Below are 72,089 nucleotides of genomic sequence, written 5' to 3'. Positions count from 1 at the left end.
AAGGCCCTGGTGATAAGGCTCAACTTCTGCACATCACGCTCGTCAAGACGTGTTCCACAGCAGAGTGTTTTCTCACCGATATGGGCGGACGATCCAGCGTGGGGGGGGACGATTCCAGCTGGCTGGGCTTATAACGATATGCAGATGTATTACAATGTGGTTCCCGATGCCCAACATGGTGGGAAACATGGTCCGCCATCGACAGGCTGAGTGGACGATCGCAAGCTGGTTTCATGACGTCGTGAAACCGATATTTGGCCTTCTCACCATATTGTCCGCACAAGCTGTTGAACACACCCGACACCAGGCATGGAAAATTCAGCCCTTTCCGTTTAAACAGAGGAATGTACATGGTGCAGAAAGTCATGTCCCTAATTTATCCTGCTTCTTTAACTTTAAAAAAGAGAGCAGTCAAAGAGTCCAGTGTGTTTGTATCTTCCCATTTGCCCCCATAGGTCTGTCGAAACTCAAAGCCTCTCCTCCGAAAGTATTTAAATGAGGTCCAGCCCATAGTGCACCTGGAACACCCGAGCAACGTTCCAGTCACTCAGCATCTGTTCATAGTGGATGTCATGAAAATACAACAATTTTCATAATATTATTGTGATTTATTGTAAAGGTAGGTTAATAGTGGGGTTTGGATTGTGTGTGTGTGTGTGTGTGATTTAATTGAATTGGAGACAGCTGGTCTGGAGGCTTTGAGTTATCAAAAAGAAGCTAGGCTTGAAATGCCAAATACGTAAATGTGGCTGAAGTTTTAGAATGTGAGGTTTGAGGAACACTTGCATTTTTAAATGAACTAGGTTAGTTTGAATTTCAAAGAGATGATTAGATGTTAGTCAGAAGAAGCTAAGCAAAACAGTGTGTTTACTTTTCCCAAAGGTTACTGATAAAATTAGTGCTATAAAAGGATTTGTATCATGAGAAAAGTAATGTTGCAAAAACATACGGGAACAATGGAATTTGCATTAAAAGGGAGAAAATTGTATAAAGGAGATGAGGTTATGTGTAAGGGAGAAGGCGTTCTAAGATTTAACAAAAGCATGAAAAGCCTCCAGCCACTGTGCGTCAAGTTGCTGTCTACAGGAACTGAAGTTAAGAAAACTCATTTTGAATATCACTGTCCAGAGCATTGTGTGCTTTGCATGGGTCTGATTAAATCTTTTTGTTTTTACTGTTGCCTTAACGGAGGTGTAACTGGTAGCCAGATTAATTAGGGGACTTAGGAGTTATTATAGTAATAATTTGTAGACCCATGCATGCGCTTAAAATCTTTTCTTTTATTAATAAATGTTTAATTTAGTTTTGTAAAAAAAAAACTCTAAGTCTGGGTGGACTTATTACTACTAAATTCAAGGCACATATTTCAAAATAAAATACAAATTGTAAAATAGTTGTGGCAGCTGTTTCAAGTTCCCTCTGGGCTTTGAACAGCTCGGCATTTACCATCCGCTGTGTCATAACTGTGGACTCTGAAGAGGAGGCCCCGATCTTGAATCAGGTTATCCAGCTTTCACCATTGGACCCCACAGGACCAATTTTCTCCAGGCTGTAATACACTGCTGGTGCTCAGAATCTCTTCCCTATGAAATTGCTGTAAGGCAGGCACAGTGTTATACTGAGCTGACTTTGCATTATGACACCTCTTTCATATATAGGTGCAAGAGAAAGAGCCAGAGAAAGGGATAAAGAAAGAACTTGCATTTTCATAACACCTTTATAACCTTAAAATGTTCCAAAGCACTTTACAATAATTTTGGAAGTGTAGTCACTGGTGTAATGTAAGCAACACAGTAGCCAATTAGCACACAAAGACCCACAAACAAAAATTATATATATATAACTGGATCATCTGTCCTGGCTGATGATTGAGGTATAAATATTGGCCAGGACACTGGGAAGAATGCCCCTGTTCTTCTTTGAATAGTGCCATGGGGTCTTTCACATCCATCTGTCCGATTGTGTCTCAGTTGGTAGCACTCTCATCTCTGAGTTGGAAAGTTTGGGGTTTAAGTCCCACTGCCAGACCTGAACACAAAAATCAAGGCTGACACCCCAGTGCAATGCTAAGGGAGTGCTGCAGTGTTAGAGGTACCGTCTTTCAGATGAGACGTTAAACTGAGGCCCCCATCTTCCTTCCCAGGCGGTCATAAAAGATCCCATGGCCCCATTTTGAAGAAGAGTGGAGGAGATATCCCTGGTGTACTGGCTAAAATTTATCTCTCAGTCAAGATCACACAAATGAAATACATTGCCTGGTCATTATCACATTGCTATTTGTTGGAACTTGCTGCATGCAAATTGGCTGCCACATTTCCTGCATTACAACAGTGACTACACTTCAAAAGTGCTTTGTTGGCTGTAAAGCACTTTGAGACGCCTGGTGGTCATGTGAAGCGCTATATAAATGCAAGTCTTTCATTTAAACAGGCCCTCGAATTACGATCTCATCTAAAAGATGATACCTCTGGCTGGGCAGCACTCCCTCAATAGCAGACTAATGTGATGGACTTGATTGTGTGCTCCAGCCTCTCAAATGAGACTTGAACCCATGACCTTCAAGGCTGCCGTCAAAGCGCCAGTAAAAAAATTCAACTGGCAAAATATGTAAATGACACAATTCCCCCACAGGGTGGTGCTGCTCAGCTGCTGAAGTGGTAGCTGAATACCAGATCTAAGAAACAAGTTATTTCTCCACCAAAGTGGGCTTTAAATCTGGTGCCTCACCCTGATGGTTGCCTCTTTATAAGGGAAATTATTGTGACTCTGCTGCCCATGTGGAGTCTCACTAGATTCAGGTTCAGGTCAAAGGAATGACACTGTACCCAGATTCTACAACACAGTCAATGCCAGTGATTTTTGTAAAACTCTCAGCAAACCCCAGCAGATGTTACCAATGTACCGATGTTACAGTAGCCTCAACAGCAAGGGGGTGAAATTCTACACGTCTTTTGGTACTCACATGTTCACAGTATTGCAAGGTTTTTTCAAAGTCAATTCAGGTGGATGTTGGTTGAACCACCTGTGATCTTCCCCCCAAGTTCTATCATGCTTTTTGACACCTGTGTTCTCCCTGCCCAGTGTCAGCATTTGCATACGACAAGAGCATGAGTCAGTGGCAGTGTAGATACCTCAGGGAGAATACAGAGGCGGCTAGACATGAAAACTCACACTGTTGGCCAATGTGCCATTTTGTCCCAAGGCAGGATCAAGGTCGGAAGGGTTACCCACCCACAAGCAGCAGGTAGCCAATTAAGGGGAGTTAGTGGCCTATTAAGGTCCATTGGCAGAAATGTTCCAGTCTGCCTGTGGGCCCCATGTGCTCTAAGGAATAGGCCATCAGCCAGGGGACAGCCTCTCAATGGCAGGTCAGCGCTTTGAGGTGCTCACCACCTAACTGGCCACAGCAGCAGCCGCAGGTTATACCCTGTGGTGGGGCTCCACCCCCACCCCCTAACACACAATGGTGATCCAGCAGCTGAGGCCATCTTTTAATTTCGTGATGGCCCCAAGTGCTTTTGGGAGCAATCCTATATTTTATGGGTGGTTATCCCTTAGAGAACTACGTTTCTCTGGTAAAAGACGGCTTGCTCCCAATTGAGTAACTTCCAGCATTTGTGGCTCTGTTTCCAAGCAGTGTTTGGTTTGGAACAAGCTGACTGCAGCATCTCTTTCCAGCTGAATTCAGTTGAAATTCTGTATGCTGGCTAAAAGAATCTTATCCCTTTGATAACTGAAAGGCTCTATTAGCAGTGGGATAGCCAAGTTGAGAAGAGAGAGAAGAGAAAAAGTTCCTAGATGCAAGACTGCAGAGTTAAAGAACATTAGAATCAGGAGAGTGTTGATCTGAGGTCACTGCATTTAAGACGCTAGCAAAACCTATGTTGAACTGGGAGTCTACAAATTGCGGGATGGTTGGAAGTAAGTTGAAGGGACAACCTTACCTGAAGTAAGTGGAAGGCCCAAGAAATCCCTTATACGTATCTTAAAATTTTCAAACCCTGATTAGTAGATTTTTGTTAGGAAAGGTATCGAGCAATGTGGATCAATGGCAGTTAAATAGAATGGTGATAGACATGGTCTAATTGAATAACAACATGCTTGAGGGGCTGAATGGCCTATTCCTGTTTCTGTTCGCCTATCTTCCAGTGTTGACTATTTTTTTTCAGCCCCCATAGAGAGATTTCAGAGAGGATCTTCCGTAAGATTTCTAACAGGACAGAGAAAATTGGCCCAAAGCTTTCAGGACTACACGTTTAGGTTTGTGAAGAGAAAATTTAGGAATTATCTCAGGAAAGGCTTATTTTTACACATGGTAATCAGCGGTTGCAAAGGATTACCAGGAAGGGTGGCTAGGGCCACAGCTCTGGTCTCTGGTGGGGGTAAGTTTCCGTGGCGGGGGAGAGACATTTCTCTGTCATAACTTCAGCGGAAGAGACAGCGAAATTCTGGAAGAACAGCATAGCAGCCATTTACTTTCTAGTTAGAGCAGACAAGTAGAACTCCTGTGGAATCTCATCCTTTGGAACAGACAATGGAAGAATTGCTATTCTGGAGAAATGAGATAAAACCAGCTGCAGGCATTCCTTGTCCAAACTTGTTTTGTGAAACATACTTTCTTTCTGGGTGCAAGGCCAAATGTTTTCTCTAACTGCATAACATTAACCTTTAAAGGAGCAGGAGTCTTCATCTAGGCCCAGGTTAGGTTCTTTAAAATGATGACATAAGTGTTGACACAAATGCTTTCCTTTGCTTACGTTGTAATATGCCTTTAAAGGATAGCAGCTTTCATCATTAGAAGGTGCGTGTGTCACTTGATCCAGTCTCAGTTTCACTTTCGCCTATGAGCACACACACAGAGCACAGCTCTGATGCCTTCAAGCTCTCTGCCTTTGTATAAATGTTCCTGTATGCCTAGTCCTCATAAATTAACCCATACAATACCCCATGTGTGATTTGTGCTTTTATATCAGTATAATAACACGTGGTGTTTAGCAGTGGTCAAACAGCATGGCAGCAAGATTAAGTACAAGTATGGCATAGTGGACAGCCTTACATTATGCTACATGGCGTGAGATGACCCTTGACATTTTGGTTAGACTGTAACGAAGCAACAACATCAGAGTGTTGAAAACACAATGTGCTGACTGTGGAGAAAAGCTTGGAAGACTCACTGCTCATGTAAAGAGCTGTTAAGTAGACGGATCCCTCGCAGGGATATTGCAGTGAATAGCCCATCAGTTCCATGAGTGGGATAGCGCATTGAGAGGACCAGCACTGGGTTAGCTCAGTCAGGACAGGTGAGTGCCCAGAGTGTGGGCCAGATCAATAGCAAGCAAGCGAGAGTCAAACAAAAATAAACAAACAAAGCCAACATAAAAATCAAGCCAGAGAAGGTTGCGATTATAATGGGCGGCTTTGGGAGTTGCTGGACAATAAATTGAATAAGACAAGGGGGAAGGTCAAATGGATATTATCAAAATGTCCACAAAATTCCCCAGTTTGATTTGGGATGCAGCTGATCTACTATCTGAATTCAACATGTTCAATGTACAGAGCTATGGTTTCTTGATTCAGGTGTTTTTGAGCCAGACAAGCAAGCCATAAAAATTCACCTAGCAATTGGGAATGAAGATCTACACAGACCGAACTTGCCAGGATTAACAGAAGGTGAGCTAAATGATCCCCAAAAGATATTGGGCCTGAATTTCCAGAGTGGGGATCAGAGTCAGATTGCCACCCTGCTCCTACTTTCTTACCTGAAATTCTATTCCATCCTCTCTCACCCGACCTTCCAACTCAGGCTGGGCGAGATCTGTGCAGGGCAGGTGCATTCCTAAGGCCTTCAGTCGAGCACTGCGGAGTCAGATGTAAGGAGGTCACTCTCCCTTTTTTTACAACACTAGCTGCCATAAACCAGGTAAGTTAAAGATCCAGCTGTTATGACACAGCAGCTGGTAAAGGCCGAGTTATTTAAAATCCCAGAGGGAAAGGTTAAACAACTCTCATAACCTATATTTTCAATTGGCATGTTTGAGATGGAGCTCTGAATTCAGAAATGAAACCACAGGTTTTTTATATAAATTAAACATTTTTTTAATTTTACAAGGTATTAAACGCATACACCTCCACAAATTACTACCAAAATAACTATTAAACAAATTCCCAAATTAATCACTCCTAAAATCTTCACCAAGGCAACAATAACCCATAGGGCTGAATGTTCTGGTTGGCGGGAGGCGTGGAGTGGGAACGGGCGGGGGTGGGCGCAGACTCGACTGCCGCCTGCGATCAGGTCCATGCCGCCATTTTACGCGGGCGGGCCAATTAAGGCCCACCCAGCATAATGCATGATTCCCGAGGATAGCGGGAGTGGGCGGGCGGCAGCGGGAGTGCATTGTCAGCTGGGTCCAATAGCGACCCTGCGGCCTGTTTATCTGAAACACTGGCAGCCTTTTCTAGGCTGCTCACAATGGCAAGCGGAAGGGCTCACCAGAGGGCTTCTGGTGAGCAGGTCAGTCCGGAGGGTAGGACAATGGGGCCAGTGTGCCCCTCGTTTTTCAGATGACTGCCTTGCTGCCCTCCTTGAGGAGGTGGCAGCACGGCAGGAGGTGCTGGTTTCCCAGGTTGGGAGGGGGAGGCCCCCCCCCGCCACATGACAAAAGGTGCCTGGGAGGAGGTGGTGGAGGTGGTGAGCTCCCACGACGCGGTGCGGCACATCTGGATCCAGAGTCGCAAGTGGTTCAACAACTTGTTGCGCTCTGGCAGGGTGAGTACCATGTTGGCATTGGTCATTTAAAGCAGTAGGTCGACTTACCCCACTGCTGCACCCCTCCCCCACCCACCCCCAAGTCTGAGTGTAGTGACTGCATTGAATCATTGACGGCACATGTCCTTTGCTGGGTGGGCAAGCAGATATGGCCCATGCTGAGGTCAGCCTGAGAGGGTGATGAAGGGATGTGTTTTGCCCCCACAGCATGTGTTACACTGAGTCCCATATGACTGGTTTGGGGGCGACCTGGAGGAGCTGCACCTAGGCGCAGTGCTGGAACTCCAGGACATGTCAAGTCAGGGTGATGAGATGCTGGGAGGGGAGCTTCAAGGTGATGTGGCACCGATCGATCTGCTGTCCTCTGCGCTCCACGTGCTTGCGCCTCCTTGCTATGGAAGGATATACCGTGTGATGCCTAATGTGATGTAGGCAGCATTTGGCCAAGGGGGTGGGGGTGGGGGAGACAGGCCTAGCATCTTTTTCTGAGTGTTTGGCAGCAGTGGGGTGAGGAGGCTCTGGAGCCCTGATATGCCCCACTCTGTTTGGGGTGGGCCGTGCATGAAGAGAGTCCATGTACAATTTGCACTAATCAATGCTTGTCTCTCATTTTCAGGAGAAGAATGCTCATAACGCGGCAGAGCGGGTGAGGACTGGCGACGGCCAGGCACAGATCGCCCATTCTTAGCCGCTTCGAGCAGAAGGCCCTGGATTTGGAGAGGCGCCATGTGCCCAGGCCCACTGGTGTCGGTGAGGCTGGGGTGCCACGGCCAGGTATGTATGGCCAGCAGTGAGGTCAGCATTGTTCTCCCAACAGCCATAGCAGTGCTGAATGTTAATTAATTTAATTTTGCAACATGGCTTGACCATTGCTTATGGAAAGATGAGCGCATAATGATCCGGGGGATGGGGATGCACATTGATATTGTCTCCATGAATACTGATCCACTGTACTTGTTCATCCTTTCAGCATCATAGGAGCAGGGCCGGGAGGAGGAGTAGCAGAGGCCCCCTCTCACATCTGAGGGGCCTGAAGTCTCACCTGCGTCACACCAAGTCTGCTAGGCAGGCACCAGTGAACCCTCTTTTCCCGCCCGTGGATGAGGTTTATACAAATGTGTCCTACCCGCCTGCCCGTTGCGCCAACCCGAAGATTGCACAGCTGCCGAAAAATCGGCGTCGATTGGTGAGTCAAGGGCCCTAAGTGGCCTGTTAATTAATGGCGGGCACACATCGGACTTCATCACGTGTCCGCCCAGCAAAATATCGTGATGGTGCGCAGTGACGTTGGGACACTCGCCCGACATCACCGCGCGTCATTTTACATATGGACGTGCGGGGCCCCGCACACCAACAGAAAAATTCTGCCCATTGACTTTAAACAGGCACCAGGCAAAGCACATTTTATCTTACAAATTCAAAATGAGGTTCCTTTCAATTTGGTTCCTTCGCAGACAGTTGTGGGCTTACAGGTGGCTGAGATCTCACATGCCTCTGACCCACACACAAAACTCTTTTCTGTATATACCTAGCCTTCCCTTTGAATGTAAATTCTCATTGTATCACCAGGCCCTTTGAACTCCACCTCTTCTAACAATAAAACCCCTTTCATAGTACCAATTTTATTAATAATATCAACATATTGCTTGGTGTCTCCTAGCTAGGTGCAAGATTTCACCCTCAGCCTTTGAATGGTTTATTCAACAAAATGCAAAGGTACCCTCTACCTTACTGTTTAACATCTCAAAACTACACTACATCAAAGACGAGTTGACATTAATCCAATGAACACACACACACTCACACCCATAGACACAGACCCTACTACTAGTCCAATTTAAAATCATTTCCAATAACATTATATACGTTAATATTTCTTCATGGTACCAGCCAAGTTTAAATGTATTTGACAGGACAGGGAGAAGGTAAGTGTCTAAGATAGGCAGGTAGGATTTGGGAGGAGAATAGGATTTGGGCGGTGTGGAACTTTGGGGCGGTGGGTCATGTTGGGTCAGGCCTTGGGGGGGGTGGTGGGGGGAGTTGGGTTTGGTCTCGGTGGGAGGGAGCCGGAATGGGCCGGAGAAGGGGGGCGCTGGTGAGTTTGATTGGGCCTCAGGGGAGAGGATGGGTCAGGTCAGGGCGAGTCTCGGCAGCAGGGGTCGGGGTAGGGGTCGGGTTCGGCCTCAAGGTGGGGTTGATTTTGGAGTTGGGCCTTGGGGTGGAAGAGCCCCCATGGGAGGGTGAGTTCTGCGGAGGGTATCCCACGGAGTGGAGAGTCACCATCAGAGGCTAGTCAGGGGTGGGTGTAGTCCCGTGGGTTGTGGGAGTCCCATGGGGGGGAGTTGGGGAGTGGCAGAGTCCCCCTGGGGGTTTCGCCGGGGGTGGAGGTGTCTCCTGGGGTTGTGGGGGGAGACCTGTGGGGCATTGATGGGGTGTGTACAATAGTTATCCAGAAGTTGGAGGTGATTTTAATCCTTCTAACTTTTTCTGGGTAAGTACTGATGTAACACAATCGGAACCATCCAAGGTTTGAGATTTAAATTGCATTTTCAGATTGTTCCCAGTGCAGGGCAATTGTCCATCAAAAGTTTGCACTTCCCTGGCAATTGTCATGCAGCCCTTACCTGGGGACCTCCATGGGACAGTTCCCCAGCCCGTCTTTGGGGTACCCTCCGGTTACACTACCCTGGAGCTCGGAAGTTACGGCCCATGGACTACAGTGGAAGACCGGTTCAGTATCAGGTCATACTTCTGTATTCATTGACTAGAGTTCATGTTATTTCAACAACAGCCTACAAAATCCATAGACCACTTCATCAGCAGATACGGAGACAAGTGTACATACTGTGATTTTTCAAACGTGAAGCTAGCAGACAGAATTGTTGAGTTGGCGATTGCATCCAATTCCATGGAAGCATTCCAGAAGGATCTGCTAAACAAGCCCAAAATGCATAGCATCGAAGAGCTACTCAAGGATGCATGTAAGTACAAAGTGATCCTTACAGATCGACCAAGCTTACAAGTCCCAAGCACAACCACAACTGTTGATGCACTCACTAGGACACCTATTTTTAGAGCACTGGCTGCCGCAAACCAGGTTAGTTAAAGATCCAGCCAAGAGTCAGAATAAGCTTTGTCAGCCCAAGCCTGGATGTTGTCCAGGTCTTGCTGCATTTGGACATGGACTGCTTCGACTGAACATGAACATGTATTGTAGGTAGTTACACTTCTTTGGAAGGGGGAAAGTATCTTTAAAAAGAAAGGGGGAATATTGTAATAAGCCTTTAAGGGATAGCAGCATGCCAATACTAGAAGGGAAGTGCATCATGTGATCTAGTCTCAGTTTCACTTTTGCCTGTGAGCACACACACACACAGCACAGCTCTAATGTCTTCAAACTTTCTACCTTTGTATAAATGTTCTTATGTGCCTGGTCTTAATAAATGAATCCACCCCGTTTTTGCATAATCCCTTATGAGTAATTGGTGCCTTTATATCAGCATATCAACACAACACTTACTGCCTTTAAAGCCCTAGTTTCATAAACAGCCTACATTAGATATTCTGCTTTTTATCTGAAATATAATTTGCAGTAGTGTGACACTGACTGTATGATGAATAAATCCCTAACTGATCTACTGCTTTTTATTTCTCATATTTAGTTCTGACAGTCAGAAACAGGGTGGCCAAACATCTGGTTTTATACCGGACAGTCCGGTTTTCAGGTGGTCTGTCCACTGTCCAGCACCCAATTTGAACCGTTTGCTTCATTGTCTGGTATTTTTATTTTGAAGCAAGAGTCTCCATCCATCCTTCCTCCTCCTCCTGACACCCTTTCACTTTTACATCATGGCTGCTGCTCCACCAGCCAGTCACTTAGTTGGTGGGAGGGAAGGGAGAGAGGCCGTGGGACTGCACGGGGTGGGGAGGGAAGAGGAGGCACAGTTTCCACTCGAGTCGAACCCGGTCACAATTCTGAACCTAAATGATTCCAGCACCACTCACCCAAGACTCCAGTCAAATTCTTATCTCCTTGTCGCAGGGTGAATGCACGCAGCTCTCCAGTCTGTGGTGCCCATGCTCAGGGCTATAAAATCGAGCCTGAGCTTCATCAGTGGCCACACTATCATGTGCATGGGGAGTGGCAGGGGTGTCCAGTATTCCTGAGGTTTGTCAGAGGTCACCCTAGCCAGAAATGGTGCTAAGTCTATGTGAGAAAATTTCACCGGCAGCCAGCTGCCATTCTTCTTCTTTATGCACTCAAACTAAAATCAAATTTTATTAAGAAAGATTACAAATACTTTTTACACAATGCAGTCTATGGTATTCTCTTGTTCTGTATTTGATTATGTGAGTCTGTTTACTATTGAGGCTCACTGTGCTTGATCAGTTAAGCCTGGGTGTGGACTCAGAGAAAAGTAAACAAAGCTATAGAAAGAGCTGGAAACTAGAGCTAGAAGTATGGAGTAGACATTTCAAAGCACTGTGAATTAAACCTATTGCACACATTGAAACTAGTGTCATCTCTGGATAGATCTGAAATATGAAATATACAACATAGACTTCTCTAGATGCATATTATTCTGCAGGCAAAGAAAATGAAACCTACCTGCTGGCACAAATGAATGAGGAACTAAGCCACAAAGACCAAAAAGGGGCTAGGATCAATTTGTGCTCAACTAAGCTGATCTAAATTGGGCATCACGGGGCACTACAATTGGTCTCAGCAACCCTAGGCCAGTTACAAGTCATCCGACTACCAATCTTTATGCAGTGACGCTTGCTTGATGTTGGGTGAGGGCAGATTAGGCTTGACTGCATAATAGACTGTCCAACACTCAGTGGGCAAGCTGGAATCACAGTGCAGCATTAGTATCCAACTTAGAGGAGGAGAGTTTTAAAAAATGGCAAGGAGAAGGAGAATTAAAATCAAGAATAATTCCATTTGTTTTTGCCCATTACTGTTTGCCTTGAAGAGGCTTCAAACAACATTCCTGTCTCCTACTGATTGCATTTATGAAACACTTTCAACCAGGTGTCTGTATATTTGCAATGCTCTGCTGACTAGCTGTGAATGGATAACTATTTACTGTGACAATGAAGTGCTGGATGTTCCCTGAATATGTTTGTGATTATTCAGGCGATTTTCAAAATTTTATTTTAAAAAAAAGGTTTGCATCATTTGTTGGGTCTTTCTTTCTGACGTTTTGCATAACCTTTAGCCATCCGTTCTATTTTTCTTGTAAGTAGCGAAGTAAAATCCTACTTTATCAACATTAGGGCCCAATATTTCCAGTTGTATGAGAGGATTCTTATGAGTGACACATTCAGCGCTCCTTCTAAACTATTTTGATAAACTTACTGGCAGATCAGAAATGTATGGTTTTCTGGTACATTAAATTCACGGAACAGCCTGTGAGTAGCTATAAAAGTCCACCATTTTGCTCTCGTTGAGTAAATTCAAGCTACAGCAGATAATATCTGCTGCAGCGCAAAATTTCGAAATGTGGTTCTTTTTATCTTTTTTGTGTAAGAGCAGAGAAAACTTCTGTCATTGACCATTATCAAAACCTATCTTCCTATCTAGAAAATGATAGGACCAGTCAGGGGCTGAACAGATGACCAGATGTTGAGGCATTGAGATGGAGGTCAGGAAATAGTGGGCACTGAATATAGGCTGATGCTGAGTGTAGGATTTGGAATGGTCTCCTGACAGGGCCAGTGACATAGTAACTGTGCCACCATGGACAGGGAGATGCCTGTCTCGTGTCTCATGGTGTGACGGGGAACCCCAGATTATGGGGAGGGGGTGGTGTAGTGGTATTGTCACTGGACCAGTAACCCGGAAACCCAGGGGTAAAATGCTCCGGGTTTGAATCCCACCATGGCAGATGGTGAAAAAAAAAATCTGGAATTGAAAGTCCAATACTAACTGTGGAACCATTACTGATTGCCATAAATCTGGTTCACTAATGTCCATTAGGGAAGGAAATCTGCTGTCCTATCCTGGTCTGGCCTATGTGTGACTTCAGACCCACAGCAATGTGGGTGAGTCTTAAAATGCCCTCTAAACAAGAGCAATTAGGGATAGGCAATAAATGCTAGCTGAGCCAGCGATGCTCACAACCCATGAATGAATTTCCCTTGCACACATATCTATGAGGGTGACCATTGTCCCCTAGGTGTGTGGCCATTGTCCACCAGATCTAGATGTGCTTCCCCATAACCCTCCTCAGAGGAGGAGGCTCAATATATTTGCCTGTCTCCGATTCAACTCCTCTGTTGAGCCAGGATATGCAAGGCACAGCAGACCACCACAAGGCAGGAGACCTTTGATGGGCCATATTGGAGGGCTCCCCAAGATGGGTCTAAGCATCTGAGCTGCATTTCCAGAAGGCCAACTCCCTGACAGTGGTTGTAGGTTTCCTCTGTTTCTGTCTTGGGCTTCCGCACCAGTGTAAGCATCCATGTCTTTAGTGGATAACCCTGTAACTAAGGATCCATCCGCGAAGGTGTTCGGGTGAACGGAAGAGCTGAGGCGCCTGAGACTGTCTCAGGATGTACGAGTCAAGGCAGCTCCCTGGGATCCTGGAACACACCTGGAGTGTCCTTTTACGGTGGCCGCACACAACTTGGTATTATGACTGATGCAGCTGGTAAAGCGGAGTTATTTTAAAAATCCCAGAGGGAAACTTTAAACAACTGTCATAACCAATAATTTTATGTGTTATGTTTGAGAGGCGACTCTAAACTCAGGATTCAGACCACTGTTTTACATTAAACTAAATGAAACATTTTATTAATTTACACAGGTTAAAATATATGTACACATGGCTACAAATTACTACTATCATAACTTATAACAAATTCTCAAACTAATCTCCATTAAGGCAACAGCAACCCACAGACTTAACCAAACACCAGGCAAAGCATTTTCCCCTTACGAATTCAAAATGAGGTTCTTTTCACTGTGGAGCCAGTTGGAGGCTTGCAGCTGCCTTTTGATCTTACATTGCCTCTGCTCTGCACACCCGAAAACTACTGAAGTTATACCTACCACCACTGATTGAACTCAAATTCTCATTTCTCACCAGTCTCTTTGAACTTTACCTTTTAACAATGAAACCCCATTCATTGTACCAATTTTAATAGTAATATAAACATATTACTAGGTATCTGTTACAAAGGCGTCAAATTTTCATCCCGCTTCTTGAATGCTCTATTCAAAAAATGCAAATGCACGTTCTCTCTCTTACATATCAAAACTAGTACATATCAAAGCACCCAGACAAGCTGGCTTCAATCCAATTAAGACACACCCACAGACTAACCTCTATTTTAAAAGAAAAATATTTTCCAAAATATTATATACATTAATAGCTTCATGGCACTTGGACATTAAAGGAGTGAAACCCCTTCCTGTTCTCAAACATGCCCAGCAGCTCTTGATGGCCACATGCACACAGTCTATAACCCCCTGGGCTTGAGGGAATCCTGCCCTGGTTCTGAATTCGATCGCTCCATCAGCCTGACTGGCCTGATCAGTGATGAACTTGATCTTGCCCTCTGGAACGAGGTATTCATCACCTGCTCGTATTAGCGAATCGGCTGCTGACTGGGAGATTCCACAACTGCCTCCAGACAATTCCTGGAATGAGCCTAAGGTGTAACAGCTGAGCGCTGCGGTCTCCTTCACCACCACAGGCAATGGATGGCCACCACATCCAGTAACCTCAACTCCTCCTCCAGCATTCTGCATTGGTCCATTATCACCTGTCTTGAGAGATGCAGCCTTCGGAGACAGTGCATTAATGCCCCTCAGTGCATTAAGTGTGGTGATGGGTTGAGAAACGTTTTACCTGCCAGCTGCAATGGTGGGCTTTCACACCGTAATGCCCACCCCACCGTGAGCTCACAGCTTCCTCGCTCTGGGTGCCATATTTAAACAGTAGCCGCGCACAACGTCCTCAATGCATGGAGCCCAGGACTGCTCCACGGAAGGCATTGCCCTGAAAGTCAAGATGATGGCAGCCCCAAGTTTAGTGATGCCTCACAGGAATGCCTGCTGGATGCCGTGGAGGCCCGCAGCAATGTCCTCTAGCCCTGTGATGGCCGGAGGAGGTCCACCAACATCACCACTCTGGCTTGGGAGGCAGTGGTAAGTGCTAATGCTGCACAGAGGAGATCAGCCTTCCAGTGCAGAAAGAGAATGAATGACCTCACCTGTTACACCAGGGTAAGTCAACCACCTGATCACTCTCAACTCATGAGCCCATCACATTTTCACAGGGATTTTTTTATATTTCGTCACGGTATGCATGCATCATTGGCCAGGCCAGCATTTACTGCCCATCCCTTGTTCAGAAGACAATTTTTAAGAGCCAACCACATTGCTGTGGGTCCAGAGCCACGTGTAGGCCAGACAAGGTAAGGATGGAAGATTTCCTCCCCTAAAGGATATTAGTGAACCAGAAGTGTTTTTACAACAATTAACACTGGTTTTGTGGTCATCATTAGACTTTTAATTCCAGATTTTTATTGAATTCAAATTCCCATGGTGGGATTCACACCCAGGTCTCCAGACCGCTACCCTGGGTCTCTGGATTACTAGTCCAGCGGCAATGCCACTATGCCATCACCTCCCCCATGGATATTATACTCTGCCAGCTCAAGGGACATCACCACTCACTCTCACACATATTTTCACATCTCCATCTGGGTTCATCTCCTCTGGAGCTTGCGTCTTCACTCCATCCATGGCTCCACTCACCCTCACATGGCAGGTATCCTTATCACCTGCCTTGGCATGCGTCCTGCTCACAACCTCCATCTGCCTTTATACAGGACAAACTTGCACACAATCGCAGAGAGAGGTCCCAGCCCGGGGAGTGTGGAATGCCAGAATTGAAGGTTCTCACTACCTTCGAGAACAGAGCCATCGAGCTGGCCGGAGAGGACGTAGACCATGCCTGCGGTGACGGTGAGGTCTACAGCAAACACCAACATGAGGATCTTGCACCAGCTCATCCCTCAGACAACGATACTGTGAGTGCATTATCCTGTTTTACAGCTGCCCGCCAGGCACTAATTATCTTTCATAGGCACCTCTGCAAAGCGCCTGAGGCCCTCAACCAGCCAGACCTTTAGCTCGAGCCCTGACAACACCTCAGATGAGGAACCTGAGAAAAACACCGTTGAAGACCCGTCACAGCGCTCACGCACACCCTCCAGCAGCGCAGAGACACACACCTCAGTGAGACCTAGTTCTAGAGCAGCCTCAGCAGGGTCACAATCTGGCCCACAGCAGGTGGAGACAAGGACATCCGAGGTTGGCGGCACTCGGAAGACTACTGGAGATTCTGCTGAGTCTGAGTCAGGTGACAAGTCTCCGGACTCGGTCCTAAATCAGTTGGTGGAGCTGCAGCGACAATCGCGGGAACATCAGGAAGGATGGCAGCTGCATTTCTCAGATTGCAAGAGACGATGGAGGAGTCTGTCCACTTTCAGCCTCAGGCGATAGTGTTGGCATGCCAACGCACCGAGGTCAACACTGGTAAGATGGCGACTGCCATGGAGACTTTGGTGCAGGCCATTGGTCCTGCACTGCTGCAGGAGCAGCACTCCATCACTGTAGCCATTGATGGCATCCATCAGTGGCTACGTGAGAGGGCGGGGAAAGGCACCTTGATCTCAGTCCAGCTGCCCCTTCTCCTCAGAGAGTCAGCCAGGGTTCCTCGGGCACCCACAGGGAGGAGAACCAGCAGATGGACACCCCGGGACATCTACCCAGGTGACTCTGGGACTGTCTGGCCGATCCAAATCCCCTCTTCCTGTGACCCCATCACCCCCAGCTCCACAGTCTGAGGAAGGTGCACCTGCCCCACTGCAGGGCACCCAAAGCAGGCTGGGGTCCTCCAGGTCTCAGCCCTGCAGAGGACACCTGCCAAAGTCATCACAGATAACAGGGCGTAGCAGTCAGCAGGCTGCCTCACCCTCCACTGTGGCTGTCGGGAATGGGCCCAGACGTAGCAGTAGGGTTAGGAAAGCTGAAATAATTTAGGGGTACAATGATGGCACGAGTATTCACAACATGTATATAATGTTCACAAATGTAAATAGAACCATACCCATTTCACATCTCCTCTTGTGTATGCCCCCTTTTTATGATGAGCTGTGTTGCTGTCAATCAGGTGTGATAACATGGTTTCTCCCCCCATTTATCCTAGATGTCACTATCATGGGCCTCTCGTCTATGTAGTGTGCTTCCATATCACCACAGTGTGTGTCCCCTTTTTCAGATCATTCTCGACATCAGTGATTTTAATGTTAAGTGTACTTGTGGAAGGAACCTCGTTCACATGTTTTGCAGGCCCACATCATGTTTATTATTGGCTGTGTAAGATTGAGGCAGAGGTGTTCTCCAATCTCGTCTGCATTCTTGGAAGATGAAGGTGTAGTGTACAAGGATCAATGTGTTTACACATGGAGAAGGGTCTTATCATCCAACAGCATGTGATCTCTGTCATCGGCAGGAGTTTCATGCTGTGAGCCCATATTCAGAGCTTATGTGCGCTGCTGTCTGCCAACTGCATTTCCAAGTGTACATTTGCTAAGCTCACCAACAAGTGGGAGCACCTTGTCACTTGAAGGTGCTGAAGCTCTGCCCCTCTCAGCCATGTTATTGCCCTGCACTCGAACCATTTGTTACAGTCGCGGACCACCTGTACATTGAGCGAGTGGTAGCCTTTCCTATTTATGTGTTGGAGTGCCTGTAGCCAGGGAGCTTTTATAGACATGAGTGCAGTCGATGACACTCTGCACCTGTGGGAATCCAAAAATCACTGCAAAGCCCAATGCTCTGGTGTCCTGGCTTGCTTTATCTCTGTCAAAGTTACCGTAATTGTGGACCTTGGTAAAAACAGTGTCTGTCACCTCATGTATGCATTTGTTATCAGGCACTTATGAGGTCCAGCAGAGGTCTCCAGTAGAGCCCTGGAAGGAGCCACTCGTGTAGAAGTTCAAGGTGGCAGTTACTTTCACAGCCAGTAACAATAGATCCCCTCCCAGTCTCCGTGGCACCAATTCCTGGAGGATGTGGCAAACCTGAGGCACCAGATCCCTGGGCATGCGGAAGTGTCGGTGGCACTGCCTCTCGCTCATCTACAGATAAGACATGCCAGTTCTGTATGCCCTCAGTCTTGCGAAGCACCTACACACCTTGTCTCTGTGAGCCTTATCCTCTGTGCCCCGAGTGGGCCCTGCTGCCCCTTGGTTTTGAGGGTCTTGCTCCTCCCATCTTCCCCTTGTATTCCTTGATCCCATTCTGATTGTGGTGGATATCCCTTTGTTACTCCCGGAACTTGGTGAGGTAGGTGTGCTTATGCGCTGTGTGGACCTCACCCCTCACCATCTTGAGGACACTGGCACAGTCTGACATATACCACCCCCTACCCCCACCACTCCTGACACTCTCAGACACCCCCACACTACCTTTTCCCCATCTAAAGTCTGCAGATGCCTCCCCTAACTGAGTGTGCTATCTTCAGCCCAGTATGATGCCAGAAACGCATATGATGTTATGACAATGCCCTGCACACAACATCCTGACTGACAGGCCCTCTCCCTGCCTGGACTGGGACAAGGACAGTGTTTGCAAGCTCAATATTGAAGCACTTCTTCACTCAGCAATCCTTCCATTCTGGTCCAAAGACACTTATGTCATTCTGTAACCGCCCCTCTCCCCATCCTGGCCCTGAGGACGTTTCCTCACCACCCCCACCACCCCCCAGTCAGTCATGTGTCTAACTGCAGCCTTCTCCAATCTTACCCCACAGTGGAGCCCTTGCCCTCAGCCGCTTCCCTTCCCTTGTCAGGCCAGTTTCCCCCCTTCCCCACTGGAGGCCTTACCCTGCAGCACATTAAAAGCCACCCCACCTCAGCCTTACTGCTGGTCTGGTAGGTCAAAACTTACCTATGACAGCCCCCTGAAAGTGATGTGGTGCTGCCTGCGAAGCCTGGCACTGAGTCGGAGTTGCTGCGAGTTGCTGCATGATGTAAGGCAGGCAAACGAACCTCAAAGTCATGAGCGAAGTGCAGGTCACCAGGTGCACATTGCTTATATACCCGTTGTGAAACACGTCGGTCTAATTGGGTGCCAACGTGCCCTCTTCACCCAGCGTGGGCAAATGATGCTGGCAAGCAGCCCTTGTAATGGGACGCACATGTATTAAAATTACATTCCCGATGTGCTGCAGCAGAAAGCACAAACCGCCATTGACAGCTGGAGCGGATGATCCCAGACTGTTTTTACGACAGCAGTAAATGATTTTTCTGATTTTGCGCTGTGTTCTGCTCCCGCCCACCATAACGCCTGCTGCGGGTGGGGCTGCAAAATCCCGCCCAATATCTTCAGCCTTCCCAATATCTAATTGTTCGACAGAAGGTGACCCAAACAATGAAACTTTAATTTGACTTGTTTATTCATGTAATCTTTGTGATTTGAAGAATGGGATCAGGACTTGAGAGTTTGTGGTGTCACTGTAGAACCCTAACGTACAGTGGTCATTTTCTTTTACCCAATCATAAAACTGGACAATGATTTTAGTGAGGGAGGATGGGAAGGGGTCATAATACCTCCTGTTCACTTGCAGATCGTTAATGTGGCTTAATAATGTGTATAAGTGAAAAGAAGGAAATGGAATGGTATATAGTGCTTTCTGGTATAACAGTGCCTGGTCAAAGTGGTCACATGCTCCTTGTGTGTAATCCGCTTGTGTCAGCACTGATAGCAGTTGGAAGCTTTTTGCAGGAATTGGGGGCTGGGCCAACAATCAGTCATTGAACTGCCGCTGACCTTGTGGATCATCAGACAAACCAAAGTGCAGAAAAGTGCTGTTGACAACATCAGACTGTGCTCCTTCATGGTATCATTGTTGACCTGAACACTTGGATAATCCTAGTATAAATTGCGTTGCGCTGCCTGATGATTAACCACAGTCCAAAGTTGGCCCTTTTGCATTCTGTCAATTGATATGTGCAATTGAGCATTAAACTTGCTTTGTGTAACCTTCTGTCTGCTGTAGAAGAACTGCTGCTGGAATCACAAGCTTGTTGGTAAATTCTCCTGGGCCAGGATTTTACAGCCCCTCCTGTCCGGCAGGATATGACGGTCCCGCTGAACTGAATGGAACTTTAAATGACTCACTGCATCTGCCGGGGGAGACACGCCGTGGCACAGCCATAACACCCTGACCCAAATCTAGGCCAGATAGGAAATTAACTTTCAGGTGAAAATCTGGACTTTGCTTTAATGTTCACTAGCTTGTGTCACACACCAGTTTCAAATACCCACTCCCTAGAAAGTAACAGTGCTAATTTTCATGTGAGATCCCCACCAGGCCACATTAGATGGTGCAACATTAGCACATAACTGACTATCAGTGCAATAGCCCCCAGCCTAATTATAAAGCCATACTCATTTATACCATGTAGGCACAACTCCACCATAACTTTATAATGAACATATATATAAGGCATGTATTTCATGTATAATAACCTCACAGATTCTGACAGTACATGAATGCTGCGAATACTCAGTGACAGTTCCCTTCACCTCTGACTGTTTCTCTTTCACATTCTTGCATTTGATTTCTTGCAGAGAATCTGAACTGACTCATGAAAGGTCTTCGACTTGAAGCATTAAATGAGTCTATGATGTCAATTTAAATCAAAGTCCAACTTTCTACCAGTAATGCTGATTACTCTTTCAAACCTTAACTATTTGCTGAAATCTCAATTCTGATGTAAACTTCTCTTGAGTTTTTGGGTACAGTTATCTATATTTTTTATTCATTTGCTTTCTATTCAAAAAGCAATAAAATAATGGTTTAAATAAAATTAATATCCATTCAAAACAACATCACTCTGGTAAACAATATGGATTATTTTCACCGTTTGGAGTAATTGAAGGGGTATAACTCAGCAATCATAACCCACCTTTCTTATATGTTTTATCCAATTTACCTGATTGCCCTGTGTATAGAAATGTTACTTGAGATTCACTGAATTCTGGTAAATAACGCTTATACTGATCACCACTACTCCTTTGTTGATTTTCTATGCAAGATTAGACCAAACTCTAATGAAATATGACACATTGTTCAAAATGTCAATTAAGGTACTTATTGAAATGGGGATCCGAAAATAAGTCAACCTTTTACTTTCTGTATTTCACATTCCATGTAAGTCAAATTTGAAGTAGGATTTATTACCTCCCACTCTAAGTATGTTTTGTGAAAAATATCCCACAATTTTTCCTCTAAATTTGAACCTCATGCAAACTATAAAGGTTACTGACAATCCAGTGTGTGATGCATTTAAGGTGGTTGTGTTTACAGTGCAGAACTGTTGTAAAAAGAAGTGTTTTAGTAATATGCCAGGTGTCAAAGTGCTTTGGAACTTGCGCCATTTTTGCTGTGAAGTGGATTTCACAACAGGAGAGTCAACAGGCAATGCAGAGGCTGGCACATGCACAAATTGCTTAATATTCACCATGTTGTATTTATGCTCCATATGGGCAATGGTTCGAAGACCATGTCAGTGCCTACATGGGAGGGATGAGTGCTCAGGCCACCTGTAGTCAGAATGAATGGCAGCAACTGCCAAAATGCAGCTTCCATGAACATAGTTTTTCTGGCATTGCTGCTTCAAGAGGCTTTCAAGCAGATAATTTCTTCAGCTAGCCATTGATGCCTCTGGAGGCAGCTACTCCACCTCATTTGCCTCCCAGCTCCACTGCCAATGTTGGGATTGTGAGTGATAGATATGGCGTAAAAGTACAAACTGTAATTACATTACTTATTGCAAATGATCCAAAATTAGCAAAGTTTTAACTTGACATACCGAAGACTACTTCCTATGTGTAAGCATTAAGTAATTCATGAGCCAGAAGATAAAAGAGCACTCCCTCAATTCCATGTGCTGGTTGCAGAGTCATCTTTCATGTTCTTCCTTCACATTCTGGAACAATAGCAGACTGCCATCATTAATGAAAAAGACAGAGGATCAGAAATGATTACAAAATGTTTTATTTAACAAGTCTTCATAAAAAAGGTAATAAAATTCTACACTAATTTTAGCATTGGAGCAGAAAAATTACATTAGTGGCTAAACAGCACTGATATTTTGTACTGAGATTCTTGATTTTTCTTGCACATGATTACAATACAGGTTACTTTAATAACATTTTAAGAGTCAAAGTTAATATTACTGCAATGCACTTCCTCAGGACAAGGACAAAATGCACAGTTCTCCAAAATATTGCATTTCAGATTGGTAGGATGTGGGTTCTAAACTACCAATTCCTCACTTTGTGACTCCCATCTGAAACAAGGGTGGCCAAAGAAAAAGTGCGACCTCACAGTAAGATTGCGATAAATCTGGGAAACAGGAAAGAAAACATGAATATTTGGGTGCTTTCTACTGTGCACTCAACACCCTGGCCTGAATTTTTCCCGCATCGGGCGGGCTCAGCAGGAGAGGGCAGGGGCAGTCACAGCTCCGCACCGCCATTTTACAAGGGCGGGCCAATTAAGGCCCACCCAGCATAATACGCGAGCAGTAGCTGTCAGTGCTACCTGTGCAGGCGGAGGGAGGGTCGGAGCCAGCGGTCTTTCGCACATGCGCGCACATGAGCACTTCAATCCCCCTGAGGGACAGACCTGCCTCAGAGAGATTGAACGGCTTTTTTCATTTTCAGACATTAAAAATTTAATGAAACATGTCCCCTCATGTGACTGCGTCACATGAGATGGGACATGTTTTTATTTTTCATATAAACTTTTTATTTAAGTGGTAAAAGCTTCAGGAAACCTCATCCCGCTTGTGGATGAGGTTTCCTAAAAAACGTAAAGACCGCTTGGCCTTTTCACCTGCCTGCCAACAGTAAGGTTGGACGGGCAGCGTAAACTTTACATTAATTACTTAGTAGGCCTATCAATTATTGGCGGGCGCGCAGCCAACTCCGGCGCGCCCACCGAACGAAACATCGCGAGACAGCGCGATGGCGTCGGGATGCACGCCTGACGTCATTGCACGTCATTTTACGCGCCAGCATGTCAGGCCAGCCCCCACATGCCGACTGAAAAATCCTGGCCCCTCTTTTCCAGCGACGCTTACCTACAAAATAGCAACTGGGGCAACATAGAAGCTCGACTGCTGCAATGCTATTCCATTTTTGCTATGCTAAGTCTAGAGAAGGAGTGAAACAATATTTACCCTCCAGCAATAACACAGTTGCTATTTATTTCAAGTTGGGTAATGTACTGCACTTTTTTTTTAACATTCTGCCATTTTAAAACTTTTTTTCAGATGATTAATATTCATTTTCTTCTCTTACTTTTAACCAATAAGACAAGGGAGATTTCTGCAGTGGGTATTTCACAATTTCACCATCTGAGCAGCAGTGTGACAGAGTACACAATCCGTCTAATATAGAACTCATCTAATGTCAATGAGATGAAAAGTGCACGATGAGCAAAGTGCTCTGCCACATTACAGCCCAGACAAAGAAGCTGAAAATTACCCTGTTTTGACTCTCTACCAATAATACTCAGTCACCATTTGTTAGGTGAAGATGGTGGACTGTTTCATTACTCACTCTCTTGAGTAAGTGTCTCCATCTGACGAAATAGCCAAGACTGGAAACTCACTACGTGGGACATTGAGTTACAAATCCACATCCTATCATCCAGCTACACAACTCTATGTCATGTCACATAGACTATTTTTTGTAAAATTTGTGCCTTTAAAACAATGATAGCACCAATGATTTACTCGGTGGTACAACAGGCCCACAAATATTGATTTTCAATTGAAAAAAAATATATAAAAGCACATTAATGGAAACTTGTTTCAATTGTACAGAGGACTGGACATTGAACAATCATTCTCTTTGAATGATGCCTGGAGAATGACTATGGAATTCCATCATTTGTGGTGGCCAGTTCTTTACAATGCTCCTGAACAGAAATTCTAGTATCAACGAACAATGGTACAATTTAAAATGGTATTTAGCGGTGGCAGTAACAGCACTCATCATTTATGAAAACATGGCCCTTTATTATTCCAATGTAGGTTCCATGTCAAATTACAGCATTTACTGAACTGCAGAAAAGTTATATTTTCATTTAAAATCTTTCAATCATCACATGCAATCATTCTTACATATGAAAGACCAATTCTATATTTAAGTAAGATAGGCCAATGGCCTCCACTGCTCAGGAGACTGAATTTGATTCTGAAGGGTGAAACTTCAGATGGCCTAATGTCCTCAAACCCTGCATCATGGCAAAACCCTCTATTAGTGTAAAATCCAGATTGAGACACAGGGCGGAATCTTCCAGACCCACCAGCAGCAGGAAGCATGGTGGGCGGGGGAACTTAATTTGGCGTGGGGCCAAAAATCAGTTTCCTCATGTTGGGATGAACCGTAGGAATCCTGTTCTCAGCACTTCAAAGGGAGCTTAAAGGTGAGTCAAGCTTCCCAGTGAACATTGTTGAAAAGCCCTTTTGCGTGCATAAGCATGTCATGAATGCTCATTAAAAGGCCAGCTCGCTCGAATTAAGTTCCCTGCCAGCAAGAAATTAGAACATTCACTTCTATGGTGGCACATAAGTGGCGTGCACCTGGCGAGTTTCACCACTTCCACGGCTTTGAGGTAAGTAAGCGCTACTTTCACCTTTTTGGAGATCACTCACAACTTGACTCTTATCGGGTGCCAGCAGCACAAGCCGCACTAAGGCTGGACATGGGAGGCAGGGAAAGGATGGAAGGGAGGGAGGCTGTCCTGGTGCCCTTTAAATATGGCACCCAGACCTTTGACCCTGTGAGGTAATGGCAGGAAGTGCGACTTCCCTGCCTGCCCCCGCCACGAGATTCCCTGTGCTGTGCACGGATGCTTAAGTAATTAGCTGAACAGCGTAATTCCTCCTCCCACCACCGCCACCAGCGGAAAACAGTCTGGCTTCCGCTCCCGCCACTGACTTTAGGCTTCAGAATGGAAGATGCTGCCCACTGTCTTGATATTCTTGTTCTTTTTAGCGTTTTCACCGCCAGGGTTAATTGAACTATCCACTGCTGTTGGCACACTGACTGGCTTATCCAGCACCACATGATACTGTATTACCTCAGGACATCTCTGTCATGCCTTCTGCTGCATTTTCCATTGCTGACCAACACTTCAAAGTGAGTTCAAAGGACTCCGGCACCAACACAAAATGAAATTGGGATTAATGTACATCTCTGACCTTAAAACACCCAGAAATTTGAAAGACAGTCATAAAACCAGATAGTAAATGTTTTGACAAAATACTGGTGAATTCTATTTCAGGATAGAAGTGTTAAAATGTTTATTAGTAAAAAAAAATGCTTATCCTACTGTTCAATATTTTCTACTTAACAACTCAATAAATGCTGATTCTGAATATAGTCACACAGTAAAAATATTTTTATTCACAAATATTTCCAGTATGACTATTCATTATACCTATGTAAATGTAGTCACAAACATTGGTGGCAATACAAGTCCCTTTCTTTGGTGGAATCTGTTCATTTTATAATGTGAAAACATAGATAACAAGCCAAGCCCCATTTTGGTGGACAAGAGCTGGGAGGAGGAGAGGAGATGAAGATATGCCAAAGGTGGTGATGAGGTTGATCTTTAAAGATCTAACAAATTATAGGAGGAACAAAGGAGGTGAGGAACTCTCCAGTTTTAAGTCCAATAAAAGAGTGAGTTAGTGTAAGAAAATGCAATGAACCATTGGCTTAGAAAAGGGAAGCTAGATAAGCTCGTGAGGGCAAAAGGAATGGAAGGATATGCTGGGTTGCAGCACAGTTAGGTTTCATGTTAAAATGAAGGTAACATAGTAAAGAAAAGATAGATACAAGAAATCAGAGAATGAGCAAAAGGAATTAAAGGATCAGTGCAAAGAAGATTATTTCAAGTACATTGATAATATTGATAGCAGCATAAGGTTAATATCATAGGGAAAATGTTACTCATAGTATTCGTTATTACTGTGATACTGTTTTAGCTGACTTTTTTAAATGGCCAGCCTGAAGAGAAAGAAATTCTCCAGAGTTATCAGCAATTCGAGCAGCTTCAGAGTAAAATTATGTCATGAGATAAAAATATATTTGTAGGAAATTCTCTCCTCAACTATTTTACAGCTATTAACGAATTAGAATTACCATTAAAATAGATAGAACAGATTTGCCAAATAAATGGTTTAATACATCTGTCACTAATTGGAAAAAGTATGCTTAACACTGCAGATTCTGATCTCGATACTAGAATTAAATAATTTCCTAATGTATCTAAATTCTATACGCCAATCAATCAACCTACAAGAGCAGATCAGAGGTTGGGAATTCTGCGGCAAGTAACTCCTGACTTCCCAAAGCTTACTGATTATCTACAAGGCATAAGTCAAGAGTGTGATGGAATACACCCCACTTGCCTGGATGAGTGCAGCTCCAACAACACTCAAGAAGCTTGACACCATCCAGGACAAAGCAGCCCACTTGATTGACACCCACACTTCAACATTCACTCCGTCTACCACTGATGCACATTGGCAGCAGTGTCTACCACCTACAAGGTGCACTGCAACAACTCACCAAAGCTCCTTCAACATCACCTTCCAAACCCAAGACCTCTATTACCTAGAAGGACAAGGGCAGCAGGTGCATGGGGATACCACCACCTCCTGTTCCCCTACAAACACAACATACCACACACCATCCTGACTTACAACTATATCGCCATTCTTTCACTGAGCCAAAATCCTGAAACTTCCTCCCTAACAGCACTGTGGATGTACCTACACCACATGGACTGCAGTGGTTCAAGAAGGCAGCTCACCACCACCTTCTCAAGGGCAATTAGGGATGGGGCAATAAATGCCTGTCTAGCCAGCAATGCCCACATCCTGTGAAAGAATTTTTAAAAATTGATTCAGTAAAGACAATTGAGACCCAGAGACAGTTTAGTAAAGTCTATTCAATATGAAATTGAACTCTGAGTCAGGTTTTTGTTTGTCTTTTGACCCAAATTTGAATTAAATTAGATTTCTTGAAGGTACCTTTATGTGCTGTTTGTTGCATCGCCCTTGTCTGATTAACTGTGCCTGTGCTAAGCACGGGTGCTACTCTGCATTAACATAAGTAGCCTTCAAATGAAGTAAAACACTACATCAAAGAGACAGGAAGATAGCAATTGAAGGAATGGATTAAAGGAAAAGAGCAATGTAATGGGATTGGCATAGTAAGCGCTGGTATGGAACTAGCACTGGCATGATGGTCAAATGGCCACCTTCTTCGCTAAAACTTTTATGATATTTTCAAGTTGTGTCAAAGGGGGCACAAAGTCAGTGAGTGCTACTCTGAGGCCCTGGCCTCATTCTTACACTGCCAGTAAACACCCCCTGTAGCTAGCCAATTCTGGTAAGGGAGGGAATCAGCTAGCTCCCATGCTGAGCTGCTCAAAGCCAGGCATGGGGGAAGGTACAGGCAGTCACAGGGAGGGTCTTGAATACTGTTGCGGGCATAGGCTTCTGGCCCCAACACCAAATAAAATAAGAGTTGTCCTGGCCCAACTTTTGACTAGCCACCAACAGGACCCCTGATCAGACAACTCACAACCTGGTACTAAAGAAAGGCATATGCATGGTGCACACGTCACCCATTAGTACCTGGGAATTGCAATTGGGGTCCTACAACTATCATTGACCACCCATTTGCATTTTAAGGAACCTCCAGGGTTCTTTTAGATGAACAGTTTGCTTGACCACCTGAAAATTGCATGTCAGGTCTTGGGTGTTGTGGAATGACCAAGGTGTGCCATACATATTTTCAATTGTTGGTTACTTCATTTTCACATTTAAAAATATGCAACCAAAAGTTGAAAATCACAGCCTTAATGTCCAAGCTGGGCAATAATTCTAGACTCCATTGCTACTTCCAGCTTGCTTTAGCTCCTCAAGTCCGATTTCTGTAGTATAAACAGAGTGCGTAATGTCCGCTGCGCTAATTGTCTTTTTGGCTAAAGGAAGATTGTTCTTATTTTCAACACCATTACTCTTCCGTGCTAGTTTACTTCGATACGTCTGCCCGCCTAGAACATAAAGAATTGGATCAAGGCAACTGTTTGCACTTGCGAGGGGCCTGGTCAGCTTGTACGCCAGGTTAAATGCATCTAGTGTACTACAGCTCACATGAAGACTTCTTGAGGAATAGTAAATGGAGCGTGTGATGTGGAAAGGTAAGAAACACAAGACAAAGACAGTGAGTATAGTAATAATCATCTTGATTGATTTTTTCCTGGATCTGGCATATTCGGGACGGATGCCATCAGGCCGAAGGAGTTTCTTAGCCGTGATTCCATAGCAGATCACGACCACTGTGAAAGGAGCACAAAATAGCAACACCAGCTGTACAGCACTGTAAATCACAAACTGATTAAAATGGATTTGGTTTGTAGTGTCATAACAAAGGGTAGTGTTACCAATACCTTCTATGTCGACAAATACAAATATTGGCATCTGGAACGCTATCACAATACCCCAAACAACAATGCATACTATTCGCGTATATCGCAAGTTTGACCATCTCAGTGACTGCATTGGAAAGCAGATCCCCAGGAATCTATAGATGCTCATACAAGTGAGGAAAAGGATACTGCAGTACAGGTTGGTGTAAAAGAGGAATCGGACAATTTTACACAAAGCTGCCCCAAAAGGCCAGTCATTGTGTTGTGCATAGTAGTAGATCAGCAGAGGCAATGATATAGCATACATGGTGTCTGAGAGGGCTAGGTTGAACATGTAGGTGGTTGTAATGTTCCAAGGTCTCATTCGAAAAACAAAGACCCATATCGCAAGAGCATTGAGAACAAGTCCTACCACAAACACTATCCCATAAGATACTGGAAGTAGAATATATTTAAAGTCCTCATTAAAAGTACAATTTTGTGGATTCTCCTCATACGTTCCAGCCATGCTCAAACCAGGATTGGAGAACTTAGTTTGAATTTACTGTTTTAAGCAGCACTGGTCCAACTTCATTTCCGATCCTTTCCAGGGGCCCTGAATAACAAAGAAAGATTTTGTTTAAAATGAGAATTTCATCTTTTTTTAATTAGCATTTAATCTTTTCTGATGTTACGTTGTTATGGATTGACAATAAGGATACCTCAGCACGATGGAGCTTCAACCCAGGGCCAGGACCACATGGAGTCTAGTCCCAAATGGTGGCTTCTCCTTCTGAGTTGTGCCATCAGGGCAAACACCAAGACAAAGCTGGATAAACCTCATCGGAACCTATTGCCACCTTAATACACCAACTAGCCAGTACCAATGGCTATGATCATCTGTCTGCCTTCTGGAGTAGGGTGGGCAGGAGAAAACTGCCAGGAGGAATGAGGGGAAAGTATAATGTAATTGCGAAAATAGATCTGTATTATATCATTGGAAGGATTGGAGGGAGGGAGTGGGGACTGACTTGCACTTATATAGCACCTTTCATGACCTCAGGACATTCCAAAGCACTTTACAGCCAATGAAGCATTTTTGAAATGTAATCACTGCTGTAATGTAGGAAATATAGCAACTAATTTATACCCAGCAAGAGTCCACACACAGCAATATGATAATGACCAGATCAACTGTTTCAGTGATGTTGGTTGAAGGATAAATTTTGTCAAAACTCTTGGGCGAACTCCTCTGCTCTTCTCCAAAATCGTACCAAGAGGTCTTTATGCCCATCTCAGAGGGCAGAGGGGACTTGATTCAACATCTCATCAGAACTGTTGCTGCGCCTCTCAGCTGTAGTTCCTCAGTACTTACTGTACTGGAGTGTCAGCCAAGGTTTTGTGCAGGGAGACCTTGGTAACTGGTAATTAATGATATTATTGTTACCTGTAACAGGATTACACTGTGTAAAGGTAGTGAAGCTGTCAATGACAGAGATTTGATGAAGCACCAGCCAAACATTTTAATATTTAATCTGCTTGCTGGCTTGTAATATTTGCAACAGTAAACAGAACTGAATGGTAACCAAGCAACCTGCAACTCATCTCTAGGATGATAGTTCTCCACAGCAATCTCTTCAATCTTCATTCAACTAAAAACATAGGGAACACTGACATTACATGCCAACCATTCCAAATCCAAATGAATGCACAACAGAATGCCTGATACCCAGTCAGGGCCTTCAGATCATCATGAAGGATATGACTTGAACAATAAAAATAGTAATTGAGACAACTTTTTTAAATCATTTATGGGATGTGAGCTTCACTGGCTGGGCCAGCATTTATTTCCCATCCCTAGTTGCCCTTCAGAAGGTGGTGGTGAGCTGCCTTCTTGAACCACTGCAGTCCATGGGGTGTAGGTAAACCCACAGTGCTGTTAGGGAGGGAGTTCCAGGATATTGACCCAGCGACAGTGAAAGAACAGCGATATATTTCCAAATCAGGATGGTGAGTGACTTGGAGGGGAACTTCCAGGTGGTGGTGTTCCCTGCTGCCCTTGTCCTTCTAGATGGTAGCGGTCATGGGTTTGGAAGGTGCTGTCTAAGGAGCCTTAGTGAGTTTCTGCAGTGCATTTTGTAGATGGTACACACTGCTACTACTGTGCGTCGGTGGTGGAAAGAGTGAATGTTTGTGGATGTGGTGCCAATCAAGCGGGCTGCTTTGTCTTGGATGGTGTCAAGCTTCTTGAGTATTGTGGGAGCTGCACTCATCCAGGCAAGTGGGAAGTATTCCATCACACTCCTGACTTGTGCCTTGTAGATGGTGGATAGGCTTTGGGGAGTCAGGAGGTGAGTTACTCTTTGCCGGATTCCTAGCCACTGACCTGCTCTTGTAACCAGAGTATTTATATGGCTAGTCCAGTTCATTTTCTGGTCAATAGTAACCCCCAGGATTTTGATAGTGAGGGTTAGTGATAGTAATGCTATTGAATGTCAAGGGGCAATGGTTACATTCTCTTTTGTTGGAGATGGTCACTGTCTGACACTTGTGTGGCACAAATGTTAGTTGCCACTTGTCAGCCCAAGCCTGGATATTGTCCAGGTCTCGCTGCATTTGGATAGGGACTGCTTCAGCATCTGAGGAGTTACGAATGGTGCTGAACATTGTGCAATCATCAGTGAACATCCCCACTTCTGACCTTATGATGGAAGGAAGGTCATTGATGATGCAGCTGAAGATGGTTGGGCCGTGGACACTATCCTGAGGAACTCCTGCGGTGATGCCCTGGAGCTGAGATGACTGACCTCCAACAACCTCAACCATCTTCCTTTGTGCTAGGTATGACTCCAACCAGTGGAGAGACTCCCCCTGATTCCTACTGATTCCAGTTTTGCTAGGGCTCCTTGATGCCACACTCAATCAAATGCTGCCTTGATGTCAAGGGACATAGAAAAAAAGTTTTTATTTATATAGAGCTTTTCACATCCTTAGGACCTCACCTCGGGAGTTCAGCTCTTTTGACCATGTTTGAGCCAAGGCTGTAATGAGGTCAGGAGCTGAGTGGCCCTGGCAAAACCCAAACTGTGCATCAGTGAGCAGGTTATTGCTAAGCAAGCGCCACTCGATAGCACTGTTGATGACCCCTTCCATTACTTTTCTGGTGATCGAGAGTAGACTGATGGGACGATAATTGGCCGGGTTGGATTTGTCCTACTTTTTGTGTACAGGACATACCTGGGCAATTTTCCATATAGCTGGGCAGATGCCAGTGTTGTAGCTGTACTGGAACAGCTTGGCTGGAGGCGCGGCAAGTTCTGCAGCACAATTCCAGTACTAGCAGTACTATTGCTGGAATATTGTCAGGGCCCATAGCCTTTGCACTATCCAGCACCTTCAGCCGTTTCTTCACATGGAGTGAATTGAATTGGCTGAAGACTGGCATCTGTAATGCTGGGGACCTCCGGAGCAGGCCGAGGTGAATCGTCCACTCGGCACTTCTGGCTGAAGTTTGTAGCAAACGTTTCAGCCTTATTTTTTGCACTGATGTGCTGGGCTCCCCCATCACTGAGGATCGGGATATTTGTGGAGCCTCCTCTTCCAGTTTAATTGTTGACCACCATTCCCGAATGGATGTGGCAGGAATGCAGAGCTTAGATATGATCCGTTGGTTGTGGGATCGCTTAGCTGTGTGTTTCACTTGCTGCTTATGCTATTTGGCACGCAAGTAGTCCTGTGTTATAGTTTCACCAGGTTGACACCTCATTTTTAGGAATGCCTGGTGCTGCTCTTGGCATGTCCTGCTGCACTCTTCATTGAACCAGGGTTGATCCCCTGGCTTGATGGTAATGGTAGAGTGGGAGATATGCTGGGCCATGAGGACGCAGATTGTGTTCGAGTACAATTCTGCTGCTGCTGATGGCTTACAGAGCCTCATGGATGCCCAGTCTTGAGTTGCTAGACCTGTTCAAAATCTGTCCCATTTAGCATGTTGGTAGTGCCACACAACACAATGGAGGGTATCCTCAATGTGAAGGTGGGACTTTGTCTCCAAACTTCAACTGTGCGGTGGTCACTCCTACCGATACTGTCATGGGCAGATGCATCTGCGGCAGGCAGGTTGGTTAGGACGAGGTCAAGTATGTTTTTTCCTCTTGTTGGTTCCCTCACCACCTGCCCCAGACCCAGTCTAGCAACTGTGTCCTTTAGGACTTGGCGAGCTCAGTCAGCAGTGGTGCTACCGAGCCACTTTTGGTGATGGTCATTGCCATCTTCAAGTGGTGTTCAACATGGAGGAGCACTGATTCATCAGCTGAGGGAGGGCAGTACACAGTAATCAGCAGGAAGTTCCCTTGCCCATCTTTGGCCTGATGCCGTGAGATTTCATGGGGTCCAGAATCAATGTTAAGGACTCCCAGGGCAACTCCCTCCCAACTGTATACTACTGTGCCGTCACCTCTGTTGGGAAGGTGATGGTGGTGTCTTGGATATGATCTGTAAGGTATGATTCCGTTGTCAGTGCTATGTCAAGACATTTTAGGCATTTAGGAGACACATAGGCAGAGACGGCAGATTTCCCCTAAAGGGCATTGGTGAACTAGATGGGATTTTACAACTATTAGACTTTGAATTCCAGATTTTTATTGAATTCAAATTCCACCACCTGCCATGGCAGGATTTGAACCCAGGTCCTGAGAGCATTACGCTAGGTCTCTGGATTACTAGGCCAGCAACAATACCACTTCGCCATAGATGTTCATCTATGCTAAGGAAAAGAGGTCCATCTTTAAACGTCACATTACATAACAATGAATTTTTATCAATTTTGATACTATTTATTTTTAGAAATCAAACTTCAGAACTGATTGGTATAGGTTGGAATGCCTCTAATGCCCAGGCACAATTGGCAGTAGTATTGTAGTATTTCCAGAGGTGTCAGGAATATGGATCCAATTTAACATCTGAAATAAGATGTAAGGTTTAATGGAATGTGTGTACCATTCTGACATATATGTACCATTGGCTTTAAAAGTTGTTCTGTTTATGCTACTTAGGAGAGGTGATGGTCAGAGGAAAACACAGGCCCTCTGCCTCGCAATGCTTTCACCCTCCCAAAACCAGTGTATACACAATGCACCTTTTTGTTTCCTTACTGATTAAACTAAGCGTGACTAGATACATTTCAGCTGACAATGGGGAAAGTGGGGCAGTAACAGTCAGTAGACATGCTGTACATTTTTCTCAGTGTATGGAATTTGAAAGCCCTGTGTTTTAATGATCAGTACATAAGTTGGTTCAGATCTTAGATCTACTGAGTGATATATCTCAAACAATTGGGCATTCATGGATTTCACAAACTCATTGGTATTAGAAAAAAAGCTTTCATTTATATAGAGCTTTTCACATCCTTAGGATGTCCCAAAGTGTTTTACAGCCAATGAGTGTCTTTTGAAGTGTAGCTATTGCTTTTATTATAGGGGAACACAGCAGTCAATTTTCACACATTCAGCAATGCCCCAAAACCAAAACCAGCAAATTACTATTTAAGCCCAAACTTCCTTAGGTTTGTTGGTGTATGGAGGTAAGTTGGAAGACACAAGAGACTGGACAGGGATGGAAAATAGGGTGGGACACAGAAACATCAGGTCTTCACCCAGAAGATAAGAGCAACTGCAAATGTCAACAGGAAGTTTACCAGTTTAGTAAAATATTAATGCTAAAGGAATAAAACCGGGAATGAAGCCGGTCCTATGGTGGTCATAGGAGGTACATCCAATTAAGCTTCTCCAGATTGTAATTCCCAAATGTAATACACAACTTGTTTCAATCTGAGCTCCAATTTGTGGCATAACCACCTGGTCACAATAATTTTCCATTTGTTAGGGTATGTTATAAGTAAGATGTAAAAGGTTTGTTGGGGCAGTCGATGTAAAAAATTGCAACCAGCTTTTGGCGACAGCCTTATGTGGTCAACTAATCATCCCAGGTTTGCACTAAGTGTACTAGCGGGTGTGAAAAATGATGTTTTACCCGCCTGCCGCAATGGTGGATTTTCATGCCATATCATCCCCCTTCCCCATTAATAATGCATTCATGGAAAACATGCCAGGTTGCTGGCGGGCAGCCTTGGATTTGCCTGCATGCCGCTACCTTGCCGCTTCCTCACCCCAAATGCCATATTTAACTGCAGCCGTGTGCACACTTCTCAATGCTTGCAACCCAGGACTCCTCCGGTGAAGACATGGCCCCAAATGCCAAGAAAAGTCAACCCTGCCACCGATTCAGTGACACATCCCTGGGACATCTCTTGGATACCGTGGAGGCCCACCACAATGTCCTCTACCCCCGCCCTGGCTGCAGGATGCCCATCAGCCTTACCACCCCAACTTGGGAGGTGGTGGCAGAGGCGGTCAGTGCCAACACTGCACACAGGAGGTCGGCCATCCAATGCAGAAAAAGGATAAATGATCTCATCCGTGCCACCAGGGTAAGTCAACCACCTCATCACTCTAAACTCACCCACTCACAAGCCCATCACACATTCACTGACATCTCACTCATTGCCAGCTCAGGGGACATCACCACTCACTGTCTCACACACACCCTCACATCTCCATCTGGCCTCATCTCCTCTGGAGAACACCTCCTCGTCCCGTCCATGGCTCCACTCAGCACATACGCATGCCTGGAATCCTTCTCATTTGGCCTGGCATGTGCCTTGCTGACACTCTTTCTGCCTTTACGCAGGACAAGATCGTGCACAATCAACGGGGGAGGTCCCAGACCGGAGGGTGGGGTGCTGGACATCAAGGTCCTCACTCTGTTCGAGAGGCGCATGTTGGAGCTGGCTGGAGAAGGCATCGACCATTCCTGTGGCGATGGCAAGATGACTCCAGGAATGTCCGGCCGATCCAAATCCCCTCTTCATGTGACCCCGTCATCTCCAACACCACAAGCCAAGGAGGGTGCAGCTGGCCCACAGCAGGACACCCAAAGCAGGCTGGGGCCCTCCAAGACTCAGCCCTCCAGAGGATGCCCAGCAAAGTCATCTCAGACAGAGTGTAGCAGTCTGCTGTGGATGTCCAGGGAGCGCCAAGACGTAGCATCGGGGTTAGGAAGGTTAAGAAGATGTAGTTGCACAGCTTGGGCATGGGTGTTAATCACTTGTACATAACGTTCACTATTGTAAATAAACTCCCAAGAATGTCTCCTTGCCAATGGCTCCTTGTTATGATGAGCAGTGTCTGTGTCATTCAGATGTGAAACCTTTGTTCCTACACAAGATAAAAGCAGGTGTCTCAGTCCAGGGCCTCTTCCCTGTGCAGTGTGTAACCTTCAGACCAAAGTGATGGTCCAGCTTCACACTCACTGGACACATTAGTGATGCCTGCACCTCAATGGTGCTTGTCATTGCTGCCAGAATGTTGTGGGCAGGCGTCACAGAGTTCCGTCATTCTCTCTGTGTGCTCCCAGCACCTTTGAGGTGGGGCTGGCCCCCAACTCCTCAGCATCTGTGTCCATTGACAGTGTGTTCCTGAAGGGCTCAGGTGCTGAAGGCTGATAAAGGATTAGGGGCTCTTAAAGCTTCACAGCTGCGACTCCATGATATGGCCCTGATCACAGAGCGCAAGCAATCTGCCCTCAGCCAGACAGCAGTCAGACATTCACAGAGGCTATGTGAAGATCTATGGAGTGTCCTCACTACATGTCGTCATCATCCTCCTGGAATCTAGTGACTATCAGGGTCTCCAACATGTCTCCATAGCATGAGCCTGAGCACTGAGGGTATGTGCGCTGCCATCAGCCACACAGAAGTGAAACGTTCACAGGTGCAAGGTGAGGATGTCAGGACTGTCCTCACTGCATCTCATCATCATCCTCCATGAATCTTGCGGTTATTAGGGCCTCATGAGTGCGCCTGCCTCAACTGGCCAATGCAGTGGCCTCATCGTCGGCATCTTCGCCTTCGAGGATCTCATCACCGTCATCCCCTTCGACGTCCTCCCCATCGGATGAGACGTGCAGCTCTTCCACCTCCTCCCCCCGTTGCAGCGCCAGGCTGTGTAATGCGCAGCAAGTTACAATGATGCGTGACACCCTTTGGGGACTGTATTGCGGTGCTCCATCAGACCTGTCGAGGTACTGGAACCTCATTTTCAAATTGCCTATCATATGCTTCACCAAAGTCTGGATCACAATATGATCCTCGTTATACCATCTCTCTGCTGCAGTCGGAGGCCACCGCACGGGCGTCATCAGCCCTTGTCCTCGAGGAGCCAACCCTGCAGCCTCTCTGGACCCTGGAAGATGTCAGGGATCTGAGACCTGCTGAGGATGTAGGAGTCACGGAGGCTCCATGGGAATCGTGCGCAGACCTGTAGGATGTGTTTGTGGTGGTCGCAGACCAGTTGAACATTCAATGAGTGGAAGACCTTGCGGTTGACACAGTGGACTGCTTGTTGCCATGGAGATCTAAGTGCCACGTGAACGCTGTCAATGCACCTGTGAAAAACCAGAGATCGCCGCAAATCCCAGCATTTAATAAACTGATACCTGGAATGAGCAGGTTGTCTTATGAGGAAAGGTTCGGCAGGCTAGGCTTGTTTCCACTGGAGTTTAGGAGAGTGAGGGGTGACTTGATTGAAGTATATAAGGTCATGAATGGTCTCGACAAGGTGCACATGGAAAGGATGTTTCCTCTTGCGGGTGAGTCCAGAACTAGGGGGCACTGTTTTAAAATTAGGGGTCACCCTTTTAGGACAGAGATGAGGAGAGTTTATTTCTCTCAGAGGCTTGTGTGACGCAATAACTCTCTGCCTCCGAAGGTGGTGGAGATGGGGGTCATTGAATATTTTTAAAGCCAAGGTAGGAAGATTCTTGTTAGGCAAAGGAATCAAAGGTTATCAGGGGTAGATGGGAATGTGGAATTGGAAAAACAAACAGATCAGCCGTGATCTTAATGAATGGCGGAGCTGAATCGAGGGGCTGAATGGCCTACTCCTGTTCCAATTTCTTATGTTTGCATGTTCGCTCTTGATTCCTGGCTTGCCCGATCCCAATCGAAATGTACAAAGTTCCGTGCCTTCTCAAAGATGGTGTCTGTGACCTCCCTGGGTGCACTTGTGGGTGGAGGCTTGCGAGATCCCTCACAGGTCACCTGTGGAGACCTGGAAGGAGCCACTGACATAAAAATTGAGCGCCGAAGTCACTCTCACGGCCCCAGGTGGTGAATGCCCCCCACGTCCCCATGGTGCCAAATCCTGCAGCAGCTGCATATGTGACCGATCAGTTCCCTAGACATGCGCAGTCTTCGGCAACACTGGTTCTCAGTCATCCGCAGGAATGACAAACGCCGTCTACAGACCCTGGGTCTAGTGAGGGGCCTACGAGTGACAGCTCAGTGTGGAGCTTCAGCTGCGTGTGCATCTTCATCTTGAGGGTGGTGCTCCTCCCATTGGCAAACCAAGCACCTCCGTTGCACTCTTTTCCTTCTTCTCTGCTCCTCGTAAGCCATGAGGCAAACCGCTAGATCACCAGGCTCCATGATCCTGATGTTCTCCTCCTGCAGGATCATAGAGAGAGACACATGGGTTAGCATATGCGTCCTAAGAGCCTCTCTTGGTTAAGTTTCGAGGCCCCTTCGCTCATGCAGGAGAGCGCTGGCCACCACTTCGATGGCCAGTGTGTCGTGCGCTCATCGGCTGCCCGTAACCCCATCCACCTCCGCCCCACTCCACTTGACCAATTAGCAGCAGCTTTGCCCACTGGACTGCATGCTGTGCTCTCAGCTCAGGCACAGGCATTCTCCTAACCCACACTGCAAGGCTGTGCTGTTACCTTGAACCATGGGGGAGACTGGTCCAAAGCTGAATGATGACATTGGAAGGGACTGTGAGCACCTCCACCAGTGACTGCTCTATGGCCAGCTTTCACAAAGGCATACTACAACGTGCCCAGTCATCCAATTGTTCTGCAGCCCCATAAAACACACATTAATTTGCAGCCTGTGCCCGAGTGGTGAAAAGTTCTGGAGTATTTGGTGGCACATTCATGCTTTTGCGTTGCTCGAGTGGGCAGAAAAGCTTCAGAGGCCCGACTGCAATGGTCTCAGCTGTGGAAGAATGATCACATTTCACAAGCTATTCCAAGTGCGTGACCGCTTCCCTCACCCTCCACAGCCCTCCCCCAGCATGTGCTTGTGCATTTCCTTCAGTCTGTGCTGCCTTGCACCGCCCCCACCACCCCTCCCCCCAACCCCAGCCCCAGTGGCACTGCAGCTCTTGCCCCAGTACCACACTTGTAAGCCAGCCGGGAAAAAGCAACTTGCCTGTGCCTCCCCTGAATGCGCGGTGCCTCTTCCTTGATGTCCTATGGGTGGTCCTCAGGTGGTGTGCACTCGCCTCTGAGTTACCCTCGATGTTCAGCTCGCCAGGTGCAGGCCTTTTAAAGGCAGCCATGAAGCACACTGTTCTGTAGTCACACCAACGTGGGTGGTAAATCTGACATTGGGGGGGATGATTCCGGCGAGCGGCAACGATAACGAGATGCAAATGCATTAAACAAGTTTCCGATGTTGGTCAGCGAGAAACATGGCCCGCCATTGATGGGGAGAGCAGACGGTCGCGAACTGTTTTCGTGACAGCGTAAAACTGGTTTTTAGATTTCTTGCTATATTGTCCGCTCACACAACCAAACACGCCCACCGCCAACAGGAGTGGAAAATTCTGGCAGTAGATTTGTGGAAAGTGCGAATTTTATACTTGAACAGGGACCTATGGCATCCACCTCTCCCAACTACAGAACAATATCTAAAAGGCCTTACCACCCACAGGTCTGGTGATAACTCTTAGAAAGATTTAAGGTGTGCTTTGCATTCCCATGTTTCCATCAGCATTTGACACCCAATGCCTACCGAGCAAACTGATAGACTGCTTATTGATACTAATCGGAGGATCAATGGGTGGGATGGTTCCAGATTTGCATTAGGTGCAATAGCGGGCGGGCGAAACGATGTTTTACCCGCCGGCCGCGATGGTGGGTTTTCACGCACTTCGTCCCAAACTCGCCACATTATTTATGCACTCCCGGGAAACACGCATTTCCATGGTGGGCGGGGTCTCGTTCACCCGCCCACCATCAACCCACCACCTCATCGCGCCAGGCGCCATATTTAAAGTCCAGCTGCAAGCACATCTCAGTGCTTCCAGACCACCACTGCTGCACGGAAGACATGGCCCTGAAAAGGAAGAAGACTGCAGTCCCCAGTTTCAGTGTCGCGTCCCTGGAGTACCTTTTGGGTGCAGTGGAGGCCCGCCTCTACCCAGCTCAGGCCACAGGATGGGCAGCAACAGCACTAACCCGGCGTGGGAGGCAGTGGCAGCGGTGGTCAGCACCAACGCCCTTCAAAAGAGGACAGCCACCCAGTGCCACAAGAGGCCGAATGATTTCCGTTCCGCCAGAGTAGGTCACTCTTCTCATCACTCTCAACTCACACAGTCACAAACCCATCCACAGGGCCCTCACTCGCTGCTGGTTCAAGGGACATCACCATTCACCCTCTCACACTCACCGTCATTGTCCTCATCCTGCCCATGGGACCACTCACCACCCACACAGGCTAGGCCTACTGACCATTTGACCTGCTTACATTTTCTCCATCTCATTCATGCAGGACAAGTTGGCATACCATAAGAGGGTGAGGCCGTAGACCAGTGGCAGAATGCTCAAAATCAAGGTGGTTACGGACTTTGAAAACAGAATAATCCAGCTGGCTGGCAAGGATCTGGGCCGTTCCTGTGCTGATGGTGAGGTTGGTGCTGCTCCACCAAGTGAGGGTCCAGCAGTGCAAAATCCATCGAACAACCATGCTGTGAGTGATGTGACCTGTTTCACAGGCCACTGCCATGCACTAATTATCTCCCCTTGCTTTCGCAGGCACATCTGCCAAACAGCCGACAGAGTCCATGACCCAGGGCCTCCAATCAAGCCCCGAAGAAACCTCTGAAGAGGAATCTGGAGGAACCCTCCCTGAAGTCCAGTCACAGCGCTCACCCACACCCTCCACCAGCGCAGAGACACACACCTCAGTGGGGCCTAGCTTTAGAATAGCCTCAGGATCACAATCTGGTGAGCACATCGCACTTTCTGATCCACAGCAGGCAGCAGCAGGGACTGTCTAGGTTTCTGACACTCAGAGGATTGCTGGAGGCCAGAAATTTGCTGAGTCCGAGTCAGATGATGAGCCTCTGGACTCGGTCGTGTCACAATTACTGGAGCTGCAAAGGCAAGCTCGGGAACATCAGGAAAGGATGTCTGCTGCACTCCTCAGATTTCAAAGCACGATGGAGGAGTCCGTCTACCTTTAGTCTGAGGTGAAAGTGCCAGCATGCCAACGCACTGAAGTTAACACTGGCAGGATGGCAGCCGCCATGGAGACCTTGGTCCAGGGTGTCACTCCTGTGCTGCTGCACGGGCTCAACTCCATCGCTGATGCCATAGTTGGCCTCCAACAGTGTGTATGCGAGAGGGGTGCCGGGCAGCTCGATCTCTCTCCAGCTACCCCTGCTCCTCAAGGAGTCAGCCTGGGGCCCCCGGGTGCCCATAGGGAGGAGGATCAGCAGGTGCACACTCCGAGCCCATCCATTCAGGTGACTCCGAGAGTGTCCGGCCCATCCGAGTCCCCTCTTCCTGTGAGCTCAGCAGCCCTAGCTCCACAGGTTGAGGAGGGTGCCACTGCCACACAACAGGACCCTGAAAGCAGGCCAGGGCCCTCCAAGTCTCGGCCCTCCAGAGGACGCCTGCCACAGTCATCACAGACAGGGTGTCTCAGTCAGCAGGCTGCCTTCACCTCTGCTGTGGATATAAGGGGAGCACCAAGACGTAGCAGCAGGGTTAGGAAAGATAAGGAGAATTAGTTGCACGGCCTGGGCATCACTATTATTAATAAGCTCCCAAGTATGTCTCCCTGTCAAAGCCCCTTGTTCTGATGAGCAGTGTTCGTGTCACTCAGATGTGAAACCTTTCTGCACAAGATAAAGGCAGGTGTCTCAGGCCAGAGCCTCTTCCCTGTGCTCTGTGCAGCCTTCAGGCCAAAGTGATGGTCCGGCCTCACACTCCTCGGACACATTACTGGTGCCTGCACCTCGATGGTGCTTGTCATTGCTGCCAGAATGTAGTGGGCAGGTGTCACAGAGTTCCGTCATTCTCTCTGTGTGCTCTCAGCACCTTTGAGGTGGGGCTGGCCCCCATCTCTTCATCATCTGCGACTAGTTACGTTGTGCTCCTGAAGGGCTTAGGTGCTGAAGGTATCAGATGCTTCTAGAGTTTCATGGCTGTGTCTCTATGATACGACCCTGATCACAGACCGCAAGCCATCCGCCCTCGGACAGGAGTCAGACATTCACAGAGGCTATGTGAAGATCTATGGAGCATTCTCACTGCATGTCATCATCATCCTCCTGCAATTGAGCGACTGCGTCTCCATGACAGGAGCATCCTCACAGAGGGTATTCACGCTGCCATAAGCCAGACTGGAGTTAATCGCTCACAGATGCGATATGAGGATCTATGGGGTCACCTCACTGCATGTTGTCATCATCCTCCACAAATCTAGCAGCTATGAGGGCCTCCCAAGCGTGCCTGTTTCATCTAGCCAGTGTGAGGGCCTCATCCCCATCATCATCACCTCCAAGGGCCTCCTCACCCTCATTCCCGTCGGTGTCTTCCTCATCGGAGGGGGCGTGCAGCTCCTCCATCTCCTCCTCAGCCAGATCCTCTCCCCATTGGAGCATCAGGTTGTAAAGGGCGCAGCAGGTTCGACGTTGCATGACACCCTCTGTGGACTATATTGCCGGACTCCACCAGACCAGTCCAGGCACCAGAACCTCATCTTCAGCATCCTGATGGTCTGTTCCAGTTGCGAGCTGCAGCATGAGCCTCATTATAGCGTCGCTCTGCTGCAGTCTGAGGCCGCCGCACGGGTGTCATCAGCCACGTCCTCTGTGGGAAGCCCTTGTACCCAAGGAGCCATCACTGCAGCTTCTGTGGACCCTGGAAGACCCCAGGGATCTGTGACTGACTGAGAATGTAGGAGTCGTGCACACTCCCTGGAAACCGTGCGCACACCTGCAGGATGTGTTTCTGGTGGTCGCACACAAGCTGCATATTCAGCGAATGCATCTCCTTGATGTGGTTGATGTAGTTCACCATGTGTTGCGATGGAGATCTGAGTGGCACGAATGCTCTCGATCATACCCTGAACCTGTAGGAAACCCGAGATCTGCGCAAATCCAATTGCCCTTGCATCCTAGCTCTCCTGGTGCCGGGTGAAATGCACAAGGTTTGTGCCCTCGCGAAGCTGAATCTGCGACCTCATAGATGCATTTGCAGGTGGAGGCTTGTGAGATCCCAGAGGTCACCTGTGGAACCCTGAAAGGAGCCACTGGCATAGAAATCGAGCGTTGCTGTCACTTACACGGCCAGTGGCAGTGGATGCCCTCCATGACCCCGTGGTGCCAAATCCTGCAGTAGCTGGCAGATATGACCAACCACTTCCCTAGACATGCACAGTCTTCGGCGACACTAGTTCTCGGTCATCTGCTGGGATGATAGGCAGCGTCTATAGACCCCGGGCGTCGCCAGGGACGGCTCGCTGTGGCTCTTGGGCAGTGTGTACGGGAGCCCCAGCTGCCCCTTCTTCCTGAGGTTGCTGCTCCTGCCTCTGTGCAGCCAGGGGCACCAGTCGCTCTCTCCTCCGTCGTCCTTGCTCTCTGTAGGCCGTCAGGCATACAGCTGGTTCACCAAGCTCCGTGATCCTTTAACATGTGCAGTCGTCCAACTGTTCTGCCATCCACTAAAATGCTCATGACTTCGCAGTCTGTGGGGGGGTGGGCTGGGGGAGGGGGTGAAATGCTTTGGTGCACTTGGTGGCACTTTGATGCCTCTCCATAGCTCAAGTGGGCAGATAAGCTAGAAGCCTGGCTCCAATCACATCAATGTGGCTGCGCCTGAACCGCCTGAGCTGCAGAGGAATGGTCACTTTATACAGGTTTCCTTAATGCGTAGCCACTTCCCTCGCCCACCCTACCCCTGCCCCAAATGCTTGCGCGCTGTATTCAATGGCAGGACTGCACTTGCCCCCACTCACCGCCCAAGTCACCTCAACGGCAGGGCTGCATTTGCCCCCTCTTCACAAATCGCATCAATGGCACGGCTGCACTTGCCCCCGCCCTCACAGGTCGCCTTAACGACAGGACTGCCCTTAACCCCCGACCCCCACAGCGCTCCTCAAGGTTGAAGTCCACGGGCGACCCTGGCGAGTGCTGCACATCGTTGCTGTGTACTCACCTCCGAGTTCCCCTCAAAGTGCAATCTGCCAAGTGCATGTCGCTTATGCGCTGTTGACGATCCAGCGGGTGGGGGGCTGTGGGGGTGGGGGGTGGGGGGGGGACAATTCTGGCAGGCTGGCCTGATAATGATATTCTGATGTAGTACAATGAGGTTCCCTACATCCGATGGCGGGAAACACAGCCCACCGTCGGCGGGCTGAGTGGACGATCGCGAACTGGTTTCCCGTCGTTGTAAAACCGATTGCGCCATATTGTCCGCTCATGCCACCGATCTCGCCCGACGCCAGCGGGCAGGGAAAATTCTGCCCAGCGAATCTGAACGGAAGCAAATCAGGGCACTAACTGTTTAACTTTGTGGCTACTGCTAATTTATATTGGGAGTGAACGAATAGGTTCTCCAAAACTTTTCAATGAATGATGCAATCATATTTAACTCGTTAAGGGCAAAGCACTGAGGATGTTGAGTCTAAAAATGGCCCAAGAAATACTCTTGTTATTTTACTTTCTTTAAAATCTCAAATTCTCAGCCCACTAACAATTCTAGACAATTACTAACATCCTCATTCCCTGAGCTGCCTCCTTAACCAGGGCCTATGGGAATGTAAATTTGCAAAACATGACTACAATGCCAACAGTCCCCCGACCTCTGATTCATGTGGAAGTCAACAATTCTCCAGTTCTCAGCTGAAAAGATGTGGGCCAATATATTCAAATAGTATCAGGCAATGCATTGTGTAATTTCCCACCATGACACAATCGTGTGTGACTGATTTCCTCACAATAGCCAAGACATCTTGAAAATGAGCTATCTGCTGTGCATAGATAATTTCTTGGATAGAATATTAGGTGTTTACAGCGCTTACAGGGAATCGACAGTACATTACTAGGTACCACTGATTTATGTCAATGTTTATATTCCCCATGACCTCCTCTGACTCTTAATTACTTCTTCCAATCCTATCCATAGCCCTCAACTCCCTCCTCCCTCATGTATGCGTCAAGCCTTCCTCTATGTATGTTAATGCTATCTGCATAACTCCATTTGGCAGCATGTGCCACATTTCAACCACTGCGTGGAACAATTTGTCACAAATTCTTCATTTGATCTTTCGGTGATTTTCATATATTATGTTCTCGGCTCATGCACATGTGCAAACAATTTTTCCACATCTACCCTATCGAACCCAGTCATCGCTTTAAAAAAACTTTATCCGGTATCTACCCTGAGAAAAGAGCTGACTCAATCTTTCCTGACAGTTGCATCGTCTCAAACTTGTAAATCTTTCCTGGTTTCGAATAAATTTAACATGACCTCACTACTTTCATATGCTATTCCTCTGGAGCCCAAGTAATGTTATTAGTTATTTTGTGGCCCTTGGGAGTGAGAAATAAATCTGTTTAGCAGAACACTGATATGTCAGATAGCTGCAGATTTATATAAATATATATAAAATACACAAAATCATCATCCATCTATATTACAAAAGTTAGTCATCCATCGGAACAACAACTCTTAGGAGATTTCATGCAGAATGTCACAAGCTTCATTCAAAATGGCTGCTTCTTCCCCTGAGCCCATACGCATCCTCCCTTCTCCGATCACAAGGTGGGCAGTGCTTTTTCCTAATGTTATCATTATCATCAGGAATAGTCACACCCTGTTAGCAGTTAAAGGAACTGTTCCCTACGCCATCGCTGCACCAAAAAGTAAAATTAAAAGGAACAGAAGTCTTTTAACCTTTTCAGTTCTGTGATGGGAGACCTGTGGCCTGAATTTCCACTCTGGGGCAGGGTACAGGAACCTGCCTGTTTCGAACGGAGTCTTGAGCCCACCTCCGGGAGGAAACGTTCACTGACCTGGGGTTTTCAATGGTATCAATTGGCATGGAGACAGGTTGCCTGTTCAGTTAAGGGCAGTGGGTGGGCTCTCAAGGCTGCAGGGCCAAAAAAGAAGCCTTCCAGCTTCAGAGGGGCGCTCGGCAGTACCAGGTGAATAACTGAGACCGTGCTTCAGTTAGCCACCTTTTTAAAAATGTAATTAGGAAATACAAAAAGCAGCCAGGCCACCACTGGGGAGGGGAGTGGGGAATTTCTTTACAGAGGCTACATTCCCATCCAGGCATGCAGGGAGGGGCTGTAGGCCTGGGTGGAGCACCGGCCCCAGGGCCTGCTGCTAGTGCCTGACTCCAGGCAGTTGTTGATCTGTCCCCATTGCCATCAGGAAACTGGAGGTCGAATGGAAAATGCCACTTGGCCTCCTTGACTTACCTTTATCACGTAACAAGCCCAATTGGTTCCCTGGCTGGGGGGAGTGGGAAGCCCTGCCTTCTGTGGCCGAAATGGCCAATGCCAGGAATGAGGATGGGAAACCAGCCCGTGCTGGCATTTTTGGGCCCTGTTGGCTTTCGGTCCTGACCTTAGTGTGGCCCAAAGATCCTGCCCTATAAGTTTGTTGACTAGAAGAGGTAACATGGCCTTCTTTGTCCAAATCTATTTTGTAAATAGCATTTGGAAATGACATGATCATTATTGTTTTTTCTTAGCAGACAGTTGGAATTGATGTTGCAACACCTCTGAGATATATGGTTGCCAACCCTCCAGGGTTGGCCTGGAGTCTCCAGGAATTGAAGATCAATCACCAGGACACTGCTGTGTGCAAACCTGGAGAAAAATCATCAGGACATTGAAAGATATGGGCCTGAATTCTACCCTAAGGGTGCACGCGAAGTTGGCGCGGCCGGAAGCAGATGTAAAACCTGCTCCTGGCCGTGTTCCCGCTGTGAATTAAGACCCGCCCAGCATGAATCGTGACTGCCAGATGTGTTTTCCGTACGCAGGGATGGGAACGCGTCGGGCGCCTGTCGTAATGGGAACCCGGTGGGGCATTCAAAAACAGAAGAGGCAGCTCCCTGAAGGCTGCCAGGAGCTGTTTGGGGGAGGCTGAGGGAGCTGTTTGGAAGCAATCCAAGAAGTGTCCTGTGTGCAGTCATGGCCTCAGCACCTGGTGGTCATGGAAGGTGGGAGGGCAAGTCGAGTGGGCACTCTACCCCCTGTTCCTCAGATGAGTGCCAGGGAGTGCTAGTCGAGGAGATCAGCCCCAGGCGGCTTATCTTAATGCCCAGGGGTGGGAAGAGAAGGCCGCCCCACCTGACCAAGAAGGCCTGGACAGAGGTCGCCAACCAGGTCAGTGGGCACGACGAGGTGCACCGAGCGTGGCTTCAATGCCGCAAAAGGTTCAATGATCTGCTGCAGTCAGCAAGGGTAAGTGAAGAGTTGGCATGGACCTGTGTGAAGAACTTTAGTCGGGTGCCCGTTCCTCAGGTCTAAGAGCGTGTATGACAACTGGCACTGAAGCCTGCCCTGCCAAGGCTGGGATGTCAGCGTGACTGGCCTCAGTGTATTGCAGGGTGAGATGTGCCACAGTGACATGGCCCGGCTAATGCTCGGTTGGGAGGGTGGGAGGGAACCAGGAAAGGACCTTCAGGGAGATGGAGGCTACTTTTCCCGGTCAGGGGAAGAGCAGTCATAATGCTGCGGAGCACCACGGAACAGGTGGAGGAGGGCCAAATCTGTGCATCCTCACAGAGCATGGAAGCGATGCACTGGAGCTGGAATGCCACCGGCCAGCTCGCTCCTCTGGTTGTGGTGAGGTGGGGGTCTCGGGTGAAGGTAAGAGTGCAGACGACAGATGCGTGAGCAGTGGGTACTGGAAATATAATGGGCTCCTCTCATCAGAAACTGAACAGTCGTAGCCAGAGAGCCCACTGAAGCTCCAATGCAGATGGCACCATGCAGCAGGTCTCCACTGTCTCCTCAGTCTGCCTAACATGTATAGTGTGTTTGATGTTTGAATGTACTGATCTTTTGCCTTCCTCCCACAGATGCACCATCCACAGGAGCCGCCAGCAACCCTGAGGAACCCCCCCCACATTGAGCTCCGAGGAAAACAGCACACCAGCACCAGTGTCACACCGTCTCTCTGAACCGGACACCAGCACACTCACACATCAGTGGGCATTAATTCTTCGGCTGTGCGGGTGATGCACAGTGGTGAGGGCACATCACACTCACATGAGGAGCTGGCAGAGGTAGAGAGGGCCCAGAGAGCCGACAGTGGGAGCACAGCTGGGGACCAGGACCATGCTGCATTCGAGGCAAATGATGAGCCTCTGGAGGCGTCCACCAGGCAGCAGGTGCTGGATGTCCAGCAGGATGCATGGGGAGAACTGGCGGAGATCCATGAGGCTCTGCATGCCATGGTCTCCATCATGGAGGAGTCCATGGGGAGCATGAGTTCTGCATTGACTCTTAACACCAAGCACACAGGCTCCTCCATGGGTAAAGTGGCAACTCTCATGCAGACGCAGCTTCAAGAGCAGACTCAGGGGTTCCTGGGGTTGCCCTCGGACATCAAGCCCTCACACAGGCAGTGCCCTCAGGAGGTCACTGCCAGTGTGAGAAATGGATGAGGCACCTAGTCTCCCTGCTGGGTGCCCCTACATCAATGTTGAGCAGGGAGGTGCAAACGCACCTCACGCTGGCAGATGAGCTGCCTGGCGTCTCTGTGGGCTTCTCTCAGGGCGCTCTGGACAAGGGGACCAGTTCCTCCACCCCTCTGCCAATGGCCACTGCATCTGATGATGCCACGATGACTGAGGAGTGCCCAGCCATGGGGCTGGTCGCACCGTCCCGGGCAGAGACTGCTCAGGCTCCAGCGGCCAGAGGACAACCGCCAAGGTCACCAGGGCACCAGGACAGCAGAGTCAGCAGTGGGCTGCCTCCAATGCCACTGTCAGCGAGGGGGGAGGGCACCAAGATGCAGCATCCGCAGATGTAAGTTGAAGGCGCCTTGAGCACAACAGGGGCATGTCACGGGTGACATTATTTGCGTTAATTATTTTGAGGCTTGTGTTAAGGATGGACACTTTGTTCTTTGCTTGTTCATGTGAAGTAACTTAAGCATTTATTTGACATAAATGGGCTGGATAGTATGAATAGGTGCAGCACAGGCTTTTAAAATTATGGTGTTGTGTGGTGCTGACATACTGGGTTGGGGTCTCATTTATTGACTGTTAGCCAAGGAGACAGCGCCATTGGCTTGGCGAGGCATCAATGCCTTGGATGCCTAGCAGAAGGTTCGCTGCATCAAAGCATCCCTGGTGCCCATGCCTCCATGAGGGTTCCTGTCCTCTGCCTCGAGGTCATCACCCTGCACCTCCCAAGACTCTTCCTCTGAGCCAGCACTTGAATCATCCTCCCTGGCCTGTGGAGCTGCCTCGCTTTCCTCAGCCTCCAGTGGGTCCCCGCTTGCAAGAGCCAGGTTGTGCAGGGCACAGCATGCGATGACTATGAGGGAAACACACTCTGGAGGATACCGTACTGTCCCCCTGACCAGTCCAGGCATCTGAAGCACATGTTCAGCAGCCCGATGGTCCTTTCCACCAACGCCCTTGTGGAGGCATGACTCCTGTTGTATCTGTCCTCAGCCTCAGTTCTTGGGTGACGGAGTGGGGTCATCAGCCACCTCTTCAAGGGATAGCCTTTGTCACCCAGGAGCCACCCATCCACTCGTGCAGTAGCCACGAACAGCCTTGGTACCTGTGAGTGCTACAAGAAGTAAGCATCATGTGAGCTCCCAGGGTAACGGGCACAAACTTGAAGAATCTGTGTTCTGTGGTTACAGACGATCTGAACATTCATTGAGTGGAACACCTTTCTGTTTACGAAAGCTCCCGGCTCACCTGCTGGCGCCTTGATGGCCACGTGAGTGCATCTATTACACCCAGGACACGGGGGAACCCAGCCATCACAGCGAAGCCTCACACTCTCTCCGCCTGGCTCGTCTCGTCTGTCTGGAAGTGGGTGAACGTATAGACGTGTCTAAGGATAGCATCAGTCACGAGCTGGACACAACCATGTGCAGCTGATTGAGAAACTCCGCACAGATCCCCCACTGAGCCCTGAAAAGAACCGGAGGCTTAGAAGTTGAGGGCCACTGTGACCTTTCGAGCAACTGGCATGGGGTGTTCACCCACACAGTTGGAGGTGATTTCTGGACATATTGCTGTCACTGTGTCCCTGTGGAGCATCCTGTGACACTGGACCTCGGGTATCTGGAGGTAGCTGGGGCACTGCCTGAACACTCTAGCTGCTGGGTGATGGCATCTTCGGCATGCACTCCCGCCTTGGCCTCCCTGCAGGCCCTGCACCAACTGAGCCCCACCTCATAAAGGTCTGTCCCTGGGATGCTGACCGCGCTCACCTGGCCTCCTCTCCCTCCTGCCCCTCTCTTCCTCTTCAGAGGAGGTTTCACCAGTGGATACACTATCCCCATTCGATGGGATGCAGGGGAGCAGTGCCTTGAAAATGAAGGAGTGCTGTGCTGCAATACCCAGGGGAACCTTCCAGGGAAGATGAGGACCTGAGATGCTGAAAGGCAGACTTGACAATCAAACGAGATGCCAAGAAACTCTGGGACAATGCTGTACTCACACAGCAAAGGGCTGGCAATGACAGAGAACATGCTGCTGCTCCAAGGGCCTTTTATCCCACCCGTGAATGAGGAAATTATAAAAACGTGAATTCCGCCTACCAATTTTGCCCGTGCAATGAGCTAAAATTCGCACAGGCAAGGTAAAGTTGCGGTCAATAGGCTTTTTAATGACCTTAATTGGCCCTTTAATTGTTGGCTGGCGGTACTCCGACTCCCGTGTGCACATGCCGACTTCAACATTGCACATGTATGCGATGACATCGGGATGCATGCCCGACGTCATTTTGCACAATTTTACACGTGTTCGGGTTAGGCACGCGCCCAACCCCAGAACACAAGATTCAGGCCATGGTTTTTTTTAAACTTTCTTTGAACATTTCTCTTTACAAGATATAAAAATATTGAAAACGAGGGGGAAAAAGGCTGTTTGGCTGACAGTCAAGCATCATCCAATTGGGTAATAAATGTTTTTGCTTTCCAATTGGTGTAGGAAGGCAGTCTGTCACAAGGATGGATGTGTTGATTGACTAATGGCTGGAGTGTGGGGGAAGCCATGTGATAAAACCTCCAGGGATACATTTAATCACAGTTGGCAACCCTACTGACATAGCACCGGGATGTCTTAATCCAGTGCTTCCCAAATCTTTCCCACTGTGACCCCTTTTTAATGTTTGTAAATTGATGTGGCCAGTGTGAGAGTGGGGGCAGGTGTGCTGAGAGTTGTGAGAGCGGAGGGTTGTAAGGGCTGACAGTTGTGAGAATACAGGGGGGGGTTGCTGTCAGGTTGGTTGCAAGTGATGTGACCCAAGCTGCCATACACAAGGGCTAGCATAAAGCGGCAGCATTAAAATCATTTCTGTTCCAGCAGCACAATAATTTTGGTACACTAACTGAGTCATGGAGTGGGTATATTTATCAAAGGACTGTACCTCAGAGCATGCACGCTGTCTTGCTCCACACGTAAGTGCACAATAAATTTATTAATGTACCCCCAGAGAACAGGTGGTTAAAATTCAGGCTACGTACCTGTAACAGAAACATCTCCGCCTCCCTCCCACCACCAACCCCCCCCCCCCCACCCCCCCCCCCCCCCCCAACAAGGCATAATTGCAACACAATAAATAAATTCAGCTGACTCTAAAGTTGCCAGAGCAAAACTTCTGTTGAAATACGCCCCCAGGTCATCAGATTCTTTTGTGGGCTGAGATTCTCCACAGCACGACAGTATTCACAGTTTTCCCAAATCCTTGTGGAAAAATGTCAATGGAAAAAGACTGCGTTCACATCGCACTTATCATGTCCCCAACATGTCTCAAAATGTTTCAGCGTCATTTTTTTAATAGCTTAGTGTGAATGCCTAGTGCAATCTTATAGGCTAACCTGTATAGTTCACCTCCAGGTCACATGAAAATCCTGACTTAGACATACATCACTGTTTCTTCACTGTCACTGGGTCAAAATTCAGGAACTCACTACCCAAATGCTTTATGGGAGTACCTTCACCACATGGGCTGCAATGATTCACGAAGAAAGCCCACCACCTTCACAAGGCCGCCTGGGATGGCCAATAAAATATTAGCCTTCCAAAAACACTATTGCACTAGCACATGCCTACTTACTTGGGAAGACTGAATTTAACACTACTTTTCTCTCAGTCGACTTCACCTCAGGGTCAAGGGATAGTGATCTAGAGAGTAGCTGCTCTCCATTTCAGTATTTAGGTGAGTGCATCAATTCCTGGAATTGTGGTTGGTAGCATCTTGACAGGTGCAACCAGTCAGGCTTTGCAGGCTGATGATCACCTTTACCATGACTTATTTCGTGCAGTAACATGAGGAGCGTGTCACTCTACCTCATACCTATGTAGAACTCAGAAACAGGATACAAAGGTCCTGAGAAAAATGCTTTCACATCACTGGGATGGACTTGAATGCCTTTGCTAAATTTGAAAATTAAACTCCTAGGTCTGCCTGTGGCAACAGAGGAAATAGCATGAAGCACAGTTGGGCAAAGACTGGAAAAGCATGTCTCCGCTCTTCATTCCTCAGCCTAGCAATGAAACGATGCACACAGAGCATTAGGCTCAGAAATGTCAGGGCTGCTCTCTTCAAGCCAATAAAATCAGGTTCAATTCGGACTTGCAGCGCAAGTGTTATAAAGCCTCTAAAATGTCCAAAAAGGGCTTACTAATTAAAGTTAATGCGACTTGCCACCTAGTAATTGCTAAATTACTGGAGGCGATTGTTTACTGCTGTGTCAAGCCCATGTTGAAACATGCAACAAGCAGTTAAACTGCTCAAAATAGTCCTACTGCCAGAAATGTAATTTGCTGCTTAATGGTAATTATTCTGTTAATTTCCCAACACTCTGAATACAGAGTCAGTCTCCTGGATGATTGACAATAAAGATGTTTACACCAGTAATTCCATGTTTAATTATTTTTGGATCATATCATTAACTACTAAAGACTAATTGATCAGACTGTGCTTAAGGTCATTTAACTCACCACACTTTACAGCCAATGAATTACTTCCGAAGTGTAGCCACGGTTGGAACATAGGAAAATATACATTATATATGTCAGCATCATACTAAAAAAAAACCAAAGATGGGTTCTTTTAAGGCTTCTTATTTCACTGCACAAATCTACTAAAAGTGCCAACAGGTGACCCCATAAGACAGTTGGCTACATTTGTCACTACCCAGAGCCTGTATCTGGACATGTCAGAGGTGTGCTGTCTTCCTTTGATTCATAAGACTGGCCACCACAGAATTGTGCCATCTGCTACTCAATAACTTGGAGAATCAGGGACAGTCCTGCACATAGATATTGATTACTGCATTCCATTTTCAACTCAATAAATCCTTCCAAGCCATGCCAAGACATTTGCCACATTAGTCAGTCTGCAAAGTACCTATCAGTGGAGTGAAAACTGTGTTTGCAAGGAGTAACACCTTCGTCATTTATCTTGTGGAAAAGAGCCATTAGCTGGGCAGAACACAAAACTTTCACCAGGTGGCAGAGTTCCCTCAAGTCCAAAGAGTCCCACGTGGGCATCTGGACATTAAGGCCCTTCAGATCAAGCCTATGGGCTTTGCAAAAAGCTTGGCATTAATATCCAGCAATCAGCAATGGAGACTTTATTGCGTCTTTGATAAGAAAGGGATTGGTAGATTTTAACTTTTGGACATATGACTGGAAGAATCAGTCATTCTGGCCTTCAAGAGACCCCAGCTAATTAGAGGGTGGGGCTCAGTCCCATTTGAGCAATGAGCAGCACACTCCAAGCCAGGTGTCCCGCTGCATCCACCAGTTTGGGGTCTGAGGGATTCTGGCCAGCTTCTGTGCAAAACCAGCCAGCAAGTGCATCTCATGTTGGTGGGAGTGGTGATGGAAAGTGGGCATAAGCATTTTATCATATTTTTACGGAGCACTTCGGTTCCTCCTGGCTCCAAAAGAAAGTCAGAAAAAGCAGAGCAGTAATTTGGCTGGATGGTTTAAGAGCCGCCAAGGAAGTTGTCCTGTGCAATTACACACAATGTGCAGATGTACAAATGTTGCGCACATTGTTCAAAATGGTAGTTCCACAAATAACCTACATGCTATTGTTGGCAAATCTAACAAGAACTGAGAGATGAAATAATTACAATTACCTTCAGTTTTCTCCAGATATTTTCAAACAGAGCTAATTAAGCAATCCCACAACCAATGAATCAGATCAAAGCTCCGCAGACCTGCCACATGCAGCCTTGAATGATGATGGACAACTAAACAACTAAATGGAGGAGGAAGATCCACAAATATCCCCATCCTCAATGATGGGGAGCAAAAGGTATAGCTGAAGCATTTGCAACCATCTTCAGCCAGAAGTGCTGAGTGGACAATCCATCTCAGCCTCTTCCTGAGGTCTCCAGCATCACAGATGCCAGTCTTCAGCCCATTTGATTCACCACATGTGATATCAAGAAATGTCTGAAGGCACTGGATATTGCATGGACCCTAACAACATTCCAGAAATAGCACTGAAGGCTTGTGCTCCAGATCCAGCTACACCCCTAGCCAAAATAAAAGCAAAGTACTGCAGGTGCTGGAAATCTGAAACAAAAACAAAAACAGCTGGAAAAACTCAGCAGGTCTGACAGCATCTGCGCAGAGGAATACAGTTAATGTTTCAAGTCCGTATGACTCTTCACCAGAACTAAGGAAATATAGAAATGCAGCGAAATATAAGCTGGTTGAGGGGGGTGGGACAGGTAGAGCTGGATAGAGGGCCAGCGATAGGTGGAGGCAAAGAAGAGATTGCCAAAGATGTCATAGACAAAAGGACAAAGGGGTGGTAACAGTGGTGATATTAGCTAAGGAATGTGCTAATAATGACATTAGGGGTACAAGCAGGATGAGCAAGTGACAGATAGCCCTAGTGGGGGTTGGGTGGGGGGAAGGGATCGAAATAGGCTAAAAGGTGGAGATTAAACAATTGATGGAAAAAATTTAAAAATAATGGAAATAGGTGGGAAAAGAAAAATATATTTAAAAAATTATAAATTATTGGAAAAAGGGGGATCAGAAATGGGATGGGGATGGGATAGAGAGTTCATGATCTGAAGTTGTTGAACTCAGTATTCAGTCCGGAAGGCTGTAAAGTGCCTAGTCGGAAGACAAGGTGCTGTTCCTCCAGTTTGCGCTGAGCTTCACTGGAACATTGCAGAAGGCCAAAGACGGACATGTGGGCATGAGAGCAGGGTGGAGTGTTGAAATGGCAAGCGACAGGGAGGTCTGGGACATGCTTGCGGACAGACCTAAGGTGTTCTGCAAAGCAGTCACCCAGTATGCGTTTGGTTTCTCCAATGTAAAGGAGACCGCATTGGGAGCAGCGAATGAAGTAGACTAAATTGAGGGAAGTACTGTTTCACTTGAAATGAGTGTTTGGGCCCTTGGACGGTGAGGAGGGGGGAAGTAAAGGGGCAGGTGTTGCACCTTCTACGGTTGCATGGGAAGGTGCTGTGGGAAAGGCTTGCGGTGTAGGGGGTGATGGAGGAGTGGACCAAGGTGTCCCGGACGGAACAATCCCTGCGGAATGCCGCCGGGGGGTGAAGGGAAGATGTGTTTGGTGGTGGCATCATGCTGGAGTTGGCGGAAATGGTGGAGGATGATCCTTTGAATGCGGAGGCTGTTGGGGTGATAAGTGAGGACAAGGGGGACCCTATCATGGTTCTGGGAGGGAGAGGAAGGTGTGAGGCCGGATGTACGGGAGATGGGCCAGACACCCCTGTCAACCACTGTGGGTGGAAAACCTCGGTTAAGGAAGTAGGAACACATGTCAGAGGAACTGTTTTGGAAAGTGGCATCATCACAACAGATGCGACGGAAGCGAAGGAACTAAGAGAATGGGGTGCAGTCCTTACAGAAAGTGGGGTGTGAGGAGCTGTAGTCAAGGCACCCCTAGCCAAGCTGTTCCAGTATAGCTACAACACTGACATCTACCCAACAATGTGGAAAATTGCCCAGATATATCCTGTCCACAAAAAGGACAAATCTAACCTGGCCAATTACCACCCCATCAGTCTATTCTCGATCATCAGCAAAGTAATGGGAAAGTTGACAGTGCCATCAAGCGGCAGTTACACAACGATAACCTATTCACTGATGTTCAGTTTGGGTTCTGCCAGGACCACTCAGCTCCTGACCTCATTACTACATTAGTCCAAGCATGGACAAAAGAACTGAACCCAAGAGGTGAGGTGCAAGTGACTGCCTTTGACATCAAGACAGCATTTAACCGAATATGGTATCAAGAAGCCCTAGCAAACCTGGAGTCAAAGAGAATGAGAGGATAATCATGTCACTGGTTGGAGTCATATCTAGCACAAAGGAAGATGGCTGTGGTTGTTCCTCAGGGTAGTCCTAGGCCCAACATCTTCAGCTGCTTCATCAATGACCTTCCTTCCATCATAAGGTCAGAAATGGGGACGTTCACTGCTGATTGCACAATGCTCAGCACCACTTGCAACTCCTCAGACACTAAAGCAGTTCATGCCAATACAAGGCCTGGACAATATCCAGGCCTTGGGCTGATAAATGGAAAGGAACATTCATGTCACACAAGTGCCAGGTAATGACCATCTCCAACAAGAGAGAATCTAACCATCTCCCCATGGCATTATCATCGTTCAATCCCCCATTATCAATATCCTGCGGGTTACCGTTGACCAGAAACTGGACACTTTATTCCAGGAGGTGGTCACACCCCTTAGGATAGAATCTTCTGATTTGGTCCGTGGTCAGGGACAGGAAGGTGTGACTCCAAGTAAGGCAGATAAGGGGACCCAGAGGGCAAGAGTATAGAAGCCTCGGCCCTTGCGATTTTCCAACAGGTTTGAGGTTTTTTCAGCTTGTTTGGATGAGAGTTGGAGCTGCAGGCTGGATGAGCTGACTGGCCAAGGCATCATGGTGCAGAAAGCTATTCAAGTGGAGTGAGTTACAAGGAATGTGGTGGTAGTAGGGGACAGTATAGTCAGAGGGATTGACACCGTTCTCTGCAGCAAAGAGCGTGAGTCCAAACGGCTGTATTGCCTGCCCGGTGCCAGGGCGTGGGACATCTGCTCAGGGCTGGAGAGGAACTTGCAGTGGGAGTGGGAGGACCCAGTCGTCATGGTCCAGGTTAATACCAACAAAATAGACAGGGCAAAGAAGGAGGTTCTGCTTAAGTCAGTATGAGGAGCTTGGCACCAAATTAAGAAGCAGAACCTCAAAGGTCATAATCTCTGGATTATTACTTCTGCCGCGTGCAAATTGGCACAGGGCAAATCAGATTAAGGAGATGAATGCATGGCTCAAGGTCTGGTATGGGGGAAGTGGGTTGTAGTTCGTGGGGCGCTGGCACCAATACTGGGGAATGTTAGATCTGTTCCATTGGGACGGTCTACACCTGAAACGTGCTGGGACTGGTGTTCTTGCGAGCCACATAACCAGCGAAATGGAAAGGGTTTTACTCTAAGTAGTGGGGACAAGTGTACAAATTTGGGAAGATGTGGTAAATCACAGAGTAGAGACAAGGCAAATGAGAAAGGTATTATTACGGGAAATGAAAAACAGACCATGATAGGGAGGGATAGAGAGTACGAATCTAACAGTAAATCAACAGATGAGACTAGAGGTGATAATAAGAATAAAAGGATAAAACTAAAAGTTCTGTATCTGAATGCACATAGCCTTCGAAATAAAACAGATGAGCTGAGAGTGCACATAGAAATAAATAATTACGATTTGATAGCCATTATGGAGACATGGCTGCAGCAGAATATGGATTGGGACCTGAATATTAAAGGGTAAAGGATATTTAGGAAGGACAGGAAGAGAGGAAAAGGTGGAGGGTGGCTCTGTTAGTTAATGATGGTATTAGCACAATAGAGAGGGATGACCTAAGGAAACCAGGATGTGGAAATGGTTTGGGTAGAGGTGAGAAATGGTAAAAGCAAGAAGTCACTTGAGGGAGTTGAGTACAGGCTCCCTAATACTAACCACATGGTAGGATGTAAAATAATGGAAGAAATAATGGGAACTTGTCAGAAAGGCACAGCGTTAATGATGGGAGATTTTAATCTACATATAGACTGGAAAAGTCAGATGGGCAAAGGTAGCCTAGATGAGGAGTTCATTGAATGTTTCCTGGATAGTTTCTTAGAACAGCATGTTCTGGAGCCAACAAGAGAGCAGGCTATAATAGACCTGGTATTGTGCAATGAGATGGGATTAATTAATGACCTCATAGTGAAGGTAGCAGCGACCATAATATAATCGAATTTTACATTCAGTTTGAGGGAGAGTGGAGTGGGTCTGAGACTATGTTTTTAAACTTAAACAAGAGCAACTATGAGGGCATGAAAGCAGAGCTGGTTAAAGTGAATTGGCAAATTATTTTAAGGATAGGCCGATAGAGATGGGATGACAAACATTTAAGAGGATATTTAAGATTACACAGAATAGATACATTCCAATGAATAAGCAAAAGTCCAAGAGATAGACACACCATCCGTGGTTAATTAGAAAGGTTAAAGATAGTGTTAATCTTAAAGAAAAAGTATATAATTGTGCAAAGATAGGTGCAAGGCCAGAAGATTGGACAGAATATAATGAACAGCAAAGGATGACTAAAAGATTAATGAGGGAAAAATTAGAGTACGAGAGAAAGCTAGCCAGAAATATAAAACCGTATAATAAGAGTTTCTATAAATATTTTAAAAAGAAATGAGTTAACAAAGTGAAAGCTGGTCCTATAGAAAGTGAGTCTGGAGAATTGATAATGGAAGACAAGAAAATAACATGAATTGAACAGGTATTTTGCATCAGTCTTCACTATAGAGGATACACGTAACATCCCTGAAGCAGCTATAAGTCAGGAAATGGAAGGGAGGGAGGAACTCAGGAAAATTACAATCACCAGAGAAGTGGTACTGAGCAAATTATTGGAGCTGCGGCATGACAAGTGCCCGGGTCCTGATGGGCTTCACCTGAGGTCTTAAAAGAAATGGCTAGTGAGATTGTTGATACATTGGTTTTAAATTTCCGAAATTCCCGAGATTTGGGGAAGGTCCCATTAGATTGGAAGATAGCAAATGTAACTCCATTATTCGAAAAGGGAGGGAGACAGAAAACGGGAAACTATAGGCCAGTTAGCTTAACATCTGTCGTGAGGGAAAATGTTAGAGGCTATCATTAAAGAAGCTATCGCAGGGCACTTGGATAAATTCAAGATAATCAGGCAGAATCAACATATTTTTATGAAAGGGAAATCATGTTTAACCAATTTATTGGAGTTCTTTGAGGAAGTAACATGTGCTATAGATAAAGGGGATCCAGTGGGTGTACTGTACTTAGATTTCAAGAAGGCATGTGATAAAGTGCCACATCAAAGGCTACTGCAGAAAATAAAAGCTCAAGGTATAGGGGGTAATATATTGGCATGGATAGAAGATTGGCTGGCTAACAGGAAGCAGAGAGTAGGCATAAATGGGTCTTTTTCAGGTTGGCAAGATATAATGAGTGGTGTGCCACAGGGGTCAGTATATATGACTTGGATGAAGGGGTGGATGGGATCGTTGCCAAATTTGCTGATTGCACAAAGATAGATAGGAAAGGAAGTTGTGAAGAGGACATAAGGGGGTTACAAAAAGATATAGATAGATTAAGTGAGTGGGAAAAGATCTGGCAAATGGGGTATAATGTAGGAAAATGTGAAATTGTCCATTTTGGCAGGAAGGATAAAAGAGCAGCATATAATCTAAATGGTGAGAGATTGCAGAGCTCTGAAATGCAGAGGGATCTGGGTGTCTTAGTGCGTCGATCGCAAAAGGCATGTATGCAGGTACAGCAAGTTATTAGGAAAGCTAATAGAATGTTATCATTTTTTGCAAGAGGAATTGAACACAAAAGTTGAGGGTTGTGCTTCAGTTATACAGAGCACTAGTGAGACCACATCTGGAGTACTGTGTACAGTATTGGTTTCCTTATTTAAGAAAGGATGTAAATGCTTGGAAGCGGTTCAGAGAAGGTTTACCAGATTAATGCCTGGAATGTGCGGTTTGTCTTATGAGGAAAGGTTGGACAGGCTAGGCTTGTATCCACAGGAGTTTAGAAGAGTAAGAGGCGATTTGTTTGAAACATATAAGATCCTGTGGGGTTACGACAGGGTGGATGTGGAGGGGATTTTTCTTCTTGTGGGAGAATCTAGAACTATTGGTCACTGTTTAAAAATAAGGGATCGCCCATTTAAAATGGAGATGAGGTGAAACTTTTTTTCTCAGAGGGTCGTGAGTCTTTGGAATTCCCTTCCTGAAAAGATGGTGGAAGCAGAGTCTTTGAATATTTTTAAGGCAGAGGTGGATAGATTCTTGGTAAGCAAGAATGTGATATGTTATCAGGGGTAGGCGGGATGCAGATTTGAGGTTACTATCAGATCAGCCATGATCTTATTAAATGGCGGGGCAGGCTCGAGGGGCCAAATGGCCTACTCCTGGTCTTTGTTCATATGCTCTTGCTTGTATTGACTGGATGAACGCGGCTCCAAATACACTCAAGAAACTTGACACCTTTCAGGACAAAGCAGCAGCCCACTTGATTGGTACCCCATCCACCAACTTAAACATTTATTCCCTTCATCACCAATACGCAATGGCAGCAGGATGTACTATATGAAAAATGCACTGCAGCAACTCACCAAGGTTCCTTCAACAGCACCTTCCAAACCAATGACCTCTACCACCTAGAGTGACAAGGCAGCAGACAGATAGCAACACCACCACCTGCAAGTTCCCTACATGTTACACACCATCCTGACTGGGAAATATATCACCGTTCCATCACTGTCACTGAGTCAAAATCCTGGAACTCCCTCCCTAACAGCACTGTGGATGTGCCTACACCACATGACTGCATTGGTTCAAGAAGGCAGCTCACCACCACCTCCTCAAGGGAAATTCAGGATGGGCAACAAATGCTGCCCTAGATGGTGATGCCCACATCCAATGAATGAATTAAAAAAAAGGAAACTGGGTAGCTGCATTGATTTGATCAGTGACTTCCTTCATGTAGCTGCCAGCAATACCAAACTTTTTAGTGTCAAAAGGAATGCCCACTGTGTTCTCATTATAAACAATACAGCAACATTTCAGTCACTGCCACAACTGTCTAGTGTTATCCCTTTTAGGGCTGCTTTATTACTGGAATTTGGAGGACCCAGGCAAGAGTGCTGTGCTTTCTAGACAAGGTTTTCCTATGTCTGTACCCTATTTAAAATAAAGGGCTGAGTTTTTGTCACAATTATTGTCATGCCAAGCCTCCAAGTTACAGGCACAACTGTTCCCATGCCACAAGTGTGTTCACACTGAAAGTTTTCAAAATGGTGACTTCAATACCATCAGAAAGACAACACTGCCTTTTTTTAAATGGCTACCTTTTTTGCAAGATGTGCAGCTTGCTGATATAGGAGTTTATACAGGAGGATGAAAGGCAATGGCAGTGTGCCAAGCTGCTCAAGTAGCGAAAGTGCTGGAATACCCGCACCTGCCATAATGTCACCAAATCAATTTGCAGGCCGAAGCACAACTCTCTGGCAACGACCCAGAGAAACTGCCTGCATAATATCAGCAGAGAGGCAGCTCTGCAATGTGTTGCAGATGGGCAGCCACCCTTGCATAGGGATGCTACTTCTAGGTCAGCACTTTTACCCTGCTCCTCTTACCAGACTACCAGATGTGGCATTTGCAGTTTCAACCGATGCTGTATCTACCAATTTATCAGACGATTGATTGTTCTGTGGTTTCAGCTCTGTTCCCACTGGCAGCAACACAATTGCCCAGTTTCAAAGCAGTGTTGGATTTCATCGCATATATGACATCTAGTGTTGGCACACAATGGTCACCCGGGCAGCAGGTTCCTGTACTGACCTGGCGCCACTGCCTGTTCCTCCTTGTCTGTGCACTGGTAAGCACCCAGGGCTCCCTTCTAGATTTAATTATTGTAGGTCTTGTCAGTAATGACAGTGGTCAAAAACAAGCCAGCGCCTCACATCACCTTCCATGGCTCTCACTGAACATCACTAGCATCATCTGCATCCTCCGGGGTGTGTGAGCTACCATAATGCTAGTGCTGATCAGTGAGAGTCATAGAAAATAATATGAGGTGCTGGTTTGTTTTTGATAAGGCCTACAATAATAAAGTACTGATTTCAAGAGGCAACTTCAAAGAAGGCTTGTACTGCAAAACACCGTGCTTGATGTGTTTGTGGTTGTGCATGGCAAGCAGGCAAGGCAGCAGTAGATCAGGATGGCACAAGGTCTGAGCTTGGGAGAGGCTCTACTGTCTGGCTACTTCATAGGCAACATAGACACAAAGGTAGATTCCTCAAAGGAACCAAGGGCTTGAAATTTCTGAATCCTCCTTCCATTCAGGTCTTTATATATTTTTCATTCTTGGGATAGTGGCGTTACCAGCAAGGCCTGTATTTATTGCCCATCCCTTTGTCCTTGAAAAGGTGATGCTGACCTTCTTTAGAAACTGTTGCAGTCCACGTGGTGAATACGTGAAGCAACATTCACGCCACACAAGTGCCAGGCAATGACCATCTCCAACAAAAGAGAATCTGACCATCTCCTCTTGACACTCAATAGCATTACCATCACTGAATCCCCCACCATCAACATCCTGGGGGTTACCATTGACCAGAAACTGAACTGGACCAGCCATGTAAATACTGTGGCTACAAGAACAGTTCAGAGGCTAGGAATCCTGCAGCAAATAACTCACCTCCTGACTCCCCAAAGCCTATCCACCATCTACAAATCACCAGTCAGGAGCGTGATAAAAAATTCTCCACTTGCCTGGATGAGTGCAGTTCCAACAACACTGAAGAAGCTTGACACCATCCAGGACAAAGCAGTCTACTTGATTGGCACCCCATTCACCAACTTTAACATTCACTCCCTCCATCACCGACAGTGGCAGCAGTGGGTACAATCTACAAAATGCACTGCAGCAACTCACCAAGGCTTCTTCAATATCACCTTCCAAGCCTACGATCTCTACCACCTAAAAGGACAAGAGCAGCAGGTACATTTGAACACCATCACCTGGAAGTTCCCCTCCAAGCCACACACCATCCTGGCTTGAAACTATATTGTTGTTCCTTCATTGACGCTGGGTCAAAATCCTGGAACTTCCTTCCTAGCAGCACTGTGGGTGTTCCTACAACACATTGACTGCAGCGGTTCAAGAAGGCAGCTCACCACCACCTTCTCAAGAGCAATTAGGGATGGGCAATAAATGCTGGCCCAGCCAGCAAAGCCCACATCCCATGAAAGAATGAAAAACACCTCCCCCGACAGCACTATGGGTGTGCCTTCACCCACACAAACTGCAGTTTAAGAAGACAGCTCATCACCACCTTCTCAAGGCCAATTAGAGATGGCCAATAAAAGCTGGCCTTGTCATTGACACCTAAATCCTGTGAATGAATACAAAAAGTCTCAGATGGATTAGTATCAATTTTTGACCATTGACTTGCACCAGTAAAGAAAATTCATCCCAGAATGTTTATGCAATTGGGGTCAAAAGATTACTGTAAATCATAAAGTACATTAAAGAGACATTGTTTCACAACATGGTAATACTGTATATTTTTGCTCCATTCAGTTTAATTCATTGTGCCATTAATGTGTCTCTAATTCTTTACACCAAGTGACCATCTACACTGATTGAGTTGATTCATGTTCTCGTGTAACCCTTTTCACAAATCCACATAGCTGCCTGTCTCTTGAGCCTAACTTGTTCGCCACAATGGTCATGCATAAAACAGCAATTTATAGTTAGCATTTTTATACTTTTTTTAACTGATCGAAATAAGCAAGGAAGTCAAATAACAAAAGTCATTATTTTATTTACAGGGGGTATAAAATCGACATCCAGTATTTTCACATAGATTAGCTTCTAGTTTTTTATGTGTGCAGCAAATTTTATATATTAGTGAAGCAAATTTCTGAAGATGCTTGTGGTCTTGTTTTGGACTCATTTTCTCCCATCCCAGCCCTGCCTGTGTAGGTACTTATTTAACTGTTATAATGAGCAATCTGATTCCTTCTGGCACCCACTCTCAGCACATATGGGGGAACCCAATCTAACATAGGGAGTGGCATACTTCAAGTTCGGACAGATGGTGCAAACCGTCTGCTTTTTTGGACATTTGGACACCCACTCTAGCATTGTAAACCTGATGTGTCGCCAACAAATTTCTAGTCCACTTTGTCTAGTCATGGTCCCCTCATAGTGGGTGGTATGAAGCCCTGGAAAAGGTTTACCGGTGGGCCATCTTATTTATAACTTGATTAAAAGACTTTAGTCACTATAGTAGGATTAGAGAACTTTATTTTTTACTGTAGAAAAGCATAGTGTACAGGGAAATTTGATGGAGGTCTTGAAATAATGACTAGATTATGTCTATGTGGATAGACTATTTGAATTAAATATATTAGGTAAAACCAGAGGATGTGTATAAATTACATGAACATAGAACCATGTTAGGTATCAGAGACTTTATTTTTAATACGGTTATTGATCTTAGAAATAGCCTATCAGCTCATGCAGTGGTTTGTTGCAAACACTGAGTTTTTTTTATTTATTCTTTCATAGGATGTGGGTGTCACTGGCAAGGGCAGCATTTGTTTCCTATCCCTAATTGCCCTTAAACTGAGTGGCTTGCTAGGGCATTTCAGAGGGCAATTAAGAGTCAACCACGCTGCTCTGGGTCTGGAGTCACATGTAGGCCACACCGGGTAAGGACGGCAGATTTTCTTCCCTAAAGGACATTAGTTAACCAGATGGGTTTTTACAGTAATCGATGATGGTTTGGACAAGCTGGTAGCTTGAACACGGGAGGTTGTAGCATAATAGTAGTGTCACTGGACTGGTCTCCTAGAGACCTAGGGTAATCCTCTGGGGACCCAGGTTCAAATCCAGGTTCCAAATTTGACTTCAAATTTTAAAAAATCCAGAATTAAAATTGCCAATTGTTGTAAAAACCCATCTGGTTCCTTACCTGGCACAAAGGCCAGGGAGGTATTGTAGACTGCATATCAACTACTGTTGAAACTCCGAGAACTTGGTTTAATTGTCTCTTATGGTCAGGCAGAAATTTCCCAATTTTTCTCTCCCTAGGGTTTTTTATTTCTGCTTTTCTACCACTCTGAGGGGTTTACACATGAGGGAGCATTGGAGATCATGATGCTTAGTTGCATCTTCACCGTATGGAGCCAGTAGATCAGTTGGTGTTTTCCTATTCTGGATGTGGGCATCGCTAGCTAGACCAGCATTTATTGCTCATCCCTAATTGTACACCCCTATGTGTTGGCTTGATGGGGGCTTCACAACAATCCCAACCTTATCCTCGCCCAGTGTCCATGCAGGTGCATTGTTCAACACTGGAAAGTGGTTAGGAGTGGGAATATGTTTCCCCAGCCTAATCCAGGGGGATTAAGGATTCTCATAGCACACAACAGCTTGACTGAGATAATTAAACTAACACAGACCAAAAGCCGAAACCGTCCTGGCCTCAGTGACTCAGTTGTCCAATGCATTTACCAACTGAACCAATCCAGCTACCATTCACTTGGAGAAACTTGAGAACTTGATGGGTCCTTTCGGTTGGCCAGGGTTCAATGCAATAGAAAATGGCATGTGTTTCTCTCTTTTTCAAGCATAAAATAGGTGCAAGGCATACCAATATAGCAGTGGGACATGAGCTCAATCTGTACCAGATTGGCCCCTCCTGCCGCCAATTTAAGGTAAGTCAGCTGCCTGGCCTGCCTTTCCAGCATTTTCTGGGTATTTTGCTTTCATTTTTGCATCAGTTGTTTTCCAATGTTTGCATTCCGTCAGGAGTAATCCCTCCACCCACTGACAAACTCCACAACCCTAGCGTGGACTGGTACTATTCCGTCACAGGTAGGTTTCAAAATTGGATATAACCTGCCCTCCAAGGTGCATTACCCTGCCTGAGACACAGTTAAGGAATCAAGTAAGGGCCTGAAGGATGGTTGCACTCCAGCACTGATTCAAATACGTGCTGAATGATCCAATATAATAGGGAAAGCTCCAGTAATCCACTTCTAGTATTGCTCTACATTAAATCCAGACTACAACATTGGATGCCAATATAATTGACAACACCGCTAATCCAGCATCGCCATATAATGAACGGATATTACAGCGCCTAATCCCAGTATAACTGAAAGAATCTTTTTGCTTCATGCTTACGGACAGGGAGCCTCGAGAGAATATCTACTTTAGGTTCGTAATTCTGGAGCAATGCCTATACAGATCACTTTCAGATTGGGCCCAGCATGACCGGGCCTTGACTAATTTTCAGAGACAATTTAATTTCCATGAAGTAAGTAATTGATCCACATTTTTATATCATTTGCAACACTGGGTGAGATTTCTCACCCACGTAAAAGATGCAGCAGATCACAGTGTCCCTTTAATTGCTATGCAGCAATATAAAACGTGAAGTAACTTCATTGTGGACTGTTATTAACAGCAAATTTCTGTTAAAGTTCTTACATCACTCTCCTAACGCTTCCAGTTCAGTCATCCCGTCAATCCAGTAATTTTCCTACCGCTCAGCTTTCAAGGGTACCCTTAAACATTCCACCCCTTCGACTGGATAATTGAACGGAACAATTCTGAAGCCATTGTACGGTAAATCCTGCAAAGCCAATTTACTTGGAAGGTGAAATTTTCTGATTCTAAAACTCGCTTAACTTTATTGTATCTGCGCAGATAACCTCTCGCTCCCTCTTGTGTCTTCTGGATGTTGGTTCCCCAATGCAGTACCGTGTTTTCTGTGATACTGCTCATTCCAACACATCACCCAGAACACGTTCTCCTGTTTTGTCTACCTCCAGGTCAACCCTCCCCTCCACCTAAATATCGCGTCTACCATTTACCTCTTTGCAGCTTGGTTCCAAGGTTTGTCGCAAATTGTCTGCGTCAATGCAAAGAATCAATCTTACAAAATCCAATCGCCTGGGTCCCTTGCACTTGTAAAAGTTGCTCATACTTCACCGCTTTGATACAAATGTAATTGCAGAAAGCACAATGCGGACAAATCAATCACCAAAAGCGTGCGGCGTATGTTTCAGTACTTACTCGGACAGGAACTAATAGACTCGCTGTCCGTCCACCTTTGGGACTTTTGGTGAGCTGAGGGATTTCAGCTGACCAATCATTTTCCGCACTTTCTTTTGAAATTGTGCTTTGTCAGCTCGGGAGGTTTCCGTGGGTGGAAAGTGTAAATCCCCGTCCTGTCTCCTGCACAATGTCTAAATGTGTCACTGCACTTGCAGTGGGAGGGACTGCAGGTATCCGTCCCCACAAACTGGACATTCAGACTTTCACCCCCCCACCCCCCACCCTGAATGCCAGATTTGGGGGCAATTACCACTCTGATACTGGTGGGAATTGCCTGTGGGAATCCGACTGTAAATTTGAACAAGTGTGTGGGTAGTAGAGGCAGAGCAAAGTTGGGATTTTGTTTTAAAAGGGGGGGGCACAATGAGGTTAAATCAGCGATCCCGTATTCGCAGTTGCCTATTATCATCGCTTTCTTTCTCCTTTTTTTTGCATTCAGGAACGATTGAATTCCTATTTTTTTTTCCTGTTTTTCTTTCCTTAAAATAGTTTGAAAATGATTGGCAGATAGTTTGCAAGACAAACACATACGACACCTGCTGGAGCCAGAACGTTTCGGGTGGTCTGTCGGTTATCATTGTGGCCGACGCCGAGGTCAGCCGTGTTCCTGCCTATTTCATGCTTCAATGAAAACTCAAGATGGAGATCCCCCTTTAAAATATTTTTCCAACAGCTGTGTAACTCTGAGTACATTCACAGTTCTTGACTTTTTTTTTCCGGGAGTGGGACATGAACCCACAACCTTCTAACTCAAAGGCGATGGTGCTATGAACTGAGCCACAGCTGACACCTCAGGTCCCCCTTTAAAGATGGACCTTCCTGCAGCTTTCCTGTCCATCTAAACAAGAGCCACCTGGTATGAAGGTTTCCATTGCCGTGCTTCCTAAAGCAGTGCACCTATTCACTGCAGAGATTTTCTGAAGAATTATCATTAAAGGATTGTTGTGTTACTCAGAGAATAGTGAGAATGTGGGACTTGCTACCACCACATAGAGTATTTGAGGGGGTCATAATAGATTCATTTAAGGGGGAACTGGATAACTAAATGTGGGATAAAAAGAATAGAAGGAACTTGAGTATTGCTGAAAAAAAAGTCAAAGCTTTTTTCGACCTCTCCCTCCAGCAGCACCGACTCACCCTATCTCTAAGCTGTCCTTGCCCACAGTTTCATTTTATTCTTTGTCTCGTGACGCCTTGACAAGAAACTTTGTCTCTTTCTTTCAGGTGCTAAGGAACGCAAGCTCCAACAACTCATCGACACCAATGCCCATCCAGGACCCTCCACCCCTTCCCGTCCCTCTGACCCCATCCCATCTTTTAATCCCAGCCCCGGCCATGTATTCACCATACCCTCTGACCTTCCCCCCCTCTGATGCTGAACATTCAGTACACAGCAAAGGACTCAGTTTCATACCCTTGCGCCCTCACCTCAATGAATTTCGTGCTCGGCAAGATGCTCAACTCTTATTCCGCCGCCTTCGTCTCTGAGCTCACTTCTTTGGGCAGGAGTCCTCTCCCCGTTCAACGGATCCTTTTACCCACCTCCAATATTCTCCCTCCACCTGGACCCCTCCCTCTGGCCTCTTACCAGCTCTTGATCTTTTCATTGAGAACTGTTGACGTAACATCGGTCGTCTCAATTTCTCTGCTCCTCTCACCCACTCTAACCTGTCTCTTCCTGAACTCGCCGCACTCCGTTTTCTCAGGTCCAACCCTGACTTTGTTATCAAACCTGCCGACAAGAGTGGTGCTGTTGTTGTCTGGCGCACTGACCTCTACCTCGCAGAGGCTGAGCACCAACTCGCACATACTTCCTCCTACCTCCCCCTGGACCATGACCCCACCACTGAACGTCAAGCCGTTGTTGCCAGGGCTGTCACTGACCTCATCTCCTCTGGAGATCTTCCCTCCACAGCTTCCAACCTCATAGTCTCCCAACCTCGGACGGCCCGCTTCTACCTCCTTCCCAAAATCCACAAATAGGACTGCCCTGGTAGACCAATCGTGTCAGCCTGTTCCTGCCCCACGGAACTCAGTTCTTCTTATCTTGACTCCGTTCTCTCTCCCCTTGTCCAGTCTCTCCCCACCGACATCTGTGATTCCCCTGATGCCCTATATCATGTCAACAATTTCCAGTTCCCTGGCCCCAACCGCTTCCTCTTCACCATGGACGTCCAATCCCTCTACACCTCCATCCCCCACCAGGATGGTCTGAGGGCTCTCTGCTTCTTCCTTGAACAGAGGCCTGAACAATACTCATCCACCACCATTCTCCTCTGTCTGGCTGAACTTGTTCTCTCACTTCCTTAAACATGTCTCATGTTCTCCAAATAAAAGGTGTGGCTATGGGTACCCACATGGGCCCCAGTTATGCCTGTCTCTTTATGGGATATGTGGAACATTCCTTGTTCCAGTTTACTCAGGCTCCGTCCCACAACTCTGTTCCCTGTAAATCGATGACTGTTTTGGTGCTGCTTCATGCTCTCACCTGGACCTGGAAAAATTTATTAATTTTGCTTCCAATTTCCACCTCTCCATCACTTTCACATGGTCCATCATTGACACCTCCCTTCCCTTCCCTGACCTCTCTGTTTCAATTTCTGGTGATAGACTGTTCGCCAATATTCATTACAAGCCCACCGACTCCCAGCTACTTTGAGTACAACTCCTCACACCCTGCTTCCTGTAAGGACTCCATCCCATTCTCTCAGTTCTTTCTCCTCCACTGCATCTGTTCTAATGATGCCACTCTCTTAAACAGTGTTTCTGACATGTCTTCCTTCTTCCTTAATCGAGGTTTCCCACCCACGATGGTTGACAAAGCCCTCAACCGTGTCCGACCCATCTCTCGCGCCTCTGCCCTGCACCTTCCTCTCCCTCCCAGAACCATGATAGGGTCCTGCTTGTCCTCATTTATCACACCACCAGCCTCTGCATTCAAAGGATCATCCTACGCTATTTCTGCCAACTCCAGCATGATGCCACCACCAAACACATCTTCCCTTCACACCCCCTGTTGGCATTCTGTTGGGACACCCTGGTTCACTCCTCCACCACCCCCTACACCTCAACCCCCTCCCATGGCACCTCCCATGCAATCGCAGAAGGTACAATACCTGCCCCTTTACTTCCCCCCTCCTCACCGTCCAAGGGCCCAAACACTCCTTTCAAATGAAGTAGCGCTTCACTTGCACTTCCCTCAATTTAGTCTACTGCATCCGCTGCTCCCAATGCGGTCTTCTCTACATTGGAGAGACCAAACGCAGACTGGGTGACCGCTTTGCGGAACACCTTCGGTCTGTCCGCAAGCATGACCCAGACCTTCCTGTCGCTTGCCATTTCAACACAGCACCCTGCTCTCATGCCCACATGTCCGTCCTTGGCCAGCTGCATTGTTCCAGTGAAGCTCAACGCAAACTGGAGGAACAGCACCTCATCTTCCGATTAGGTACTTTACAGCCTTCCAGACTGAATATTGAGTTCAACAACTTCAGATCATGAACTCTCATCCATCCTCACACCTTTTTGATCCCCTTATTTCAAATATTTATTTTTTAATTTTGATATATGCATTTTTTCCTCACCTATTTCTATTATTATTTTTAAAATGTATTTCCATTCATTGTTTTATCCCCACCTTTTGGCCTATTTTGATCCTTGTTCCCACACCATCCCCTCCCCCCACCACTCTCCCACTAGGGCCATCTGTCACTGGCTCTTCCTGCTTTCTATTCTTAATGTCACCATTAGCACCTCCTTTAGCCAGTATCACCACCATCAACACCCGTTCGACCTTTTGTTTATGACATCTTTTGCAATCTCTCCTTTGCCTCCACCTATCACTGGCCTTCTATCCAGCTTCATCTGTCCTACTCCCCTTATACAGTATATATTTCACCACATTTCTACTCTTCGGTTCTGAAGAAGAATCATCTGGACTCTCCACAGATGCTGTCAGGCCTGCTGAGTTTTTCCAGCAATTTTTGTTGTTGTTAATTTCATCAAAGCTTTTTGTCTTGCACTCATCAGGAAACTTCGCAAGAATACCAACATAAGGGAAAACAACGATTAATACTGTATGTGAAGAGAATGCTTGCAAAAGTCAAAACACGGTGTCCAACATTAGATGTGATTCTGCTATTGGACAATATTTGCTAAATAATCCTCAGTGTGCTGAGAATTACGCCGACAACCAATTTAAGATTTCAGTCAGGCTCACTGTGTAGCACATTTGCGTATACCGGAAGCTACATATATTAATACAGAAAGACCATTGCACCTGTTTCAGCTAAACAAAGTAAGTGACAGCCATGCACTGACTCATTCCTCAGGGCATGCCTTGACCAATCAGAGTCAAGCTGCCTGGTTTAAATTTCAAAGAATGCTTGGCAGTTAACTGTCAGTCACCATGAATGGTGCATTCAACATTGCAACACATCTACCAATCAGAGTCCACTTGCCAACCAATCAGCACTCTCTTCACATACTGTTTAAATTGTTGTTTTCCCCTTATATTGATATTCTTGCAAAGTATCCTGATGAGTTTTTTTTGTTCATGGGATGTAGGCATCGCTGGCCAGGCCAGCATTTATTATCCATCCCTAGTTCAGGGCATTTAAGAGTCAACCACATTGCTGTGGGTCTGGCCAGACCAGGTCAGGACAACAGACATTAGTAAACCAGATGGGTTTTTTACAACAATCGACAATGGTTTCATGGTCATCATTTTTAATGAATTCAAATTCCACCATCCGCCATGGTGGGATTCAAACCTGGGTCCCCAGAACATTACCCTGGGTCTCAGGATTACTAGTCCAGTGACAATACCACTACGCTATCGCCTCCCCCAGGAAGGCAAAAAGCTTTGACATGTCTCTTTTTTCACAATACTCAAGTTCTGTACTACCAAATGAATATTAATACCAGGAACTGTGGATAAGATTAAATTAAGTAACGTGGGAGGAGGTTTGAGTGGGGCATCAATATTGGTTTTTTCTGTGCTGCAAATTAGAGTTGCCAGCCCTCCAGGATTGGCTAGGAGTCTTCAGGAATTGAAGATCAATGTCCAGGACACAGCTGTTTGCAAACCTGGAGAAAGATCATCAGGACATTAAAGGGATTATTTCCTTCATTTTCTTTGTACATTTCTCTTTACCAGATATAAAAATATTGAAAATGGGGGCAGGGGTGAAAGGCTGTTTGGCTGACA

At 46.6% G+C, this 72,089-nt stretch overlaps 1 protein-coding gene across 2 annotated transcripts; it reads right to left on the bottom strand.

Moving 5' to 3' along the window:
- Positions 1 to 26,785: 26,785 nt before the first annotated feature.
- On the bottom strand, positions 26,786 to 66,995 carry LOC144682441 (P2Y purinoceptor 2-like). 2 transcript variants are annotated; one of them, XM_078544843.1, is made up of 2 exons: positions 66,637 to 66,995; positions 26,786 to 28,915 (listed from the first exon to the last, which is right to left on the bottom strand). In XM_078544843.1, the coding sequence occupies exon 2, from the start codon at positions 28,826 to 28,828 to the stop codon at positions 27,773 to 27,775; it is 1,056 nt and encodes a 351-aa protein (XP_078400969.1). In that variant the 5' UTR covers positions 28,829 to 28,915; positions 66,637 to 66,995; the 3' UTR covers positions 26,786 to 27,772. The 2 variants fall into 2 exon arrangements, with proteins under 2 accessions (XP_078400969.1, XP_078400970.1); XM_078544844.1 differs by lacking the exon at positions 66,637 to 66,995 and adding an exon at positions 66,251 to 66,466.
- Between the last annotated feature and the right edge of the window lie 5,094 nt (positions 66,996 to 72,089).

Source organism: Cetorhinus maximus, chromosome 7 (assembly GCF_964194155.1).
Source record: "Cetorhinus maximus chromosome 7, sCetMax3.hap1.1, whole genome shotgun sequence".
NCBI classification, from domain to species: domain Eukaryota; kingdom Metazoa; phylum Chordata; class Chondrichthyes; order Lamniformes; family Cetorhinidae; genus Cetorhinus; species Cetorhinus maximus.
Note: the sequence above shows the minus strand (reverse complement) of the source record. Positions and strands in the feature narration are given on the sequence as shown.

Bases quoted from the DNA above. Each gene is read 5' to 3' on its own strand.
- LOC144682441 (XM_078544843.1), bottom strand. From the start codon at position 28,828: ATGGCTGGAACGTATGAGGAGAATCCACAAAATTGTACTTTTAATGAG.